Here is a 72,089-nt window from a genome sequence, read left to right as displayed (position 1 = left end):
TTTTTAAAACAAAGGCTTAATAAGGAAGCCCTATAAAACGTTCAACATTGAAAAAATAAGGAAAATACAGTATTTTTAATAAAGTAAGAAAAAGGTCCTTTAGTTCAAAGAACGCTATTTGAGCTATCCTAAATAATGCAGAAGAATAACAATTTATGACACTTGCACAGAATTATGTCTGCTAAGACATGTGAATGAACCCTGATTTCTAAAACTCTGACCATTATTTTCAAAAACAGCGGTCACCTAGGTTAAAAAGACATCATTCTCTATAATTTTAACCCTTACAAGTATGTGAACAGAATCCAGTTAGACCCAGTGATAATGGTTATGTCATTACCCAGAATGCACAGAATTCTTTTTCATCCAAAAACAAAATCCACGAAGTTGCAGATTATGTAGACAAAGCACACATGCATCTTTTGATGCTGAAATATCTTTCAGAAAGACTATCTGAACATTGTCATTTTAAATACACATGTAAGCACGTCCTTTTTAAATTGCAGAAAATGCAATTAAATTAAATTTCTTAAACTCCTTTAGAAATGCTCTCAGCTTTCTTGGTGACTTGATCTACTTTTATGCATGCATGAAAATATGGAATTTATTTCAAACAAGCTGAAACCACTACAAATAAGACAGAAAAAAAATTAACAGAACTGGATGGGGTGGTTTACTGTTTTACCAACAGGTGGAATAAACATGCTGAGACAAAATCTTTGAGTTCAGATAAGTGCTGAACAAAGCTAATAGTAATCATTCATGCAGGCATGTATTAATATACTCAAGCGTCATTTTCTAAACTGTGACTACATATTACTTCTGCCCCTCTGTTTGTAATTACATTGCTTTCAGTATTATATATTAAATAGTTCCCTAGCTGCTCTTTAGAAAATAATAAAATGCTTAATTTTAAAAATAACCCCACATGGTTAAGATAATTCACGACATGGAACTGAGTAACATAATTCATCTTCTTTTTATACAAACCTTTATATTAAATCAAAAATAGAGCTCTGTTGTGTTTATTACTGTAAATATTCTAATGGAAATCAACAGCATATGAGGTATTCCCAGCAGGTTCTCCATAAGCCATCACTGAAATATCTCATTGCAATTATTTTTCAGCAATTTCTTCCCACTGCTATTCTATGTATTCTAATACATCGAGCACGAAATAAGATGTTGGTAACTCTCAATATAGCTCCTATTGGATTATAAATTAAGATGGCTATAAATTGGATTGTAAATTAAGAAGCACAAAAAGTCGAGGTACCCCATGGATATGGAAAGCTTGCTCTGTGTGAAAGACCTCACTTCCCACCAATAAAGCGGTGACACTCGAGACATTTTGGGATAATGCCCCTATTCACCACACTGGTAGAAAGAAGAAATTCCCTGACTTGAAGAAGAAGTGCTTGCAAAATTTATTCGTCTCTTTACTGGCAATTGCTATGTAGGGCATTATATGGATTCCCGGATAGCATTAATGGTTCTGTTTTCTGCATGCCTCAGGCCACAGGGCTGTGATTACTTTTAATCAGTTTCAAGCCTCCCCACCCTGAGCTGCGCTTTGGTTATCTTCAGACTGGATCAGTGCATTGCAGCCTACCTACCGTAACGCTTGGAAGCTTCCCTGAGGTTTTCAGGCTATGCAGAATGCAGCCAAAATGAAAGTTCAGGTCCCTTTCCTTCCCCTTTCCTCTCCCTACAGGAACTTCGCTGGCTGTTCCCCGTTTCCCATTAGTAGCTCAAGTATTACAGCAGTAACAAAAAATCCTGTCCTTCCTTTTCGCAAGTCAAAAATAAAAAGAAGGGGGGAGACCTAAAAGTAAAGCAATCATTCTTTTTTTTTTTCTTGTGGGAATTTGTAATGTTTTTCCTGTTGTCTACATTTCTGTTACCCTATTTCTCCTGAATGCTAACACAGATTCACGAGTTTATTTTATAAGCATTCCTGATAAAAATCAAGTCTCTGATCATCATTCTGCATGATCAGGAATACATAGGCTTCAACCACTAAAGTTCAGTTTAGTGGGTGCTACGAGGAGATAACCCTTTGTAGTCACCCCAAAACAGGGAGAAATATCTGTTACCCACACTCACAATTGTGCCTCTCTCTCTTTTACCTTTTTCATTTCACAATGAAAATGTAATTTACCTCTGCCAAAATAACAAACACATTTTCAGTTTCAAAAGATCTATAGCATAACAGTCGTTGTTGACCGATTTTATGACAACGGGAAAAAAAATTGTTGTCAACAGGAAAATAATTTTCACTGCTATGTGGTAACTTTCATTAGCATAGTGAACATCAAACGACCCACAAACGTAATAAAATCCAGTTGGTGAAGGGAGTGGAGCACAACTAGAAAGATGTAGTGACAGTTCCCTGCGCAGATGCAATTCTCGTTATTCAGAAAAAGAAAGAACAGAAAGTTGGAGGAAATGCGTTCGTGAAAATCCCTGGTGAATAATATACTAATTATCAAAAAAGGCTCAGCCAAACACTCAGACAACTTATATAGCACATCAGACAAAATATGCCAGCTATTCAAAAAAAATGAGGCAGATGAGATTAGGCTCGTGCAGGTTGTCTTGCTGACATGCAGTGTTCTAGACAAGCAAGTGAACATGCTATGAGACAAGCAAGTGAACATATTACACAAGGACCTACGCAAACTACAAAACGATCAAAGACTGCTTCAATATCATAATGTAAAATTGTAATGGGAAGGCAGACAGGTTGATAAAAAGAAGCAGATCTCTTTGAAATGTGAGTCAAGAGAAAAAAAAAAAGTGACAGACTAATAACATTTTCAGATGAGGATTTAAGATTTTGGCACTTTCCACAAGAGCAGTGTAGGCAGGGAACAGCAAAACAGCAGCTTTTAAAACAATAAGATTAGCATAATTTTTGCAGACTTTTTAACTCCACTATTAGAGAATTGCTAATTCCAGAAAAGAAGATGTCCAAGGAGGGAGGGATGTAAGATCTAATTAAATGGAGAACGAACAATGCTGCTAAATAAAGCTTAGGGTGCTTTTCTGCCTCAGTACATAAACTTTGGACTCCTATGAAACAACACTGATTTCCCAGCAGCTCTTTCAAAAGTAAGAAGATGAAAAAGTTCCTACTCTTTTTGCAGCCTTGTACTTTTTGCAGTCATTAACTCAAGTTTACCTGAAAAGAGAGTTTTGTGGTTGCAAAGCCAACAGTTGCAATACCACCAGCTTTAAAAGCTGCCACTGGCAGCACTGACTGTGGGAAACCGACTGCAAGATTAAGACTCCAGCTGCAGGAAACCATGTGTTTTTATTTAATGTTGACTACAAAACTTTTCTTGTTCATTGTTGAAATACAGGTTGCAGGAAAAACAGTTTTGTCCTTCAACTGGAAATGTACCCCAAGTTCTAGTTAACTCCTGCTGGAGATACTGACTGACCAGCCATGCTGTGATGAAAGGATAAAGGTAGAAGCTCTGTACAAACAGACAAGATACAGTCATGAACAACCAATGAAAAAAGACAGTCCAGAGGACTTCACAGTATGAGAAAGGGAGATGAAAAATAAATAAATAAATAAATAAATAAATAAGGACAAATAAGATAAAGAGGCATAGCCAAGCTACACTGGAAAAAGCAACATCAAAATCAATGTTAAGCCTTCTGTGGGTAAAGTGATTTTTATTTTTTTAATGGTGAAAATCATACATGATAGCCTCAAAAGTCCTGAAATTTTCCTATTATCAAACAGGAAATAGTTTGGTTATAGCACCAAACTTCCTGTTAAAATCACCAGTGAAATCAAGGGAAAACTGGGGTAATTTCCCAGATTTAGATTGATTATCCTATTGGCCATCTCTTACATTACATCAATATATAAATATTCATCCTGGGAAGTCAGAAGTAAAAAGCAGCAAGATAAAAATGCTTCTAGAAGCATCAGCCAACTGGACCCTCCAAAGCTAAGACAGTCTAGTAGGTAAGCACAACCCTGTACAACATAGCAAAGAAAGTTGAAAGTTTGGTATTATGATCTACTTGTTTCATTGTTAGTAAAAACAAAACAGAAAACCAAGAGAATAACTATTTGATGATCAAACTAGAGTAGACAGACATAGGTGCATAAGCTTCTGTACATGGATGGTCTTTTGTGTCCTTAAGTACATGATTATAATATTTCAAGTTGGCCAGTAAGGTACTGTTTAAAATCAAATATGCTCTCTCTGATGAACTTTTTGTGTATCTCTTTCTTGTTTTGCTCAAGTCCAAATCAGCTACAATATGTAATTATATGAACATAAAAAGCAAATATTTATACGCACTTGTACTGATGAAGCTGAAGAAGGAGTAGGTAAGATTTAGAAGGTTTTCTCCCAGTGCCAGCTGGTAGGACATGCTGTAAGCTATGCGAGGTGGCCAGTTGCCTGGACCACAGCCACTCCAGCATTCACAGCTGAGATAAGTGGCAGAGAGCACAGTCCCAAACAAATTTAGAGAGGATCAATTTCAGCACTTCATATAGTACCTAATAGGTGAAATTAGAGAAAAAAAGTAACAGGGAATTCATTTAAAAAAAAAAAAAAAAAACTTTTGTTTCAGAGAGAACAATAATTACTTCTGATGTACATTTGCTTTGTATGAAGGATGGTGTCTGGCAGAGAGAGGGAAGAAAAAAAAAAGATGTTCAGGTTTTGAAACATTAAATCTATGGACAAGTTTGGCTTTGGTTCAACAGTCTTTTCATTTACTCATTCTGATTTTAATACAATCCCAAGCAAAGTAGTTCCTAGAGAAGGATGTTGCATTTGTAATAGGTAAAAATTGTTTTTATTTGTTGGGTTTTGCAGGTCAAGGGAAAAGGATTTTTGGATGACTATGAGATCTTCTTCATTTTTTCCTCATTTTGAGTTTTTTAAAATTCTTCATTTTTGTAGATACTTTGGAAATGTTTTTCTGCAGTTTAGCAGAAAAGTTTAGAAATCATTGTGAATGATTCCTTTGCAAAGCTCCACAAGCTACTAGGAACAGAACAAGTTAAGAAATGATATGAGAAGTGCCTAGGGAAGAGAACACTGCTCTGTACATTACAAAGATCAGAGGCAGCCCAGAAGCAGAACTAGAAAAAACTCTGTTCGCAACATGCATCACAGTGCAGAAATTCCCAGAAAACTCAAATACCATCATGGTTAATTTGAAATCATGAAATCTGGGGGGAAAAAAAAATGCAAAAGGCAATGAACAAGAAGTAGATTTTTAAGTCCAGTGAAAAGAATTTGTTCTTGAATCCAATACTTAGAGACCGTCTCTATATCTGGTGATGAAAGCTACTAAACCGACATTTTTCATTTACTTCTTAGAAGAAATTCACTGAAATAAACATCTATCAAACACACAAACAAACAAAAAAAATCATAAATTATGTAAGCAATTTTGAATCAGTGTATTCTTCACTAAGTGTTTATTGTCACTGAGTAGAAAACATTATAGGCAAGAACTAAATGTGTTCAAAAGAAAATGTCACAGGAAACAAACCTTCATGTTTGTACATGCACAATGATTACTAGATCCACAATTGTAAGACACAACAAGAATAGACTAGTTTCTCAGAAATAAAAGCCAAATTGAAAAGATAAAATAAAATAAAATCATGCTTTAATTATGAACAGCAAGAAAACATAGAAGAAACAAAAAAATTAACTGGAAATAGAAAGAATTAGAAAGAATTAGAAATCTTCAAGATTATTTAATGGACTAAATGGTTCAGAATACCATTCAGAAAAGTAGAACCACAGCCATCTACACTGTACCTGGTTCAACTTTTTGTGTATTACTGACCAGTAACTTAACATCCACTACACACAGGTTTATTGAATTTATTTTAGCAATACTTCATGATGATGCTCCTCCGAGTAGCATGCAGCCAGCTGGTGCAAAATTTGCTCATTATTGTACCAAGGAAAAAGAGCAGGCCTTAGCTAGTGCAAGCACTGGAAATAAAAGAAAAGATGAGCCTTTGTGCTGATGGTTGGCACATCTTTGCAAATCATACAGTATCATGTATTGTCTCTTAAATGTCATTCATTGGGATAAATGGTTTGTATAGAAATCATTTGCATGACTTTTTAAAAAGTTGTTTTGTTACCACCATTCAAATAAGCATTTAGCCTTTATGATTCCAAAGAAAAGAGTGAAAACAAAAATTGTGTTTTCAGGTACAAAAATACCAGTATGTCATCCAAACTTTGGATATTTGGTGATCATACAGTGATAGATCAGCGATCTCCGTAAGATCAGTGGTCTCCATAGATAATATTCCAACAAATAGAAATTCGTAAATGTAAGTACATACACAGTTGTATTTCTGTATGAAACAAATTTAGACATTGCTCTAATTTGTAGCACTCTGACGTTATGGTTTTTTTTAATTGTTTCTGTTTTTGTTTTGTTTTGTTTGAAGAAGGAAGAATAACCCCAAACCAAACAGGAATTATGCTATGACTAAATTGGAATTACAAGGTCTAGGGGAGGGATGATGAATTCTATGTCTTAACTGCATCATTTACGAAGCTCACATCAACACACATTTTGCTCTTTCCTGGCTGGCTAGGCTTCTGATGCTACTACCATCCGGAGAAGTTCAACTTCTACATCCTCATATGTGATATTCCCCTGTTGCAGTCTCTTCCACTAATCTTCTAAGTGTAGCATGTGATTCCTTCTGTGTGCAAAAGCTACAGGGCAAACTGCGATCAATGTGTAATTTGACTTGATGCCCTTTGAGTTTCCAGCACTCTGAAACAGGCAAAATCACTTAGAGCAGCTGATTCAATTTGTCAGGCAGCGCTGTGTGTAACATGTGTATCAGCCCTAATTCAGCTGTAGCAGAGTAGGGTGTCTTGTCAGTCATTTGGTACATTGAACTATTCACAAGAGCACAACAGAGGCAGATGTGAACCATAAGCACTCCCATTGCATGAAAAGGGCAGAGAAGTTTGGTAGAAAATAAACCCAGCTTGTTTTCCAGCTTGTCCTCAGATATCAGAGGGTCTGTGTGAGCTGAGCATCGATACTGATACCTAACTCAGCACTATTAGTGTGGTTGTGTTCAATAAATGATCAAGATTATGGATTCACAAGCAGTGCACTGCCCAATTCATCTGTTATAATTGAATGGGCTCTCATAGAATCATAGAATCATAGAATCACAAGGTTGGAAACGACCTACAAGATCGTCTAGTCCAACTGTCTCCTCATCACCATTGCCGCCACAAGCACTAAACCACATCACGCAGCACGTCATCCAGATGCCTCTTGAACACTGCCAGGGACAGTGACTCCACCACCTCCCTGGGCAGCCATTCCAGTGCCTGACCACTCTCTGAAGCAATTCACAACCAGCCTTAAGGAATTTGGCCACAACCAAGGAGGAGCTGATTCCACTCCCCAAAATTCCTTCTCTCTTAAGCCACTTTATACAACTTTCTTACCTTCAGATGGAGCTTAAGTGACTCTAGTCAAATATGCTTTTGTCTTGCAATGTTTACTCAAAAAATGTTTTTGACAGAAAAGTGGAAAACTGCTGGCTCAGGGTTGGCTCAGGAAAACAAAATAGTTTATTAGTTCCAATAATATCAAGTCTCATTCTTGCAGGATAACCATGGATTTCAGCCCTGGGACCTCTACTCTGCTCCACACTCCATGTTGTTTTTTCTAATACACTGAGCTCCTCTGATGTTTGCTACAGAGTTTACTAACAGCTAAAGTCTCAGGTCACATTGCTTAGGGAACTATCACTGAATGTATTATCCAGCGCATTCCACCCAGGAGGTTTTATCTTCTCTCAAGAGGTAGATGTTTAAACATAAGTCACCTCTAGTAAATACTCTACATAAATCACCTTGAGACTATAGTCAGTCAAGCTTCACAGTATTTAGAAGGAACTGGGGAGGTCATATGCAGCCTTGTTAGGATTAGAGCCGAAGGGTCTGCCAGGGTGCTCACTGTTTATGGGTTAAGATGATTGACTCCTAGTCATGGTATTTAGCAGGACAGTGTCACCAGTCTTGAACAAGGCTTTATGCATAACAGCCAGGTGAAATGAGGAGGCTGAGGAAAGGGGAGCACTCCGTGACAAATCCAAGTAAGAAAAGTTATTTAGAGTTACAACACACATCTACAGAAATCCAGCTTTGTGTTTAAATGTTAATATTTGCCATCAAATACTAATAACTTTTATAGAAGTAAATTTAGTGATTGTAGATGTTGAAAGGAAATTTTACAGAAGGGGGCCTTTTCCAGCTAACTCACCAAAGTTCTCTTAGGGAACTTTGCCCAAGTATGACTTGGGAAATTCTCCATTTGTCTGTGTTGGAACATATTTTCTGGATTTGCAAGCTATCATTTCTCAGATTCTCTTTCTGAGAAGGGAAAGGAAGAGAGATATGCAGGTTCCTATCTTCAGTATTGATTTCAATAGTTCAAGCTTTTTACTCAAATAACCAAAGGTAGAAGTTCGTGTAGCATAAAGCACAGCTACTCTGCTGTTGGACTCACAGAGTTTTTTCAATTCCTTAAGTATAGAAAATTATAACAGAACAAACAACGTGTGTTTATTATCCAGCATTTAATATCAGGACAAAATCATTTACAGTAATTGTACCTACATATGAGCAAGCAGTTTGGATGCTTACAGTTTAAAATTCTATTAAATAGGAGTACACATTGATAAACTACCTTTGATTCTGTTGTTTACCTGAAGACTATAAAAATACTCATACAGATGGGCAGACAGTGGGCCTATGAAGATGTGTTGGACATCTGTAATTCCCTTTCAGAAGTAAAAGATTTATTAAGTATACAAATGTGGCGTTTGAGTTACATCCCAGGATAATGTATTATCTTCTGTTTGAAATGTGCAGGAACTCCTTTGGCCTCTGCTGAAATTACAAAAAGATGTAATCTGAGAAAAAAGTGAGATAGCCTACATTTATTTAAGCCACATACCACACTGAAGAGTCTTTTTTCGAAGATGCAAGGGTACTTACCGTTCTTTATACACTATTTCTTGAAATGTCAGGATCCTAGAGAATTACCATTAAGCCTCTGGACAGCATGTGCTTTCCCAGACTGTGCCTTCTACTGTTTATCTGAGTTCAGAACTGGGCCCAAATAGCTCAGAAAAAAAATAAATAAATAAAAGGATTCAATTATATTAAGTCAAGCAGCACTGCACACAGTGTTCCATATAGACATCACAAACAAACAAATTGTACCCCCACTATTTTACTTTTAATAGACGTCTTCAACAATGATACTTCAAAAATCTTTACACTGTTGTGTAAATTGCATGCCCTTAGTGTGCTCACATCCTCGCTGCAGGGCTGAGAGCCTGCTTGGAGCACCTACCGTCTCTAACAGTGTCTTTTCTTTCACTACCCTGATTAACTAAGTAATGTTCACTTCCCAGGAATCCCCCATGGAACAGCAGCATTCTACATGCCTGGCCATTGCACCAATAATGACTGGATTTGGAGAGAATTTGAAAACCTTCTTCAATACACTTATTTCTGTTTTTCAATCCATATTCAAAGCAATACTTCAGCATTGTTATGTGATTTTTGACAGGGTTACAGTATGCTCATCATGCTAAACTGAAATGTTTCTGGCAGATGTCTACTCTGCGACAATCAAACTATGTGTACAGTAATACGTGACAACCACAGCGCTACTTTTAGTTCTAAAAATTGCACACATGCTTTATTAATGCTAACCAGGTACACAATTATCCAGTACATTATTTATTCTTTCATTAGAATTTTTTGTTGCAAAAAGTTGCTTCAGTACTACATATGGGACTAATTTTTAAAATTTAGCCTGAAGTCAAAAACTGGTATTAGTAAAAAAGAAAATAAATAAAAACGTATCCTAATAGAAATACAGTTTCTTTTTTAAACCTACAGAAGTTTTTCTCTTAGCCTTTTATCAAGTTACCTTCTCAGGTCTTTCTAGTTTGCTACCTGAAGGCTGTCCTGGAATAATGCATTTAAAAAACTATTTGATGGGGAAAAAAGCTTGATTAGCAGGGAATGCCATCAAGCAAGCGTTGCAGAATAGGAGTCAAAGATAGGATTTATTTTGAAAGCAACTTAAACTATTCTCATTTATGAGGATTGGGCTTAAGTAACAGAAAATAGTTTGTTCCATGAGTAGTAGAATTAAAGAAAACTTGCTTCTTTCCAGTTGTACGATTCGCATCTGTCAGCCTAATTCCCTTATGTTTAATACAATGTGAGTTTCAGCAGCAGTTTTTTTGCACAATTACACATTTTTACAATCCTTGTGTGTTCTCTCTAACAGCTCTAAAAGAGCTGAGCAAATTTTGCAAGTTCCTCATCAGTGGGGTAATAATATGTCTCACTGTTCTATATGCAGTTTTCTTCATTATGTTTTTTTAACTGCTCCCATTTTTCATTTGGTTTACCTGGGACCAACATGCTTATATTATGTTACTAAGAAGTAAGGAAGGAGACAAAAAAAATGCAAGAGTATATATCACAATGGAATATTAGGACACTTTCACGCTAAGAATAGCAAGAAAATGATTTTTCTATTTGGGAAAATTTCCATAACCATCAAAACATAGTGTAACGATCTAATAGTGTAACAAACTAATAATTTCCATAGGGATCAATATTCCACTTATTATTTGAGTAACTCAAGAGCAACATATAAGTGAAGAAGCAGCATAAGGAAAGCAAACTAACAAGCAAACAAATAAGGTAGAGTTTGTGAGTTACATTTCTCCTGAAGTAGGGGAATAGAAAAATCTTGCTGAATCAACTTAGCACAGTGTTGCATTAACCTCTAACTAAGGAGCAGGGAAGTGAAACATGCTCAAAGTCTCTACACACTCCTGACCTTCCACCTGCTCTGTAATTTTCTGCATTGCAACGTGTCATGTTAACACACACACAAAAAAAAAAAAAAAAAAAAAAAAAGGCCAGCACCCAATTCTTTTCATCAGCCCAGGGGAATCAGACCTTCTAGCTCTGTATTTTTGCTATTTTAACATTTCACAGCAGATTTGTAATGGTTATGATCAGCCCACTTACAGCTCACAACACATCAATCCCAGTGGACAGTGGATTGCATTTTGTCTTGCAAATTTTCCACGAACTTCTATATCATAGATGAACTTTCATTCTTTATTTCAGTGAGAGTGGACTATTTATCTTAACAATGCTGCTCATCTTGCTTTCACAGCCCTTTTATTAACTTTTTTATATTAAGTAAATTCACTTTTTATCTATGATGTTTGTTTTACAGGTAATTCATCTCATCTAAAGTATTTTATTTGGGACTTCAGTTTAGCTTTGCCCTTGAAATTAATATTTAATGTTTTACTTTTTTTTTCTTTTTTGCAATAGAAATTAATCTTTATTTGAATTATTAGCCCGGAACTATAACCTTCATTCACTGTATTTGAATGTTGGTATTGAAAACATCTGTGACTGCTATGTTATCCCAGACTGCTACTGCAGAGGACATACACTTTTGTGTTAAGGGAATCCACTCCAGCAAAAAAAAACCAACCAAACAAAGCCGGTTCTGTAGATTAGAGACACGCTGGTACTTTTCATACCCACACCAGTAAAGTGAAACGAAGAAGGAAAAAGCAAATAAACAACCCACGGGGACATTGCTGAAACTGTTCTGGAAGGATAGCCAAGGAGCAACCTGTCTTGGTGACCCAAAGTACCTGTCTCTGCTATGTCATACTTGCATAGCATGGGGCAATAAACACCACTTCCTCACTAGATTTTATCTCTGAATAAAGGTGTGGTAAGTAGACTGGAATTCTGGTAGTTGTATTATAGATCTAGAATATAAAGAGATGCCAATGATAATCTTATGAAAGAACATTTCTTTCTATTCTTTCTACTGTTTGATGAAAGTTATCCTCTACCCATTCAAATACTTAATGTATTAGCACTGCTAGACAACAAATATGTGAGTACTACATAGAATCATAGAATCGTTAAGTTTGGAAAAGACCTCCAAGATCACCTAGTCAAACCATCCACCTACCACCAATATTGCCCTTGTCCCTTAGTGCCATATCTAAACATTTCTTCAACACCTCCAGGAACAGTGCACCACCTCCTTTTCCAGTGCCCAACCACTCTTTCCTACATCCTTGCATTTTCTTACACACTTTCCTTCTATCCGACCTGAACCTCCATTGGTGCAATTTGAGGCCATTTCCTCTTGTCCTATGTTGTCAGCAACTGCAAGACCCCCCCACGGGATGTGACGTGATAGGCCCTCTCCCTGCTCTATGATTGATGTGTGGCACGTGCCCTTAGGGGCGTAGACGAAGCACATAGGTTATATAAGCTAGAGTTCACGTGTAATAAAGGCCATTTTGCTGTTCATCATATTGGTGTGTGCGTGCAGTCATTTGGTCCTGGCCTGGTTTTAGGTCAGTACCGTAGGAGGCAATGCAACAGTCCTATCAATGTTACCTGGGAGAAGAGGCTAAAACCCACCTCACTACAACCTCCTTTCAGGCAGTTATAGAGAGCTATAAGGTTTGCCCATCATCTAACCTCTCCAGTATGAATGGAAATTAAATTCCAGCCAGTTCAACACTTACTGATTACAAATGTAGGTCACACCAAAAGTAATGCTTCCTATTTGTTTCTGTGGAAACTGCAACAGATACAAAGAACAAAATAACAATATTTGATAGAGGGAATCCCTCAGCAACAAACATTTTTTTTCCAACATAGTCGCTACTATTAGACAATTTGCTTATGGAGATGCTCTTTGTTTTGCACTGTGACAGCTGTGCACGGCTGTCTGGAATGAGGCTTTTCTTACATGTCACTGTCTCCATTGCCAAACTGCACCACCCACCTCTTCACTGTGCTCACATCCAGTGTTTTCTCTCCATAGAGTTCAGCAAGCATCAATAAATGTCAGTGAGTGCCACTTTTTCTGCACTGAGGAATTCAACAACACACCTTTGCTTGGTATGCACTTCCATGTCAGGTGCCATTTTGTCAGAGTGCCCCTCTTCTGCCATCTGTCACACAGCATTAAAAGGTAACAGAACATTAGCGGGAAGGTTCAGCTTATACCATTGGTTGCTGTACTGCCAACATCTTCTTCCAATGTCTTGGGCCAACAGAATAATGTAAGAGGCATGTGTGTGTGTGTGCATGTGCACCAATATACATACATACACACATACATATATATATATATATAAATTACATTTTTTCTTTAAGTCATATGTAAGTGTGTACATAAGCATCTATGCATACACACAGACAGGCTTTCCAGGGTATCTTCCAGAAAAGCACTCAGGTTCGAGCTAAGATTATCAGGAGGTATATAATCAAATGTTGCCTAAATAGTTTGTTCTACCCATTATATATTCACAGATATAAGCAGATAAGAAATTGGACAATATTCCTTTGCCTTTTGATTTTAGTGCATTCTGTACCTGACAGAATTAAAAAAAAAACAAACTTTAGAACAAAGTAATTTTTGCCTGTGAAGATGCTGGTACAGTATAATGATGTCCGAACTCAGTCTTCTGTTTGATACTGACTAGATTAAGCTCTGTAGTTCTCTCCTTATAAAGCAATTCCATGACACTAAATCATTTCTGTGGGTCTATTTCAGACTACTGATATTTTTCAAACATAAAAAGAAACTGGGTTCCTGAACAGAAACGCTTCCCTGCTCTATCTCACTGCACTACCCATTTAAAAGTGTAAAGGTCATCAAGAAAGGCCAAACCATTTCAACTGAAAACCAGTGTTCATTCAAAGAGTTTCAAAATCTTCTTTCTTTGAATAGAAAATATTTCCTTTGTCTTTCTTAATGTGGAAAAAAAACCTCTCAGAATACGTCCCTCCTATGAGATCCAAATTGCTGTAAATGGGCATCTTATAACACAGTACATATTTAATTCACTATTCCATCACGTATTGATTCATCCACAAATTTTGCTGGAAAATTTTCCGGATCATTGATGAAAATGTTGCATAGCGCCAGGCACAGTACCAATCTTTGCAGAACCTCTCTAAAATCACCGGTTTAACAATTATTTCATCTGACAACTACTTCTTGAGACCTAGCAGTTAACTCATTTTCAGTCTATAGCATATGTATGTATTACAGCATAATCTTGCAAATCAGGATGTCATATGAATCCTAAGTCAGATGTCATAAGAACTCAAGTATATCACAGTAATATGATTATTTTATCTGCCAAACTGTTAATCACATTTGTTAATAACAGTCAAGACTTATTTCCCATAAAACTATGTTGACATGTATTAGTACCTTTCCTATAATTTTTCATTATTTCCAGAAAAAAAAGTTTCCAGTGATTTTTGCAAGGAATTAAATCAGATTTCTCTAAATTCTTGTAATTCCCATTTTTGAATATGAAAGATATTGTGGTAATTGCCACTAATTTAATAAAGAAAACAACATTCTTCATTATAGAGAGTTTGGGGTTGTTTTTTTTTTTTTTTTTTTTTTTTTTTTTTTTTTTTTTTGTATAGGTTAGTATGCATTATTCACCAAAGAAGCAACGAGAATCAATAGAACTGCACAGGGCATTTCACTAAAAACACGGAGGATGTTGGTTAGGAAAAAGACACTGAAAGCTGAGATGGTGAAAAACACAGAATCAAGAAATGAGGATAAGCTTTAATGTCATGCTACAGTCAGTTTCTCTTTTCATTTGTTAAGGCAACAATCCAAATAATCACCCTGGAAACTGTAAAAAGTTTTCCACAAATCCACATCTTTTCCATATTGCACATTTTTGATTCTTTTGACTGTTTCCTTTAGAGAAAATGGAACTGAAGTACCTTCAATTTTCTTGCCCAGAAATCTATGAATGTTATGGACACAAATGTATTTCTTACCTCAATTCTGTGTGCAACATCTAAGCTTTTTATTTCCAGAGAAGTCCTGTTCAAGTTATTTTCTCAGTCTTGTGATACTTTGAAATGAGAAGTAAAAATCATGCAGTACAGAATGCTTGAAATGGAGGTTGTACTGAAATGTTGTACTTAAGAAAGGTTGAAGAAATTAGAGTGGATTTCTTTGGACTAGGTAAATTAGGCAGAAGTACACAAATTAGTGAAAGGTTAATACAGGAAAGGTTATGACAAGAGAATGGTGATTGTTCTACATATCCATTGGGAATAGAACATGGATATGTCAGCATTAGAGAAATAAGATTAAATGGGATCTTAGACAGAAGCTTTATTTCTCTAACAACAACTATAGCGCTAGTGCCTACTGTCTCTACAATGCCCAAAACTCCCTTCACTGGAGGTAATCAAGAACATGTTCATAGACACTCTTTCGGCTTACACTGCAGAACTACAAGTTCTCTAGAAGTTCCTTCCAGCCACATACGTTTGCATTTCCTCAATATTTATGTGTGTGTATGGAATTAATGTCTTGCAATATTAGCCTTCTTTACAAAAGTGATTCTGCAAAGTAATCTGCAGCAAAAGTTAGAATATGGTATTAGAAACACAATATAATTTTGTCCATTCACAATAATGTGTGAGATACAACTTCCGTATTACACAATCTGTTTTCAGTAACACATACATATACTATAAAAATGCTACAGTTCTAGTTTCAGATGCTATAAAAATTAATGTGAGCTTTAAAAGGATGTGAAACATGTAAAAATATCAATTTAACACCCAAAACGCATTTTCACCACAGGTCTTTGTAACAAGACTTGCATACGCAATACATGGAATGATTTAAAAATCGTTTTGATACATTATGAATCCCCTGTAAAAAAATAAATAAGTGAAGACATTCTCAATTTTGGTAAATATTTATAGAGCCAAACAATATGAAGTCTATGTAACAATCAAATTTCTAGTGAAAATGTGTGCAAGTAGGTTTATTTTGAAAGGAAAATTCCTACTCCCAGTGTCATACCCAATTAAATTCTCCAGGTAATGACCCCATTTGCATAGAAAGCTGAACCCACAAGTGGGAATTTTAATGGGCACACCACCTGAGTACATTAATTGAGAGTGACACTACTTGAACTAGTTTTGTGCTTACCCCACTGAAAATTCTACTCATATTATTTTTAATGTCAAGCTACAAGTCAAATTTCAAGATGATGGATTTGTTCTTTTTTAAGCATTGAATTTGAATAAAAGAAAGCTTTAATTCTGTTATGCATTGCATAGCTTTAACTAATCTGTAGTTCTGATTCTCACCATTGCTTCATTTTTTTTTCAGTGATTGGAATTTAATTTTATTCATTAATTTATGAATAATTAGATAGAAAATAATGCCTTCAGCAGCTAAATTGCATTTGGATTGCTGTTTAATGTACTTTCATCAGAATATGTGTTACAGTTAAGCTGGTGCTAATAGTTTACTAAAATGTAACTGTGTAAATAAGTTTAATTATTCTGTCAGAAGAAACAAGTCAGAATCTAACATTGCAGTCATGGATACCTTAATTTTTTTTATACTTAACCTTATGAAAGCATGGTAGCTGCAAAGCAGATTACTGACATACAGACAGCAGTTGTCAACAGTAGCGAAATACTTGTGCAGTGTTTCGCTCTATCCTTCACACACTACTCATAATGACCTTGGAGTTATCACGGATTCTAAACCATCGCTGTTACTCTACATTAAATATGTAATCAAGGTGTCTCCTCATCAGAGAAGAAACAGACAAGTGGAGCTAGATTTCCTAGGGAGGAAAGCAAACCCATGGTGCTTAGTACATTTCTTTTTCCAAGCATATTCTTACTAGTCTTCAGTAACTGAAAGTAGCAGAGAATCTAAAAGCTTGTATGACACTGCAAAATCTATTAATTTTAAAATAATATATTGGTCTTACTCTTGTGAGAACTATTTTGAAGACTGCTGGTTTGCAAGACTGCAGAGTACATCTCAACTAAAAGAACTTTCAGTTCCTTATTTCATTGAGCAAGGCAGAATTTAAGTTTGTTTGAGGTTTTTATATTCAAATGTAAAACAAATGAACTACAGTAAATTAGATATATTCTACATTTCCAAACACACCAGTTTCACAAGTCTTTGATTAGGAGTTGCATATAGCAGTGAACACAGAGAAAAGAAAGAAGTAACTTACAATGTAATATTTTCCTGCCATCACATAGAAGTCCTTTGTCTGCTCTTTGAATAACAAAGATACTTAAAAAAATAAGTAAATACACAACGGCAAAAATCACAGTGTGATTAATTTAAAGAAACAGTTACTGTGAAAAAAAAGATGGTTATGTGAGAGGCATACAAACTGGAGTATAGCATATTCACTGTGTGGTCACTCTTGCAACAACTTGGAGATGAGAGAAATTGCAGAAGCCTATGCCACTGATTGAAGAGGAATTGTATAGTGCTTAGGCACCAATTACATAACACTGAGATGATATAAAGAGCTCCAATTACAATGGAGTATTTTGTCAGTTAAAACAGCATATGCATATCAATGAAAATTAGTTAAGGTACTATTAAAGGTATAAAAAGGTACTATACAATCTTTCACCTAATATCACATTTTTATGAGTACTGAATGGTAATGTGTAACAATTGCTATAATACACATACACAAAAGAGGCAACCTGGATTGTATCTAGTGTTTTATTAAATTATTTTCAAGAGAGATGAGCTGATATGCTAAAACCTATATAGAGCTTAAGACTACCTAATCAAACTCAACACCTGCTGTTTTGCAGAATGGAAATTAATAGAAAATTCTCATATTCCATCTACAGTAGAAACAGGCCATCACATCAGAAGTTTGTGAAGGAGAGGAAGGCCATTCTTTTATGTCACTAGCATCAAATCATCGGTAAATAGCTTAAGTGTGTGCTTACGAGAAGGTTGAATTTTGTAGAAGCAATCAACTCCACATTTGAGTTTACTGAGTACAGCAAAGAAGTTAATCATGGAACTGGGTGCAGGGTATTATTTTTATTTATCTTTTTTCAATATACTGATACTAAAGATTGAGGTAAAGTTGAAATTTAAATTTGTAAGTGAAAACAACTGACAGAAAGTTTAGAACATTAAAAACAATATTGTAAGATTAATGCCTAAAGTTTTTGTTGTCACTATCAACATTAAGTCCTTCAACATGTGGTGTAAACGCATACACACAGAACAAGAGAGAGAAGATAACAGATATTTCTCAAATCTTTGATTTAATTCTGGGTCTAAGATTAAGACTTCAGATACCTATGTTTCTTGCACAAGGTTACTAGGCTGCTGATAAAAGCTTTTCTGCAGAAATACAGCAATATAAATGGTAATGTTCTCAAAGAATATACATCATTTATTCCAACCATTAAGATAAAAAAAAAAAAAACACAACCATAGATAAAATCTTTTCATCCAGAGACTACACGAAAGGATTCACCATACTCAGCATGAAGTTCTTAGCATGAGTATAGTAGCTGAAATAGAATCATTCAATCCAAAAGGTCCCTTATGCTGCTGATCACAATCCTTTTTCATAAGGCCTTTTTATTTTTTGTGGGAGGAGCTGGGGGGAATATTATGTTATACAGATACTGCTTAGAACACTGCAGCAAGTCTCAAGTGCAGCAACTTGTCCAATTATTTACTATGAGAAGTTTCCAGCATCATCTCACTACCAAGAACTTATGGTACACAGAATGTCTGTCTCATGCTACTTGTGAAAACATCTCCAAGAGGTGTATTTTTATTTTAGACATTCTGAAAACCCACATGCACACTGACACAGTAGAACATTCAATAACTTTAAAACAGATACAGGAAAATGTGCAAATTAGTACTGTTTCTGCAGTTTTAAAGTAGCATAAACCTGTTCTCATCTGCTTAAGCCACATGAAGAAATATCTGCTTACATCACACATGAAATGGTCTACTCTATCTAAGTTTAAACAAACTGATTTTAAAATTTAAATTTTTAAAATTTAAATTTTCAGTTTAAAGTAGTGGTATTGCATATAAACCTTCAGTTTCATAGCCCATAGAGGCTATTTCATCATCATTATCTATTTACAGTATGTTATGAACCAAACAAATACTCAGCTTGTTTTTAGAAAACCAAATACTGTTGCAGCAGCTGTATTTAAATAACTCTCATTTTGATCAAATTTATTAATGACTGGAATTCCATTTATTAATTACACTAAGACATGAATTTGGCCCCTTAATGATAAAATGTTCCACTGCTGTTCTGTATGATGGAGTGTCATGCCAGGAGCATCTGAGCTGTTACAGATCCACCTGTAATTCTGCTCACCTACACTGGCTCAAACACTTTGTGCAAAGCAGCCAAAGGCCAAAGCCTTCAATAAGCGCTGTAACAGAAAAAGCACAAATAAGACTCGCAATAAAAACTCAACAGAATAAGATATCCCAAAGTTTCAAAATAAAGATCTTTATTTCAAAATAGTGTTTGAGAATAGCACATCCAGTTAATATAAAATACGAAAAGCAAGTTACCATTTTTTCAAATGGGGCAGTTTTCAGAGCTATATACTGAAACACTGTACAGGTTCACAAGAACTGTTATAAAACACACAGTTAAGTTCTGATGGCTTAATTTTACTTAAACTATATTTTCACATTTGTCTCCTTCTAATTCTGCTTATTTTTATTACACAAGGTGCTTACAAGATTGCCTACGAGTGAAAATTATAAAACAGAATTTAATAATATAAATACAGAAAGTCCTTAAACTATGCACTAATATTCTCTGCTACGAAGATACATTTTACAAAAGTGCTAATATCTCTATGACAAATAGTAGCAGATTACATTTAAATGACAAACAAATCTCACGTTTTATTTTTTAAATTGTCTGTAATACTTTGATAGTTCTAATCACTACAAGGGTAAACAAACACAGCATTTTCAGTTCTTAGCATTTCACAAAGGAAGTGGGAAAAAAGTAATGTATCTGTATATGTGTGTATGTGTACAGATGTGCAGGAGTGTTTGTACACATGCATGTACGTATAAATAGAGCTCTCGTATTTAGAATTTGTATTTTAACAGGAAATAAATTCTTAATGGTAAATACATTTCTTAGGATCTCATAATTTCAGTGAAGGAAAAAAATATCTGAGTTCCTGTAAGTAGAAACAAGGCTTATGTAAACTGTGTGAATTTTTACATAGAAAAAAGACTCCCTGGATTGACATTTACATTTTCATACTGTCTTAACCTGTGGTAAAAGTAATTTTTACTAACATCCAGTATTCACTGAAAGACTCAAATGCAAATGTGCAGTTTTCCAAACACAAAGCAGGAACTGCTCAGGCAGAGACATCCCAGCAGGACAGGAGACAGGAAGTCCTTTTTCCCACCTCCAGAAGCACAAACAGACAAGAAACAGCCATAACTCACCCCTCTGTGATGAGGACACAAGGAAGGACAGCTAGTGTTGCTACCTAGCCCCAGAGAACATGTTCCCATCACCACTGTGTCAACCACAGGCCTCCGATGGGTGAAGCACTGTCTACACTTTTTCCAAGGTGCATCAAGTCCCAGTGCTCACCGTGATGCCCCCAGTTTCCCCAGAGGCATTATGCCTTACAAAGGCAAAATGCCTCCAGGCACTGCCACTCAACCAATGCACCTCTTCCCCCTTCCCAATGTGGTTCAGACTTTTAGGAGTCATAATTGAGCCCCATGGGCCTGATTCTGAGCTCGGGGAATTTATCAATTTAACTATATGATTGCTTATTAGCCTGCCTATTACCATAATACCTTTGTGCTCCCTAACTGGAGCTACACCAATGGAAAATTCTGACATTAATGGAAATGTACTTAGTTAATGCAACACTGATCTGAATCTGGCCCAATATATAGGAGGAAATAAAACAAAACCAAAAAATATGAGTCAAGAAACAGATAAGACACCTTCTGAGTAAAACTGCATTGCACCAGAATATGCCACAATACTGCAGATGTTAAGGCACCTCCCAGCTTCCTGTTATAGTTGAGGATTTGGCTATTTTACCTTCAGTGATAACTTGCAGTAGTAAGCACTACTAGTCAGTGTTCACAGGGAGAAGCTTGGGTTAATATTAGACAATTTGTTGACTTAGCTTCACATTCCTGCAATATTTAGTTTGTCACATTTACATAAACTGAATTCACTACAGTGGAAAGAGACATTAACGGTCAATTCACTTAACAGAAGTAAGGTATTGGCTATTGATGACCTTTTAACAAGTTTACTACATACAATAATCTACAAATGGGAAATCTGGAGTGTAGATAGGAAAGTTACACTATGTGAGATCAAGATGTACAGGTGGTTTGTGCAGAAAAGTTAATAGTTTACAGATGTAGAGGGGAGAAAGTAGCAAATGGGAAAGAAAATGGGTACCTTTATTCCCTAAATCTGGGAATCTCGTAAACCTCTTTATGTGTTGGACCAAATTCATTTCACAGTTTCAATGACAAAAACAGATATTAACTAGAAGCCCTTAACGGTGTAATAGATAAAAAACTGCCAACCAAATCCCAACTTATCAAACATTTCAGATCATGTTATTCTTTTTTGAAAAGGATACATGTTTCCAAAGTACAAATTTTCTACACAGCTTATTTTTAAGTAACACTTAAAACATGTATAAGAATACTGTATTTGCTTTTTGCATATGACAACAGAATTCCTTGATTGATTCAGTATTAATTTAGTCTTTACACAGTATTTCAATGGTGCTATCCTCTATGGATATTTCCTACACAGTGAATAAATATTAAATAATGCAACACTATCTGTGAAACAACAAAAACTGACAGGATCATTTATGTTTTGACTCTTGAGTAAACTTTTGATAATTTCCTTTTTATAGCCAAATTTTAAAGATTTATTACTCTATTAGTTTGTTAGTGTAAGGATATATTTAATGTCTACAGAAATTGCCAAAGTCTCTTTCTAAAAAGAAGCATTTCAAGTAATATTAGTACTTAAGTAAAACAGTAAAACATAATTTCTCTTTTTTGTCTTGACTGACAGCAACAAATCCTGGTATTCCAATAGATGGCAAAACCTACATTTACTTTAGTTTGCCAAATCTACAGGTATTAGCAACAATGGAAAATATGAAGAATCTCACTCAAACCAATGAAATATTCAAAACAAAAGAAACACTGTCAATGTGATGTCGGTAGCAAAATCAACAGTAGATTACTGGTGCTAAGAATTTAACTTAGATTAAAATTATAGGTTGTTTTCAACCCCTAAGGAAACTGAAAAAAGAACTTAAGAATTCCTGTAAAGGAATGTTATGTATGGAGCCACTCGAGCATTTAAATATTAAAAGTAGGTAAAGACAAGTACTTAAGGCTTTGCCCTGTAGTCTCTTCTCTGACCAAAACCAGTCACGAAATTCAAATGGCAACTTTGCCCTCATGTATCACCTGCAGCAGCAGGCCTATAGTTCAGTTTCAGTAAAATCTTCCCTTTGCAAAGCCAAAAGAAAGCTGGAATGTAGCTTGAGATTCACATACAAAACTATACAATTTGTGTTAGAATATAGACTTGAGGATTGCTTAAAAAATATATTTATGTATCGGGAATGAGCAGTGCAATACCAGTTGGTTGTGTGAAAATCCTACCTTGTCTCTCTTCAAATGTATTTAAAGAAAAGCTGTCTCCAGTTTTTAAGAGAAAAAACTAGGAAAAGAAAGTATTTCAGGATGGGAAGCAGATCCCACAGCATTCCATGCAGATCTCCAAGCAATCTGAAGATTCACAACATGCGTCCATGATGCCACAGTCCATATCACACGGGCAGTTACAGTCATCCCCCATCTCATCCCCACAGCAACAGCAGCAGGACTCCGATGTGCAGATGCCACAGGATGCTTGTCCCAGAACAATGTTACAGAGGGTGAGAAATTCACAGAACAAGCAAGCCAGGATACAGTGAACACAGCAATCTTCACGTGTCCAGTAGAACATCACATATTAAAGAGAAAAGGAAAAACAAAAAAAAAACATTAATATGTTATTTTAAATGCACAATGTCAGATAAGTAGTTGAAAGATAATGATTCAGAGTAGACATAATCGAGTATCATAAAGAACATGTTCCCTATCTTCAAGGTCACTTAAGCAGCCTTACATCTCCAATTCACTACCAGGTTTTGGTGGACGTTTCCTTTTCCTACACAAGTCTCTTGTCAATCCTTTTAATGTTTTACTTTGTTTCAAGAGAGTTCATAACAATAACTGAATATCAAAATGCATCTCCCACAAGCATTAGTAAGTTACCTGAGATAATTGCAGAAATATTCCACAAACAGTCAGCAAAAAATCTGGCACCCAATAAACAAATTTGTAGAACAGCTTCAAACAATTCATACATCAATTAGACATGACCAACACAAACCCAGCTGCAGAACCTTGTTATTTTGCCTTGTCAAATGGCATGTTGTTCACATGAGCCTACCTCTGGAGCCTGTCAAAGTCTCTACTGATGGCACCCCTACCCTCTGCTGTGTTGACAGCACCACACAGCTTGGTGTGATTCACAAACTTGCAGAGGGCACACTCAATCCTCACTGTTCATGTCACCAATAAAGATGTTAAGCAGTGCTGGTCCCAACACTGTTCCTTGAGGCACATCACTCATCACTGGTGTCCACCTGAATATTGAACTGTTGCCTACAACACTTCAAGTGAGACCATTCAACCAACAGTAAGCATAAAATATCTTCCCATAAGAAACGTACCATCAACGAAGATTGTAAGAGGCAGTGAACAATTATCTTTACACTAGCATGCACAAGTACAGAAATGCAGTTCAAAGTTCAACATCATTTAGAAGATCTTTCCCAAGAATGAAATGAACTACCTTAGCTCTTAGCCTACACTACCACCGCAATGCTGCAGATGAATTTCTCTTTATTACTACAGTCTTATATAAACTAAGCTGGGGAATGCCTGTACTGCAGTGTTGTCACAGTCACGATATACATAATGAACACAAACAATCAAAAGAAATGAAAAGCAAGAAGAACCCTGCCACACAACTCATGTTACTGTGCAGGAAGTAAAACTGGGAGGAAAACACAGGAAAGACTGATCTATTTTTAAAGAAAGTTGTTGCCTGTACTGACAAGCTGCTTTTTCTAAGTATATGCTGTCACTAAATAATTGACCTTCACAGAAAACCCAGAAGATACGTGAAAAAAAGCTGGGGAGTATCAGTTCACTAAAGAGGACCAAAGCCATACCAATAGCAATTAATTAGCTGGTTGTCATGGAGATGGTGTTAAATTTGTTCAGGTACAAACTCCTTTCAGATTTTCTTTTAATGTGAAGGAGAAAGATAAATAAGCCAAGAGTTGTATCTAAGAAGCCTTCATATTTGAGGAACTGAGATATCTTCTGTTTTGCGTGTTTAAAACACAGCTGCAAGAAGCTAATATAACAAATTTTCAACTGCAAATATATTTTTAAATAAAATTCCTCAATAAAACTTTCTGAGTATCAGTACTGAAAATAGGATGCTCAAACAGATAATGTCATCATGTCTGCTTCACATAGGGCTATATAGAATTGTAGGGAGAGAAATGAAGTTTTACATAAATTCTAACACAGGTATTTGTTACTGGACAAGAGAAACAATCCATAAGTTAAAACAGAAGCACATGGTGGACCTAAAATATATTTTCCCTGAAATACAAAAAATCTTCACACTAAGTCAGTACTGACAAGGAGAGGCCATGCTGATTTAAATGATGATAATTCCAAGATAGCAACAGACACAAATGTCTTTAGTGCCACAATGCAATCTCTGTAAGTCATTTCTTCTTTACTGACTGAAACACTGTAAGAGTATTTTCTTACTTTTTTATTTCCCTGTGCCAGGACTGTAAAACTCATCTTTACCTAACTATTTTACTTGAAGTGCATAAGCATTTATTAACATGAAGATACCTTTTGTTGATCTCCTCAGTCTTCATTTGTATAGTGAAAATAAAATTTGATCCACATTTCAATTACAAAATTGAAATAATCATGCTTTTATATTCTTCACATATTGGCTTTTAATAGCTAACTATGTTAGCTATTACTAAGCACATGACAAAGCATGTTCTTACCTCACCCTAACTAACCAGCTAAATTCAGAATCGAAACTCTATACATCTGCAATACCTTTCTTTCTGGGTAGATGATCGGAAGATTTTCTTCCATGCATTAAAACTACATCTTAGCTTCTCATCTACTGATATAATACTAGCAAGATGAAAAGATATCAGGCTGGTTTTTGCAGCAGCAGTAATATGAGACCTTAAGGTTTCCTAACACATTACATAAAACTCACACATCCTTCTACAGTACCCTCTTCTGCAGTACTCCAAACTGTCAGCTCCTAAGAACTCACATGGTTTAAAATGCTTTCTTTGGTTGCTGTAGTGGTGTGCCACAGCAAAAGAGACATGGCCATGAAGAAGATACTATAACACACTCACTCCCAAAGAGATAATGACAGTGATATGGAGACAACTAAAATACACTTCAATGCTTGCACAAGCTGGTAATTCTTCCCTGGTTCCATGACCAACTATTCTAACACATTAAGACTGTACTTAACTTCCATTCTTTGACCTTACTACATAAAATCCTAACAGTTTCTGCAGATGAGTGAGAAGTGGAACACTTCATTCAAACTGGAATTAAACTTCATTTATTATAGCTGGGAAATAAAATGTAAAAAAGTAAATTTGATGCTCTTAAAGACTAGTAACACATTTTCCAGAAACTCTGAACATATTTTAGTCTTTTCTGTTCAAGAAATGATAAAGCAGTATCAGTCATGATGCAATATCTACGTTACTTTGAAAGGCTAACTTTTTTATTTTTTATTTTTAGCAACCAGACTTGTTTCCATTCTTCTTTTTCCATTAGGTATAGTCATGCAAATAAGAATCAGGGGTGCCCTTTTATCAAGGACCAAACTCCATGTGCCCTGCTGTAGATGATATAGCACAGCTGCTGAACAGCTAACTTACAAGTTTTTTGAAATTTAAGTTTTCACCTAAATACTTTCAAAGAGAGAGAACTTAGCCTATTTCTCGTTATATAAATCCATTAATTAAGACTTTCCTCATGACTTACAAACTAAACTGTAACAATCTCAAATTTCCTTTGCTTTTCAATTCTTCTATCACACTTTTCTCTAATTAACACTGAAGTACTGCACTACAGATGAATGCTACACAAAAATATGGATGTGGGGTGTTAAACACTACACAGATGTATATTTTGCACATTAAAACAGAAAAAGGATACGTCTGCCCTTGCTCTTTTATCAAATGCATTTATGATTTCATCACAACACTATCACATTTGTTGACTAACACTCAAGCTCCAAAGGCTCTGCTGAATGGCATAAATTATGTTAGGCTTGGTCTCTCAGCTGAGAGAGTATCTCTCACTAGACCAATCCACAGTAAAGAGAAAAAAGCAGATCCACTTTCAGATATGCAAGTTCATTCAGAGTTATCCTTTCATTTTGAATTGGATGAAAGTAAGACCCAAATTAAAAGAGTCATTCCATGAGGCATTTTTATACACAGATGTAAGTAAAGCTGTTTCCTTAGTTCTTTGGCACATCTCCAAAAGTGACAGATTTGTTAGGGAACTTTAAACAATGCCAAGGCAAACAGAATCTCAACAAACTCAGTCAAGCTTAGATCAGAGTTGCAATTCCAGCTACTTTGTGCTGGAGCGCAAGAGCGTTTATGTTACAAATAATACTTTAATCAGGATGCACATATCTCAGATATGCTACACTAGCATATTAAAATGTGACCTTAAGCCAGCAGTGTGCCCTTGTGGCCAAGAAGACCATTGGTATCTTGGGGTGCGTTACAAAAAATGTAGACAGCAGATCAAGGGAGGTGATCCTCCCCCTTTACTCTGCCCTGGTGAGATCACATCTGGAACACTGTTCCAAGTCTGGGCTCACCAGGTCAAAAAAGACAGGAACTTTTACAGGGAGTCAACTGAAGGACCATAAAGATGCTGAGGGGCCTGGAGCACCTCCTTATGAGAAGAAAGGCTGAGAGATCTGGGGCTGTTCATCCTCCAAAAGAGAAGGCTGAGGGGAGATCTGACCAATGTTTATAAATATCTGAAGGGTGGCAGTCAGGCTTTTTTCAGTTGTACCCAGTGACAAACTGGAACAGAAGAAGTTCTATGTGAACGTGAGGAAAAACTTATTATCTGTGAGGATGACAGAGCACTGGAACACGCTGCCCAGAGTGGCTGTGGAATTTACTTCTCTGTAAATATTCAAAACCCACCTGGACACTTTCCTGTGCAACACACTGTAGGGAACCTGCTTTAGCAAAGTGTGGGTCTGGATGATCTCCTATGATCATAGAATAGTTTGGATTGAAGGGACCCTAAGATCATCTAGCTCCAACCCCATTATAGGCAGGGACACCTCTCTCTAGACCAGGCTGCTCAAAACCCCGTCCAGCCTGGCTTTGAACGCCTTCAGGGCACTAATGGCAACCTGTTCCAGTTTCTCACCACCCTCACAGTAAAGAATTTCTTCCTAATATCTAGCCTAAATCTTTCAGCTTAAAGCCATTTCCCCTCATTTTGTTACTACCTGCCCTTACAAGAAGGCTCTCCCCAGCTTTCCTGTACGCCTCCTTCAGGTACTGGAAGGCTGCTATAAGGTTATAAGGTCCCCCCAGAACCTTCTTTCCTCCAGGCTTAACAGCCCCAACTCCGTCAGCCTGACCCCACATGGGAGGTGCTCCAGCCCTCTGATCATCTTTGTGATCTCCTACTGGACACACTCAAATAGCTCTATGTCCTTCTTAAGTCAGGGGCCCTAGAACTGAATGCAGTGCTCCAGGTGGGGTTTCATGAGAGCAGAGTAGAAGGGCAGAATCACCTCCCTCAACCTGCTGGTCACAATTCTCTTGATGCAAACAATGCAATTATTCTATGATTCTGTGAGTCTGTGAAAAATATTTATCCACTGATACTCAAAGCTCGTAGACCCCAACATTGTATCTTACTCCATTGACAAAGTCACGCTCTGTCAGGGAAAAGAAAATATTAACAGTAAAACAACTTTAATTTTTGCAAGTACGTGTCTTCAAACATTTGTGCAAGTATGTACATTATTTTTTTCTAAGATATTTGTGTACACGTTGCTCTAATTTACTTTAAATACTGAAACATACATTTTTTTTTTATTTCAACTTCCTTTTTATCCTTTCATCTTCATTTGTATTAAATGGTGGAGTTCCAGTTAAGAAATAGATTTTAAGAGATTTAAGAGATGTGCATAAACTGTATAAGATCTGCAGAAGTTAAACTGAAAAAAGTACAGAGAGACACAGAGGCAGGCTGATCTGTGCTGCTTTTGTAACGTTTGACACTAACCTCTCACAAACTGACCCAATACACTTTCATTCCAAGCAGGCAGGTCACACGCGATAAAAGGTCTCCCCCTCTGCAATGGTAAATAAGCTCACTTACAGAACGGTGACCTTGGTCAGCTTTTTACTAACTATATCCACCGAGTTCAGACAACTCAAAACAAATCTCCAGGCACTCCGCTGTCTCACAGCAAGAATCAAAAAAGCGCAAAACCACAATCAAAGAGGACCTCAGTGGGGGATCGCGCCAAGCCCCTGCAGCGCCCTGAACAGAAGCCCCAGCAGGCACGGAGGGCTTCCTGCTGCCAGCACAGGCTGGGATAACCCTCACACAGGGATAGCCCACTGTGAGGGATAACAGCCCTGACCAGAGCGGCACAGCACTCACCTACCAACAGGAGTGAGCCATGGAGAAGCACCCCCAGCCCAGGTTTGCAGGGGGTATGTGATAGCCACACTGGGATGTCAGCTTAGAGTGGCTGCGTGTGTGCACGAGCAACACTGTGGCCATAATGTATGCAGATTCTGTGCAGCTTCTGCTACCCATCCCCTTTTAGAAAATTCACTACACCCGGTAAAACTGTGACATGAAAATAAGAAATCTAGAGAGAACAAACCAACGTGTCATGTGGAATATAGCTATCCCTAGATAACAGAGCCACATTTATATGGGGGACAAGAAAGTTACACATTATGATAGGTGATATTTCAGCATTTTAAAATATAAAATGATCATCTCTCTTGATCAAGAAAATTAAAATACTGCTTGAATGGTTAAATTACATTTACAACACACATGGAAACTTTCATCAAAGCCTATATTTTAAACTCTTAATATAGCCATAACCTCAGAAGAAAAATGATCCAGCTGGTAAACATACTACGAAACATGCAAATTTCCAATACCTAAGGCTTCCTTTGAATCTGCAACTTTCATTCCCATTGCTCATCATGGCAAATACTGAGACTAGTCAGATGCCAGCTGGACTGTGACCTTATAAAACAGATGCTGTGGAAAGACCTTTCTTCATTACAGGCCCCGTGTTCCACTTGCTCATTTAACACAATGTGTAAATCACCTGCCAAGATTTCTATGCAAACAAAATATAACCACACTTAAAATACATCACTTTTCAAAATGCCCTGTTAAAAATTATGTTTTGATCATATGATGTTATTTGCACACTGACTGACAACTGCCTTCTGCTACAACGCTGTCTAACAAAAATACTGTTAGAAATAATGAAGTACTCAGGCAGAGCTCCAGATTAAATCAAGTTCCAAAAGATAATATTAGAACTTTTGGCACAAGTAAAGAGGTTAGAAAGATATTTAATTAAGTAGCTGCCTAAATGTTGGTGGTATGGATTTCAGAATTGTATATAAGAAAAAGAGAAATGAAAAGAGAGAAAGGGAAAGAGACGAAGGAAAATAAAGAGGAAAGGAGGGACTTTAATTGCTAGTAGATATTTCTGCAATATTAGGATATCTGTGATACCAATCTAGAGACAGAACAGTATTTCTAAAAAAACCCAAAAAACTACTGCATTGAGAGACAAAAAATCCTCTTCAAAATCATACGCCCAAAAGGAAAGGGAAGTTGACTGAAAATTATGCCAGTTTATATAAAGTTATACAAACCAAAACAAGATCCACTACTTCAAATAGAGGTCTGTTATCCTGCTAAGACAACTACTCACTACGTTCTTTGTATATGCACATATTGGTTCTTAAGACTGCCGCTATAAAACTGTTTGTTGGATTTGTTTTGTTTTCAGTTAAGACATCAGTATCACATTCTAATTAATGTATAATTATGTCTAATTAATGTAGACAGCGACACAAGTCAAATAGGGCTCATCATATCCAAATATAAAGCAGATGATGAAGTTGATACTAAATTGAAGAAAAAACTGTTACATTCAAATGCATCCTGAAGTGTTGAATTTTCAACTTCTAATTTTAAGAAAAAAAACACACATGTTGGGTGAGATTGCTGCATCTCTAATGCAGGATACACAGGATATACAATCCAGAAGACTTTTCTTTATTGACTCCAGCAACCAGGCTTATCTCACTTCCTATAACCTATCTTTATTTAAAAAAAAAAAAAACAGAATTTGGAAAGAAGATGCCTTTTCCTGCATTCCTGGTTTAGATGGCCTGGGAAGAAAGAAAGCAAAATCTACTGCATATAAAGCAATCAAGTTCACAATCTGCTCATCCTAGTTTAACAAGCTGCCTTTCCAGATGAGCATAGTAACTGTGTATGACCTCGACCCTGACTATGTGTGTCACCCTAAACTCAAATTCTGACAAGCTGTTACAATTGTGGTAACTGCCCTAAGAAATGCAGTGACTTGTGGACTTGTGTGCTTACAGCAACCTGATCACAAGCAAGAGATCAATTTCAAAACCAGTATTCCCTCTGTCCATCATTTACTTTTTTTTATCAATAATTGCTTTCTCAAAAAATAAAGATGAAAGTGTTCAGAAATGTTTTGGGTTTTTTTAAGAAACTCCTTCTGTTTCATAATTCCTTTGTTGTGGGGTTTTGGGTTTTTTTTTTTGGTAGTGTAAGTCATCCTAACCCTATATAAATACAACCCTATATAACTACAACCCTATTTCTTCAGGGATGATATGGACTAATAATAGATGCAGAGGAAGAGCTCAGCTATTGAGTACTCTTACATCCTCCTAAGGCCTCACTGTGTGTGAAAGTATTTCTAAACAGCATATCCTGGTATGATGACTTGACTCCATAGATGATGTCCTCATTTAAAAAAACAGAATTAAGCTTCTGTACCATTGCAAGTTGTCTTTCACATTTTAAGCACTTCCAATACAACTCACTAGATGTAATGTTCAGTACAAGTGAAACTTGCAGATGGAACAATTAATAAGTTGTTAACTATGATAGGGGGATTTTGTGGGGAGTAGCACTCCATATTGAATTTTGATCTGGCCACTTTTATTTACTTAACAAAACCAGTTATCTTCCTGATTGGCAACAGTGCAGAGGACTCAAGATATCCTCTGGGCTGGGTAGGTGAAGTAAAAACACATGGAATGTGTTTCAAAGAAAAAATGGGTAGAGTGAAGTGAAGCAAAGCAGAGCACAGAGGAGCAAAGTGATGTGAAGCAAAGAGAACAATAAATATAAATTAAATCTATATATTCCAAAGTCAAACAAGGAATCGCATTTTTTAATTAAAGTGAATTAGAACATACATGTTTACTTGTATTTCTTTCTACCAAAATTGTCTAGATACACTGGTAAGTTGATACGGCTAAGTTAATTTCTGATGACATTATAACATAATTTATTTCTGTATAAGATTGCATACCAGATCACACAAAGGCTATAATGCTATACTGTACAGATGTGCCTAAGCACATACACCTTCAAGTAAATGCAAATCCAGCAGCTCTTCAACACTTCACTTGGCTTGTGAAGTTAGTATGGCACAAGTTAAAGAAAAGTCAAGCTGATAAGAAAAATACAGAAGCTTTCAAATTGTTTCCTAACCTTTGAATCTTTCTGTAAATCTTTTCAGTAGTTTCTACAGATCCATGTCACTGGATCAGAAAGCAGAGCTGCTCACAAAAATAACGCTACCCACAAAGATTCAGAATGAATAAGTTGCAGAAGTTATGTTTCAATTAACTGACCATCTTGAAAGAGTGTCTTTGCAATCCCCACCTTTAGAACTTGTTAATGCACTCTTCCAGTAATGTATATTTATGTGCACTCATCTAGCATATGTATTACTGTTTTAAATGCAATAAAGTTCTTTTGAACAAATAACCTAATTATATCTACTTTTTGTACATACAGATTATAGTATAGATTTCCAGAAGTATTCATAAGGAGTTAACACTTCTTAAATTCATAAGCATTTTTTTAAATATTATGGATAAATTATTTTTCTTAACATTATGATTTGTTCCTTGCATTATTTTTCAAATGTCAAGTGACCACTGCCAGAGTCACTGATCGAGACTATTACTCAGAGCTTACATACAGTTCCTCCACACAGACTCACAGGCTAAATTACTGAAAAACTGAAGAAACTGTGAGAAGGCTTGCATATGCGCACTGTGTAGACACAAATTTAAAACACATCTGCACAGAACTGAAAAGCAAAATACAATTTTTTTTTTCCCCAACAACTATTCCCCTTTTTGGCATATCTGTGTACTCTGGATACACCTTAACCACTGCACAATACAACTAATGTTTCACTTGCGTTGATGAACAGAAAACTTAGAGCAACAGACATTTGCAAGGTGCATCAAGCTACTCAGAACGCATGTCCACCTTACAACAAAGAAAATTAAAACATTGCAAGATTACAAGTATACTTCTGAATATAATCAATCCTAACTATTACATAAGCCAAGAAACTGAATGTTATAGTAAGGATTACTCTGCATTTCCATATATTCTGTGCAATGCATGAAGGAACAATATACACAAAAAATATCATGCTGGAGGGTGAACCAGTTTTCACAGAATGGAAAGAGACAACAAGAATATATTAAGTTATGATTTGGGAAAGAAATTTTAAAGGACTTGAAACCCAACTGAAAAATAACATTAAGTTCTTGAAGATATACATGAAAATAGGCTACAGCAAGAAGGACCAGCCCATGGCACAGTACAAGTGAAGCTCTACTTGATATTATTACATAGATTCACTCAGTAGGTTTGATTGAAGTAGTGGAAGCCAAGAGAAGTCACTCCACTGAAATCAGTGGGATTCACTCAGGCCAGTACATACAGTCCTTCTGATCCCTTTTGCTTTCATCCCGGCTATGAATCCTCCCCATTTCACTGAACAGTACAGTCTCCCATTTCTCTGAAAATCTGTGTCTTTACTCACCTCTCACTTTTTTTTTTTTTTTTTTAACTAGTAACATCTATGCATCCTGCCTGCACTCTGAAAGCCTGTCTCAAACAAATAAAATTTATATAGCTTCTGCACCCTTGTTGTAATGGGCAGAAGCAAAGCCCTCTGAGTATATCAGTGCTAATGGGACAGCAATGGATTGAGGAAAGGCTCAGGAACACTGGAACCATTAGAGTAATTGCAAGCAATGAAAACACATCCAGAGCTAAAATGTAAAGCAGAATTATTTACTTTTGCTTATTTAAGCAGTGTACTGGGAGTATGAAGCGTCTTCATGCAAATCATTTACAACATAAAGGACATTCATTGTCAAATACAGGTCTTTATTTTATATAATGTTCAAACCTCACAGGTAGTCAGAATATCTACTAACACAACATTCTCAAAAGCAAATTCTACTCTTCTGGAGCCTGCCATTAATGCAAGTAAGTATTTACTGTGTTTTCAACTACTGCTTTAACTTTTCCCTGATATAATTGTGATGATGTTGACAGGAGTTTCTGTCAGTTCACGATACTAACTACAAAGAAGAAAACATCACCAGACTATGTTGGCGTAATATTTGAAAGCAACAAATCTCCCATTGCTTCAATTTCCTTCAAATACTTAATAGTTTCCTTTGGGGAAGTAACTTGCTTTTTATCATAATGATTTCTATTTGCTTCTGGAGCATGAGTCATGCTCTTCAATTATTTTCAGTTGATTGTGTAATTATTAGTGAGAATAGGGTTTGGCTAGTCTTCATTCCATTTGTTTTTTTAATAAGAATTTCTGCTTACCTTCAGGTGAAGGCTTTTGAGAAAACGCAGAGCTTATTTTACTCTTCTTGCTGCCATTGCTGTTGACAGACAAGGTGGACTGAATTTTCCTGTGCATTTTTTCTGAAACAGGAGATGAAAGTTTTCTGTTGTCTGCAGATGCATGCTTGACTCCGTTGTGCATTCCACTTCCATTACTCAAGCCTGCGTGGCCATTTTGCACTTTGCCACTTTCTTCCTCACCCCTTTCCAGTGCTGAAGTATTTGGCTGAGGCAAACGTTGAGGTTGTGCTTAAAATGAAAGAGAAAGAAAGTGTTAATTAAAACTGTAAATTGAACACTGAATACTTTAGGCTAGACTGGGCAAAAATTAACATCCCCAGAAAAAACAAGAAAGATTAACAATAATTATGATTAAACACTTATGAAGTGCCTCACTCATGTCTAGATGAGATCTAGCTCAGCACTGCACTTGTATTTGGTTCTTTGTGAATCAGGCAGAGAGAACAAGGCAAGCGACGGGAAGAAGGAAAAAGCCCAGAGTGGGATTAAAAAAGAATGAAAACTGAGTTAAAGGGAGCCCAAAGAAGAATTAGGGAAACAGAAATTAAAAGAAAAAAAAAAAGTATGGAAGAGAAGGTAGAGTCTGCAGTAACAGAAGTGAAACTTCTGGCTGGGCAACCTGCCAGTCTCTAGAAAATAACCAGAGCAACAAGGGAAGGCCACCCCCAAAGACAGCCACAAGAGACCAGCATATTAGATATGAATAAGAATATTCAAGTAATTAATACTAGTTAGAAACTAAGCTCGTGGATTGCTGGAAAGAACAAAAACACTCAAAATTGTCAGGAAGTGGGGGGAACACAGCACAAAGCCATGGCAGGCTAGAGTCCCCCGCTGTATTTCACAATCATGAAGTTACAAACGGCCATAATGGACATGTTAGGGTTTTAATGACAGCAAAATGAAATGGTCAGACAAAAAAATACAAAATCTGTCAAGGTAGGAATCCGCAACGTCCTGGTTAGGACTCCAAGAGAATGTGTTATAAAATCATTCTAATGAGAGGTCATGAAACTTGATCATTCCTTTCCTTGTTAAGCTACAGTATCATAAAGGAGTCTATTTTTAATAATACGGGAAATACTTCATGTATTTAAAGTCTATATATCTAAAGAAAAGAGAAGATAAGTTTTTAATGTGAATCTTTGTAATAAAAACACTAGTTTCCAATTAAGGATTTTTATTTAAAAAAGCCAATTTGCTTCTGAAACTAATTAAACTATACAGATAGTAACACAACAAGATTTCATAATCAAAAAGCATCAGCCCAATCACCTCTCCTAATCAAAATACTACTTTATCATGCTTGGACATAAAGTGGTTTTCAAGCAGGCCTATCTTCAACCATTTTCAGATTTTATGCAGAAGAAAAAGCCCATATTCTTCTGAATGCAGCAAGATTAAACAAAATCAATAGTAAAGGAAAACAGTGCTCAGAACTGCAGTTCGTTTTCTTTTCAAATGATTTACATAAATTTTCTGATTTCACATTGTAGCTTTGTTTGTAGATTACATATAAGATATAAATGTGTAGATAATTATAGTTAACTTCCTTTAAAAGAAACAGCTTCATTGATCAGATTGATATGACTAAACTTAGACAAATACTACAAGGACACGCACAGCAACAAAGTCCTTAAAAGAACTCTGAGTTCTGAATAGGCCTAACGAAGTTTCGAGGACTTTTATCAAGGATATCGATACCATCATCAGATTGCTCCCTCAAATGATTACCAACTCACCAGATTAAACTTTAGACAAGTCTTAATCTAAGTCTTGGTCACACTCATAGGCAGGGATATTTTTAGAATAGTTCAAATTTTGAAGAAAAAAAAAAAAAGGTTGATTTTTTACTTTCCATTGGTTATTTTTGTTGGATATTTCTAGCTACAACATGCCCAATTTTAAGAAGACAATCCACACTGACAACTTCAGACTAGGACAAGGCAACTCTAACAGTACTCTTACTTTACAGAAGTGAGAATTGTATGTTACAGGAAAGAAAGGAAGTGCTGGGGCAGACATGTATATTAGTAGACTCCCCAAAGCTGCAGCAGGGACAAAGGTGACTCCCTTCCATTGCCAGCAGTAACTGCTCCAGAGCGGCAGCACAAAGCTATCAAGGAGCGCTTGAACTAACTTGTCCCAAAATATTTTCAATAGCAATATTGAAGCAGCTGTTCCTTTCACTGAAAATATCTTTGCATCAGTGCATAGAATCATAGAATCATGGTTGGAAAAACCTCTAGGATCATTTAGTCCAATCACCAACCCATCACCACCATGCCCACTAACCATGTCCCTAAGTACTACATCCACACATTTCTTGAATACCCAAAGGAACTTTTCAACTCTGTTGAATGTTCTGTTAACACTTCCAAACTATCGTAAGATTTCCAAGACAACTGTGAAACCGGAGTAGATTCATTACAAATATAATACAAGGAACCCTTTGTGTAGGATTTTCCATGTATGCGCAAAAAAAAGCTTTTCCTTCCATTAAAAAAAATCTTAACACAGACCTAACTTGAGTCAATAATGAAATCAGTAGCAGCATCAGGAATCAAAATTAATACTCTCTAAAGTTTAGTTCATGCTCCTAACTCCTCATAGCTTTATTCTCATTTTCCCATTCAGATGTAAATGTTATTAAGGAAAAGCGTTTTTCATGTTCCATCCAAAGACACTTTCTTCATTCTGCACTTCCTATGATTCTCAGCTGTGGAGCGGTACTGATAGCCTGAACATGATACAGAGGGGTTATCCTTCCTCAGTACATTCAAGCAACAGACAGTACTAAAAATTCTGTATGCCTGGACATGCAAACATGCAAGTTTCTAAAACTGACAGTTATGACCTTTTCCAAGCCAGCTAAATTGGTGGCTGCAGTTTGCAACTGTCTGTGTACCTCTGGTACTCTATTATAAAGCACTAACTTAGGAAACTACCCCAAATTCAATCTACAAAATGATGAGATTTTCTATCAAATTTTGGGTGAATAGGAATCTAAGAAGTTAGTTGGCTTTGCTTTCATTATTTCTTTTACTAAGGAGGGCAGGTTGTCGTTTTTTGTTGTTAGGGTTTTTTTTGGGGGGGTGGGAGATGTTGTGCTTTTTTATTTTTTATTTTTTGATAATCCTGTTCCCAAAGTACCCTTACTTCTGTCTTTTTTCATTACCACACAACTTTTTAGCTGACTGACTTTACAGTATTCACATGTGATATGCAGGTCAAGTCAGAACGGAACAAAATCCCAAATGAATTAGTTATCTCAATTTAAATTTATTTTAACTTTATTGATAATTTTGCATTAGGGAGACTTGAATCTTATGGTTAAAACACTTGAAAGCAATTAGGAACCATATGACCGCATTCTAGTATAAAGAACAAAAGCAACTGACAGTTCCACGATTAAGCCACAACCACTCCGTTTAAAACCGAAATATTTTTACCTTATTTTTTAAAGGTTGTGTCTATCTTAAAAAAAAGAAGTGTAATATGGGGAACGACACAATGCTTCTTAAAACACAGTGATACCCAGGGACTCTCACTCTCTCTTTAATGATCCACTGCTCTCATTCAGCTGTCTTTCTTTTTTCAAATCTTTACATATGTGACAGCTCTCAAAAGTAGACCATAGACCATCTGGCATTTTCAGAGGTGTAACTTGTGCAAATTCAGCTCTACTGGGAACACAATGCTATCTTCTGCCTGCGTTATAAAAGATACAATAGAATGTAGAACTTATGAGTTGTTTTGAATTATTCATTTTTTGCCTGTATATTCAAGAAATTTTACAAACTCTGCATTTTGTACTACATAATCACATGCGTTAAAGGTACAAAGAAACTTTTTGACACCTCTTTTCTACAGAAAGATGGCATTTTGTTTGATATGTGAACATTCAGCGCCTGTTATATCATTCTAAACAGGCCGTGTGCTGCTACAAAAGATCCCATTTTACACTATGTATGAGCAAAAATTTTATTCTTGATAGTCAGTAACAGCAATACACATCGAAATTTCAAATATGAGTTGGATGAATGTTCAGCATCTTCAAATCAGGATGGCATTGGTCACTTAGTGTATGTTGAAGACTTTTTTTTATTCCTTCCACAACATAGAAATACTGTCAGTTTAAGCATCCACAATGAATAGTTTCAAATGTACTAAAAAATACTGTGCTTTTTAGGTTAATATGTTTTTAATCTTTAGCAAAACCGGTACATTTAAATCAATATTTCATACAGTACTAACACTAGTGGATTTTCAATAAGAATGATAAATACTGGATTAATGATTCAATACACTGAATCTTTTTTGATAGAAAACTAGCAGATAATGTAGCTAGTAATAACTATACATGAATCTGCTGCCTGTGGAAAAGCAATAAAAAGGCAATATATTGCTATAGCATATAATCTATTAGCGCGTTTCACTGCTTCCCTGTCACTGCAAACTGGGCCTTAACACAGTCACTTCTGCTCTTATTTAATTGTGTGGTTACTATCTGGTGAATATTCACATACTAAACATTTGCTGTGATTCTGATGGTTTTGGATGAAGTAAATATGCACATTCTGACTGTATAATCCTAAAATGGATACGTATGCCCACTGACAGTACGTTGCTTATACCTCTACAAAATAACAGCTACTCATATAAGAAAAATCCCGACGTATGCATTTAACAGAAAAATGTATGTAAACACAGGGAAATGCTCATCAAAAAGAGGACAGTTTAAGCTATCATTAGGGATTTTAGATGAAACAAAAAACCACACATGCACAGAATACAGGCTCCTCAGAGTCAAAGCGAATCAAAAGAAAGCATCAGGAGGGAGAGGAAAATTGAGACAGCTAATTAGTAGCCTAATCACATCAAAAGCAATTCCAAGGCAGCTGATACAGATGCCCGTGGAGTTTATAGGCTGGCCAATGCCACCGATGGAAAAAGTACTCTCCAGTTACAGCCTGGTCATCTGACACACACCCAGAGAGTTAAGAGCACTTATTTTCTTCATTTATGACAAATCAGTTCACGACATCAGATCAGGTCAGAAAGGCAATATTTTTCCAGGTGGACTAGGGTGGAACAAAAACGTACAACTGCTGGGTGTAAAAAAATATAACCTTTGGCATTTTCAAATATTGGGACAATACAAAATAGGATTTCAGTTCAGAATATCCTTCGAATTTCTCTGCCTCCCCCAGAAAGTTGCAGTTGCATCTGCAATAAGCAGATGAACTCTTTTAGGAAACAGAGAGGTCCTGCTTTGGTCTGTTAATGCTGAAAGCCAAGATCTACATGCTAATTTGAGCTTGGGAAATTGTTTGATCTCAGTGGTAGCTGCTCCTGCTCGCTCTGCATGGATCACACTGAAGAGACCACATGCGAGGAAGGTAAGAATCAGGCCTCTGTTCCTTATCAGTACTGCTTCATAACACAAACCCAAGCTTGAGGGGAAAAATAAAGCACATGACAGATAGACATGCATTGTACAGTAAAACCAGGAGCCGCCTGTATTCTAGAGTAAAATTAAGGTAATTCCACATTGCTTCTGGAAAAGACATAAATTCCTGAAATATAAAAGGCAACATTTCAAACTGACTAGAAAAATCTCACCTTTTCAAAATTATTACAAATTATATGTATGCATTTATATGCTCAATAAGCATAAAATTTCAGTGAAACTGGGAGAACTCAAATATCTCAGTCTCTCTCCCTCCCCACATTTTAACTAAAATCCTGACTAGTCTCTATGTGGATCTTCAAACTACATCAATAGTTTCCTCTGCCTAGCTATCCAGAATATTAACATTCAGATTACAAGATGTGCCTCTGAGTCAATGTGTGAAGTGGCTTTTGTCAGCAATTATTTTTGAATATTTTCTAGGACATAAATGGCATATACTGCAGCTTCCATATCATAGAAAGCATACATTAACTAAATAACAAGGTACCATCAAGGTACAATCTATCTTTTAAAATCAATTTTTCACACTGAATTTTTTATACCATGCTGACTTTACAAGGAAAACAAAGTTCAACTAACGGCATCAACCACTTTTTTAGAACTGTTTCTTGTAAGACACGAGGACATCTTCAAAATGAATACAATATATTATTATGAAACAGGATGCCCTTTGTAATGAAAATACTGCAGTAAAATTGCTGGTATGAGTTTTGCAAGGCCCACACTGAGAACACCTTGTTAAAATATGCCTGAGAACATCCAGGGAGTGTGAGGTATAACAGAATTGGGGCTGGAGGGGGACAAAGGGAAAAGGCTGTCAGTTCTCAATCTGAGAAGGGCCAACGAGAATGCCATGTGTGCATGTGTGTTTATGGGTTGAGAAGGTGACACATGTGCACAAGAAGGTGCCAAAGTACTCTTCAATCTGTGCAAAGACACCTGCAGTGTCTTCCTCTGGAAGCACCGCAGGATCTCGCACATTGTTTGAAGAGTTGCAGAAATTGTTTAAAGACGTCTTTGACATACTCCAAAAGAAGCAGTTACCACAGGGAAGCATGAAAAGGGCCAGTAGCCAGAGGTTTACAAAGTTGACAGGCAACTGAACACGTGGAGTGAATTCCTGTATTTACAAATCCTCTTCCCTGAAGTGTTTTCTCAAAATGAAGAAATGCCTGCTGATTTTTTTAATGACAGCAACATCAAATTTTCATCATTGCTAGATTGAGTAAAGCCTTCACATTTTTTTAATCACCTGTCATCTAACAGCTATCTCAAAACTCTGAACATCCTTTTGTCTTCTAATTACCATTAGGTTATCAGCAAACTCTGCTTCCTTATCATACACAAACCTTGCCACCATCCGCAGTGTTTCTCAGTGAGTCTGAAAATATCCCCATTTATGATAAACCGTGCAGACGATAAAAAAATTCTTTCTAGAATGTAACACAGAAATAAAAACGATTCACATAATGCAGTGATTGTTATACTAAATCTGCATAAAGTGGGACGCAGCTCTTCTGAAGAATCATGAGAACAAACAGCTGTAGCTTGCCATAAAAAATCCACAAGAACCCAAACACAAAACAGGCCATTGTAGGTAACAAGCACTCAGATTTCTGGGAGATAGATTCCTATACAAAGCTGTGTTCAAAAGTGGGAAATTTTACTCCAAGCTTTCCCCTTGTAACAATTATCTACCCATTTTCTACCTCATATGTTCTGCTAGGGAACTGGGAAAGAACTCCAGTGTATTTGCTCTTATGTTTCACAGCATTCCAACTACTTACAGCAGTGGCAGTCATGGCACAGACATGTGCAATGCCAGATTAATTTACAGTCATCATTCCAGCATTCTGTGTGCACACTAATGGTGGTTTACATATCCACTGATGACTTCTGAAGGTGATTTTTTTTCTATTTAGATGAAATGCTTAGGTATTTCTTCCTATGTTTTCCACATAGCTTACTTATTTAGAGGCATAATGATTCTCTTTATTTTTTTGTTGTTCTTGTTAAATGTTGCTTTTTAAAGAATGGTGTCTTACAGAAACCGGATATAAAAACAAAATGATACATAGAATAAGAATCAGAGTATTTGTTTTTGTTAATTTCTAAAGTGGCAAAAGTGATTTATTCCCTGACCATAAATAATTGGTAATTCAATAAATGTGAAGACAGTCCCCAATGCTATGAAGGATACAAAGGGGTGCAAAACCAATACAATCCCATCTCACTGAGGAACAGCACTGTTTGCTTCTGGAGCTCTAATTTTGAAAGGAAGGTTAATTAACCACCAGGCGCAAAAAGGTAATCCAAGCTGTTGGCATGACAATTACAGCACTTATGCAATTAGTACATATTACAACATATGGTTATACCAATGCATAAAGGCGCACTGGAGTCCCATGAAACTAACACATTAAATCAAATATTTGGAAGAGTTTTGATGCCTCTCACCACTGTGTTACTTGTTCCCAAATCAAACAAACTTCCAAGAGAAGCTACAAACAACAGGATATCTCTTGCTGGGTATTGCTTCATAAGCGGCACAACAGGATGTACCAGACAGGAGAGATAACCTGAATGTCATTAATAGCCACAGGCTATACCAGTGCACAAACAGGTCCTCTTGGCTCCAGCATCTTCTACTCCCTTCCTCCAGAGGTCAACAACCACAGACAAACTAGTTATCATTGAACTGTAGGAAAGAAGATGGAATGGTGAGGCAAAGAGCAGAGCTGGCTTCACAGCCAAGCCCTTTCAGCACTCACCTTTGAGAGACAAACACACAAAGGTCAAGTTTATTCATCACTGATCCTATATACAAAATTTCCCAAGACTCCAAAAAGCGCTCCAGCTCAGATATCTCCAGCCCCTGCTCTTACCGCTTTGTCTTGCATCATCTCTGTAATTCTAAACGCCTCACAGAATTGCTATCAACAAAATTAACAAGATGCACAAAGATACAGGATTAAAAACAGGACAACAAGAAGAATGGAGAATGCGAAAAGGTAGTGAGTGAAGATCATAACAAAAACAGTAACATATAAATTGATATCTGAGATTCTGACCCCTCTGCTGCACTCATTTTCTCTGTGCTATTATTTCTAGCAATCTAGAGCTGATGCAAAGTTTGGCATCAGGTATCAAATACCAGAAATCCAAAGGAAGAAAGAAGTAAAGCACAGCTGCGAGGAGAATGGAAGAGGAGAAGCACATGGGTAGTAGCCAAAAGGAACATGTAAAAACTTGGGATTTTACACTATTAAGCCAATAGCAGGGGAAAAAAAACATCAAAAGGAGCAGATAGTAAACACCCAGCAGAAGACAGCACTGGAGGGGAAGAATATAGGAAAGGGAAAAATATATGATGAGATGAGCCCTCTTGATCTGTGAGGGCAGAAAAGAAGAAAAATTGTAAGTACAATCCACTAGAGATGAAGCATTTGCTACAAACTTTACACATAAGGAAATAATTAAATGATAAGCCATTCATTGATAAGCAATGAAGTAAAATGAAAATCATACTTCCACGGTGATTCAGATAGAGTTGAAACAACAGTTCCCCTTCTGCTAAAGGTCAGAGAAGCTCCAGGAGCCTAGGCACATGAATGATGGAAAATAGAAATCCTGTGTCAGCAGCAACTGGATGTGAGGTCCGCAACAATACTTAATTTTGTCTTTGCAACAGAATGGTTGATTAACAAAGTGACTGTCAGTGGGAAAAAGAGAAGGGGAAACATAGCAGAATGTATGAGGTGTCCATTTCCCAATCCTAAAAAAAAACAAGGGAGGAGAAAGAGAAGCAAGATGTATCTGCATAGTATCTGCATTTCTGCCTGCTGCTCATGCACACAGCCTTTACAGAAGAGCAAATGTCAGAGTGCTGACTGTGTCTGGTGAAGACTGAACTTCCTGTAAAACGATGCACTAAGTTTCCTGAAAGGAAGCAAAACATAAGCTGCTCAAACAATTCCCAAGAAAGCTCTGATATCAGAGTCACACAATTGCAAATCTGTACTGCTAGAAAAATGTAGCGTCGCATTAACAATCACCAGTGACGAGCACAAAGATTCAGAGAAACAATCATATTAATTTAAAGGAGAAAGTACCAGATCATATGAAGGAATAGGTAAATTATCTCAGTTGTATAAGACAATCCATACAACTTTTTTTCATTTCACCCGGCAACTGAGCTAAAACTCTGATTCTCCTTTCTGTTCATGAAACAAGATATAAATCTCTGTGAAATTATTATGCTCAAGCCATTTCAATATAGTAGAGGCCAGTAGCACTTGCAAGTCCTTATGCTACAAAATTGATTGAATAGCAGTAGAATACTGGGTTTTATCTCTAACGTACAGAAAGCGAATTTTCTTATTTCAACATGTTCAAAAGCACTCAGCATACATGGGGAATCATTTTCGTTCTCTATTAAATATTAAAAATACTTCTTCCAACTTATAAAACTTTATTTAGTTCACCTATTATTTAGAAATACTCCTATAGCATTTAAATTTGGATGAGGTCCATGCTTTGAATCAGGATCTTTTATGATAAAACCTTCTGCTTTGTCTTTTATTTAGAAGACACATTTCCTTTTATTGGAAAAAGAAAATTAATTATCACACCAATCACAATTACTTCTTTTAAATGGAGTGCAGGTAGAACAGTTGAAATTTGTGCTACATCATCTTTATTCTTTATACTGAAAAGTACTGGTTTTTATGTCTAAGAACTCTCGGTTATATGTTATACGTTATATGTTTTGCATATAAGCAGAAGGACTCATAAGATCGAAACAGCATTTTAAATGAAAATGTAACAGTTTAAGTTATACCTGTGTTTTTTTTTTCCTTTCACAGTTCAAGAGCTTCAGTAAGTCACAGCACAAGCAGGAACCCTTTCTTTCCCAGAAGGATCAAAAGGCCAACAGCAACCCTCACTCCACAGCAAAGACAGCAACGACATTACATGCAGACAACCTTCCTCTGCTTTTTACAAAAACCTTCAGCCCCACAGAAGCATTCATGCCTTCAGCAGCATCAGCAGCTCAAGTAGTTTAGCCATCAACAAGCCAAACTGATGCCTCCATCCCTTTGTGCTTTGCAGCTCTTTGGCACTGAGGGAACAGCTCAGCCTCTCTCCTTGCATTTCTTGGCCCCAAGAAGAAAAACTTTAGGAAACAACAAACCAACTGCCAAAAGGACACAACTGCAGCGTTTTTGAAACATCCTTATCAACTCCACTGAAGTTTCATGCCATCTGCCATTTTATTTACACTGCTGCCACAGCCTTGCCTCTAGGAATTAACACCAGCACCCTTTTTGTTATTGTCCCTCCACCACAACTAGTTACATTTTACTGTGTCACATTGTTTTCTTTGGCTGCTGGGATTAACAGAATACAATAGGAACACCCCCAGGCTACCTTATATTTAATTAGTGTCCTGCTTATTTAGACAGAATTCCTGCTTTATTTCCAGCACAGTACTGCCAACTCAGATTATGTAAATACTATCAATCATTTTATCTTTAAATATATCCCTTCTATTGGCATTCTCAATTTTGAGCCTTTAACTTTCAGCTTTTGTTAGAAACTACAAAGATTAAGACCAAGTCAGTGTTTTTGTTTTATGAAAATTTAAATCCCACATAATAACATGACTCCATAAGCTGAGATTTTCATAGTGCGCTCTTATATTTAACATCTGGTCTTTTTCCTGAGTCCACCATACCATACCTTTTCATAACTTTAATTTACTGTTCACTCTCCAGTAATAAAAACAATGATTCTAGTAAGAAGGTTCTCATTGCTACTTACGAAGTTGTTTAAAATGTTGATGTTAACACACCAAGTCAAAGCGAACAGGACTTTATACTGAAGCGCTTTAGAGTTTTCCAGCCACCCTCTAAACATGATCCTCCTGTCACTGCTTACAGTTGTGTTATTGCAATAGAGAAAGAAGTGGGGAAACACTAAAAAAGGATTGGTAATAATTAAAAAAAAAAAAAAAAGTGGGGTAAGGATGTGGTAAAGAAAACGATGCAGAGAAGAGAAAAATGCCCCAGAGACAGTAATCAGAACAAGAATGGATCATCCTTTTCTTTCTATTCATAATTTATAAAATTAATATGGAAAAGAGGGCTTTATTAAGAATGAGAACAAACCTTCAACATCCCTCCAACCCTGACTCTACCATGATACCCACAATGTCAAGATCCATATTCTTTATTTTCCTTCAAAACTACCATATCTAAAGGAAAGATTTTATGATTAAAACTTTCAATTGCCATTCCTTTATAGTATCTGTGAAGATTATTTTTAACACTAAGTTTAAGTTTTGAGAGCAAAGTAGACCCCTGCATGTGCAAGAGCTAAGAAAACAAGCCATATTTCCCTTTCCACAAGGACCTGTTCCACAATACCTGAAAAAATATTGATAATGTGGGCCATAGTTCTCACTCTATTCCACCTATTCCAGCAGAATCTCCAGTGTGGATGCAGCTATGTCAACAATAGAAAGTTTTTGCCAGGTTATTTGCTGTTCAACAGGTGAGCATAACAGTAAATAAGGTCTCCCCATTAGAATGTTTTGGTCACAGAGCAGATACCATGCAATACACAAATAGTCAAAACAAACAAATGAAACAGAAGAATTTATTTGAAATAAGAACTGAGTTTATCACTTGAATTACAGAGAAAAGATTCCTTAGGTAGAACATTAACATACATACGGAATTAGAAAATCAAGCAGACACAATGCTAAATTAAACAAAGGAAATAAGAACAGCAAAGAACAAAATAGTTAACCACTAACAAAATTCCTCCCTTGAAATTTCCCCTTCTGTGCTGCTTCTCCCCCTCCGCATCTTTTTGAAATTAAACACTGTCTTCTTTGTTTTAAATACAAACTCACACTGGATTGAAGTTTCCAAGTCTCAAGCCTGAACAGAACAGTTTACAGAATAGCTGTGATGAGGATGGTTACGAAACATGGGGAAGAATGTTATGACTACTTCAGACACACAAAGGTACACAACAAAACACTTCCTAGAGTGGTTTGTATATAGTTCCACTGAAAGGTCTATTTCCATGTAAAAATATTTATCAATACTGATTTTACACTACAAATATTAACTACTGTCACTACAAAGGGAGAATATACTAATATTAGCATTTATTTAGGAGGGAAAAATGTTTATTTTTAAGTTCACAAAGTGAATACTGAATTGTTAAATGAGTTGGCTTAGTTTAATAGAATTACTTATATCAAATCTTCATATGCATTATCCCAACTTAGCTCTTTATTTTGCCTTATCATCTGAATTATTTTTTTTTTCAGTCACTCCTACAAAAAAATCAATTTGATGACCCTGACAAATCTTTCCAGTCAGGATGATCCCAAATCACCTCATCAAAACACAATATTTTCCTTGTGTTGGAAATTCAAGCAAAATGAGTGTTATTCACTAATCTATACAGAAGACCTAAAAAGTGTTCTCCAGTTTAACTGCTCATACGGCCAATTGTGGTCCTCATACAAATCTTTCATTGCTTTTCTGTTAAAATACGAATTTTATTTTAACTTGCAACTTACAGAATAGCAGTCAAAAGATGCAAGTCTCCTAATAAAGAGGAGTGCCTTCTAACCAGATTAGAGGTCTCAGTTTTCAAGAAAGATGCACTTTGGAGCCACCCAGACATGAAGGCAAGCTTACTCCTGCTCTGCTAAGGAACAGGCAAACAGCATGTACCATCTCCCTGGGGCAAAAACTTGCCCTGAAGGTCAGATCTGACTCACAGGACACATATTTTATGGGCTTGCCTAACAGTTTGCTCTACTTGACTTGTCTCAAAAGCAAACTTCATAACACTTTATGCAAACATTATACAACCTTAAGTCTGAGCCATAAATCAATAAAACTCACTTAAACTTGAGGAATCTCTGTATCAGGAAATAGTTTCTTACTTGAAATTCTCCTGTAATTAATATTAACATTGCTCAATCTTACAATTTTCTCTAAGCAAATGTCACAGTACTTACAGCCTTTAAGTAAAAACATGACAAACAAGATTTTGCACAGACTCAGAGAGAGGCAAGTTTTCAAGTGGAATTTGTCTCTTATTTCCATGTGCCCCAATATAGAACTTGGCATTTGAAAACTCTTGTGTTACAATGCTGCTAGAATGCTCTTAGTACTCATGATCACAAATTTCAACAGAAGTCACCACAGAAAACTGTATTTCCTACATGCCAGAACACTACAGCTCATTTATGAATAGCCAAGACTCAGGTGGCAAGTATTTCATCACTTCCTCAAATCAAACCTCAATATTTCTGGAAGCATACCTCACTAGTATAGAGTTAAAACCAGTATTAGAAATAGCATGAGTGACCAAACAGCTGTTTGACATTTGAATGTTTTTCACAAGGATCTTCTGGGTCTGGGTCATGATTTTTTAAAATATTTTTATTTTTAGGAGAAAACAGAAAACCAGCACAACAACATGCAAATAGGCCACAGGCCCCTGTTTTTGCTCGTCCTTTACAAAAATACTTTCAGGGAAATGGTACTGGTGGGCACTGTAGATATTACCAGAATGCAGAGTAAGTAAGTAGTATTCAGACCTTACTTTCCTCTGGATCGCTATTTAAAGAAGAAAAATATTTAACCATAATTACTTAGGTAAGTCTTCTGATGTGACCTTAAGTCCTTCTTCATCTTTTCCTTTTATATCAGTAAATACAGCATTCAGAAGATTAGAAACTAGTTTGGCTCTCTAAATTTTGAAGAATTAATTTCAGAATTTTGATGTACACACAATGTGCACTACTATTTTCCAGATGTATAAAATTACTCTGAGTGATCCACACATGATAACAAAAAAAAAACATTGGAAAAAATAAAAACCAAAAAAAAAAACCAGATGTTTTGCCATGGTTTACATTCAAGACATTTCTACAAGAAAACAGGTTCCCAAAAGTACAACTGGTATGACGATACTCCCATGCACTTTGTAATTTGGTGTTTTTTTGCTAAAACTGGCTAACTGAATACCATTATTACTGAAAATAGCAGACTGAAACTACACTGACTCATTGGCTTTGTATTATCCCATTTCATGCAGAACCCACTCAACAGTTCTATTTTTCCTTTTAAGGAACCACTACAAACATATTGTGCTTTTTTCCCTGTATGAGGAACTAATCAGGAAAAGAATAAGCATTACTCTGCACTAAGGCACAACAGAACATGGGTTCTGAGACTGTACCAATAGAACAAAGTGAAAATATTCTGAAATTATGATACAACTTACTTCAGACCAAAACACAGTAAGCACAGTCATCTTTACGTTACTTAAAGAACTTCACCTTTGTCTGGCACTGATGATTACTGCCATCCAGACCTCTCCAGCCACAGACCATATATTCAGATGATGTTCCCAGAGTCAGAAGTAAGGTTAAAAAAAAAAAGAACGGCTTCAGGTAACTCTGGCTATCTGTGATATGCACAATATTGTATTTATCACATGGTCATCTGGTGCAGCGTAAAGTTCTCACTGAAGTTTAATTACTGTTCTACAAACCAATTGGCAAAAGCAAAACTTTTATTTCTTAGTATGGATTCACCATAGGGTGTGCAAATTTCTTACCAGTCACAGTCCATCATTAACTGCACCGCTTCAAAACTGCAGCAGTGACACTCAGATCACCAATGGCTTCAAAAAACACTGAAGACCCATTCTCACACTGCATTCTTTTCAGTCCGGAGGAGGCTCAGAGGAGACTTTATTGTTCTCTAAAACTACTTGAAGGGAGGTTGTAGTGAGCTGGGGCTTGGCCTCTTCTCTCGCAACTAGTGGTAGAACTAGAGGGAATGGCTTCAAGCTGCACCACAGGAGACTTAGGCTGGATGTTAGGAAACACTGCTTTTCTGAAAGAGTGATCAAGTACTGCAATGGGCTGCCCAGGAAGGTGGTGGAGTCACCAACCCTGGAGATGTTCAACGAACGTTTGGATGCTGTGTTGAGGGATATGGTTTAGTGAGAATTTCTATGGTTTAGAAATGGTGATAGGTGGATGGTTAGACTGGATGATCTTGACGGTCTTTTCCAAACTTGGTGATTCTGTGATTCTGTGAAGACTGTAATTGCATCTTTCTGATTAGAATGGTATTTAATGAAAATTAAATGAAAACGCTACGGTTGTGTAAGACTGGGAAGAGGGACATAATCATTATCATTACACATTAAAACCGCAACAGAAAAACCTTAACAGTGTCAGCAGAATCATCAAATCTGAGGTATGCGTGCACCACCTACAAACTGCTAAAAATTACTGGCATCCTAATAGTAGCTACTTATGCCTTCCTATTTGCACTTCTCAGCCCATTTCAAGAGCTAATCCTTATTTTTCTCTTCAGCCAAACAGGTTCATCTTCAAAGCAAATTAAATCCAAAGGTCCTGCACAGGTGTTATAGCTTCTGTGTGTTCTAGAGGCATTTAATGATGCATATTACTTTGAAAGAAATTTTTCAAAAATGCATATATTGCTTATCATCTTACTACAGTTTGTTGGAACAAAAAATAATAATATAAATAAATAATAAATAATAATACAACATCAGGCTCATTGATAAGCGTGAGAATAATTGAGGAATTTTGGAACAGAAGCAGTAAGAGATCTGCCAGGTCAGGGGGAGAGTGACACAGGATAGCTGTCTGTTGGAGAAAGGATTAGAAAATCTTTCTGGGAGGGGAGTTTGTATACATGCTTCACGCTACATTAACTTCTACAAGCCAGATTTCTCAAAGACTTGTCTTTTTTAAAGAAGACAATATCAAATACTGCATTCCTGTACTTCAGTGTTTAAGTATTGAATTGACTGAAGCCCTATTCATCCACAGCCCCCCTCACCCCCAAATTTCTTCACAGCCAGACGAAGCAAGTACCTGCATATATAGGGAACATTATGCAATCACTTCTTGAAGTAAAAGAATATACCCTTCAGACTCAGCAAGATATTTTGAATAATTTCCATTAACCTATTCTACACAACTTCTATACTCACACATTTGGTTACATTGAAAGAAGTCTGTAAGTGTCATACTTTCTAACTTTGAAAAGAGCTATTTAAGTTATTTCAAGAACCAGTACTATTTTTTAGACAGTATGAACACAGTCATCTGAAATAATCACAATCACAGTAAGATGACTATGCTCTATACAAGAAAAGGTACTTTTGTATGATTATCACATGGAACAAACAGCTCTAACAACAAATTATCTACTTGATTGCAAAAACAATGGAAGTCACCCACTTAGCCAGCAGGAAAAGGGAATCTCCAAATATTATGATTAAATAAATCGCTGTTATAAATAAAAACATCAATGTAAAATATATCAAAAATATAAAAAGATCTAATTTTAGATTTCAATAAAACAAAATGCAGGAAAGTACTAATAAAAGAGTGAGCACAGGAACATGCTAAATTGTTTAATTCCCACAGAGCTGAATGAAGCATCTCCGTCCCTAAAGAACCACTCTTATCAGGAGGCTGCTTCCTGGAGGAGAAAGAGGCAATTGAAGCTAGGAAATGATGGATAGCAATGACCTTTCTATCTGTAAAACATGGGCATATTTTAGGTATTTAATCTTGAGAATTGGATTATTATTAATCAATTATTCATGACAATTTGAATCTATGGTAGATGTTTTTTGTTTTCTTAAATATCACATAGCTAAGGTCCTCAGAAATGAGATTAAATCCTCACAAGCAAATAGTGTTGGCACTGGCATTTTCTTCTCTCCTAAGCATTCCTTCCCCTACGTAACTGGCAGCACACACTGCCAATTACCTACCCTCTACCCTCTATAGAACTTCTGACTAAACATTCTGAAATTCACCTTTACCACTTTTTTTTTTTTCTTAAAGGACAAAATTATGTTTTCTAGAGAACAAAGCAGGTCATTGTGGTAATGCAGAGCAGCAAAAACTCCTACGTCTCATTCCTGTTGCCGATGGCTATGCTGCTATGTGGTTTAACATTTGCTCTTTCTCACTTGCCAAAGGTGAGTGATAACAGAAGCAGAACGTCTCCAGTAAAGACTACCAGATCATAAAATGAAAATAAGAAGAAGGTGTTTGCAGATATTTAAAATATATTGCTGAAAACAAAGAAAAAGCAGATGGAGCTATGTAAGTCTAAGCTCTTTTTAAAAGCAAGACCTCCACAGTCTTGAACAAAATGCAAACTATATATGCATTCATGAAGGGTAGGGAACAGCACTGCTCCAAATAAATGAAAAAAAAAACATATGAAAAATCAAGTTATTCCAGTCTGGAGAACTACACTGGAAACGAGACTCTTTCTCACAAAAGTTTTGAAACTGAAGGATCTGATAAGCAACGGTCACTTCTCAAGGTCAACGCATGTAAGGAATATCTGGCAGTTCCAACGGTTCTCAAATATTCTTTAATTTAAACTAAGTAAATGCACCTTATTTCCAGCCCAAATGAACTTCCATACATTCAATCTAGTTCTCCCTTTGCTGTTCTTGTCTGCTACAGTCAGAGCATTTACCAGATTTACCAATCTTACTGAATTTCTGTTCATTGTGGCATCATGCTTCTTAGGCACTAAGCAAGTCTGAGACATAAACCTGTTGGAATGCATCCAGGGAAGAACCACAAAAATGATTCACAAAATGTAACACCTCTCCAATGAAGACAGGCTGAGAGACCTGGAGACTTTCAAGGTGAGGCTGGATAAGGCCCTGAGCAACTGGTCCTAGCTGTGGTGTCCTTGTTCACTGCAGGGAATTTGGATTAGATGGCCTTCAGAGGTCCCTTTCAACTCTAAGGATCTATGATTCTATGATTCTAAGTCATTCCTTGCTAATACTGAACAGATTGAACTCCAGGAGTTTTTCCACAATAAGGCATGTTTTCAACCATTCCTGAGATATTTGTGGTTCTTCCCTGATCCTTCTCCAACTGAACACAGTATTCCAGTAACAGTTATGAAAACCATTAACAATTAATACTGAGAGATAATATAAACACTTCCATCTTATTTAGCTCTCCCTGTTTACATGTCAGTATACAGTAGCCTTTTGAAGCACAGGGTTGTACTGGAAGATACTTCTCATCCATCACGACTCAAGCTCTTTCAAAGCCCATTAATTCCTTGCTTAAATAAATACATAATACTTTCCCAAGATCAGCCATTTGACCAGAATATTATGATAGTTTTCATTCTGAGGATAAGGGATGCTCCAAAGCAGGTTACGGAAGGGGTAATTTGGGGGAAGTCTCATAATCTAGAAACTTTTTTAAAAGTAGCTTGAGAAAGGGACTGTGAAGTAAAGGTGAACTGAAAGTATCTTCATGTGGAAAATGAGTGAAGTATTTCAGGTTATTGATGTTGCCTGGTAAACTGAGTTTACAAGTGCAAATAAGAAATCATACATAATGAAGTCATTACAGAGTCTCTAACACTGGACTTCGTTGTTGGTGTGCCAGTAAAACTGACTGATTAATCTACTTCCATATAACAGCAGGATAAAACAGCTGCAAACAAGGAGAACTTTGGAAAATAAATGCTGGAACCATTTATGAAGTGAAAACTAACTAACACTAATGGATTAAGTATCAGCTGTGGAGCAGGAAAACAATGTGTATGGGAAAAAAAAGAAAGAAAATCCCTAGGATAGTAGCAAATAGTTGCTTAATCCTTGAGAAAACTGAAGTGTGTCCTGTCTAAAGCAGCTTAAAGGAACAGTTTTAAAACAGTTTTCAATGCCAAAACACTGTTTATTCCTAACCTCAAGTTTCTTTCAATATGTAATATTCCACAAAATTTAGTCCAGTGAGACAACAGATTTGGTCAAATGAAAGTGACTCTGAGCTACACTGCCAGTTATTTAAAATTAAGTGTTTAAGTGATAAATCAACTTCTCTCTCTCCTAATTCTGTTGTCCTAATTTTAGTTACCATACAGTTTATTCTGTAAACCTCCTGCATGCTACAAGAGATATCTGTCATTCAGTCTTAGATTGTTCCTCAATTTTGACTTCTCTACTCATAGACACACACAAAAAAGTAAATATTAAAAAAAAAAGCTGCATTAATTTCTTCATTTTCTATTCTTCCTTCCTTCTAGAAGATCTTGTTTGCTGATAGGAACAACAAAGGGTTAAAAAAAATTAATCAAACTTGAAACAGAAAGCAGTGTGTCACAACAGCTACTCAAACTCATAATAAAGCCACTAGTATATTAAACAATGATCAAGACAAAGAGTTACAGAAACTTCCAGCTTTCACCTAAATTTGCTTTTAACAAAGAGGAACCAGGAAGAACTCCAAGAAGGGCACATTTATGCACAGAACAAAAAAAAACCTCTGAATTTTACCATGTATCTAGCTTTTCTATTTTTTTTTTTTTAAATTCCCATCCCAGAGTCATACAGCTGCACCCAACCATCAAGCCACTTCACACTTTTTTCACTACCAGAGACTTGCAAAATCTGCTGCAAATTTTACCATACACTGAAAAATGTATGCAGTTCCTTGGTGCAGCCAATACGCACCCTTGCATCAAAGAGATCAGAGGAAACACAGCACTGCCATACTATTGTCCTTGATTCTTCCTTCCTTCCATAGTTCAGGCACGCTGTTAAACCACTACCAGATAAATTTGCTTTCCCAAAGGTCTGGGACTAAGAAATGGGGAATGAGAATAAGAACACTCCAAAACGAGCGAACTCCATACCTGCCTTCCCACATCCTCAACAAAAGCACCAGCCAATTGCTTGTACTGGGCCTAAATTAATAATCCTTAGGGATTAAGGAAACTCCAAAATCATGCAAAACAATTTTATATTGCCCATGAAGAAATATTTTATAAATTATGAGAAGCCGATCACATAAAGAGAAAAATAAACTCTGTAACTCCAGAGAAAATGAACAATTGCAACAATGGGCTCAAAAACTATGAATTTATCTGACTGTGAATAGTGGAGTGTATGCGCAGTATAAAGAAAGAGCGAAGCATGTGGTCAAACAACAATCTCAGACTGGGATCTGGAGCACCACTCTGCTTTCAGCCCATTTGCTTCCTGAATACACCCTACAATTAAGAAGAATTTTTCATGCTGCCTCTCCCTTCAACATCCAGATTCAAGAATTCACAGAATTTTAAAGTCGCATGAGCTCTTGTAACTAAAATATTTTCTCCCCAGGAGAGTACAATTGTAGATGATCTTTTGGACAACACATGATCCTGGAAAGACAAAAATGGGAATTATCTTACACTTTTTATGATTAAAGTACCTAAGACATAAACTAGGAATGTGGGAATGTGAAAAAAAAAACTGAAAAAAAAAAAACCCTAAAACACCTAAAAACTCCAATTTATAACACTTTAGGTTTAAAACCTAGTTGTGCCACATTCTTCAACTTTTGAGAGGACTAGCTACCTGAAGATTCAAAGATTTTTTATAAAATTACATCTGATCCAGTGTAACTGGAAGAAACTGCTTTCAGTATGGCATACCTCCATAACCTGAGAAATCTGAGGTGATGAGACTGAGCACAGCTGCATACTGCAGTTCACATGCCTACTAAATGATACAAATTTTACCAGAAGAATATATAATTAAGAGTTAAAATATTGATCCTGTAGAGGTATATAATATATTACACCATATTCATCACAATGTTATTTCAAATTGTCTCTTAGAGATGCTGACAGAAGTCATTCCAGGAAATAAATTCTCAGACAGGCATGACAGTTGCAAAACAATTGCATTTGACACACATTTAAGGGAGTCAACAGGCAGTATCCCCTTTACACAACTAAAGCAAGCCTAAATGGCAGCAATTTGTTCTGGAAGTACTTACTTCTGATGAGGTCACCATCAGTGCGATTTCCCCAGACAGACTGCTCTTGTATCTCTGGCTGTATACGTTGGTTACTGGAAGACTGGTTTATGTCTTTATCTCCTGCTGCAATATTCTGTTGGTCAGTTTTTTCTAAGGCAAAAGAAATGTGAGCTTGTTAGTTTCTTTGGTATTTTTCTTCTGGGTGAGCAAATCTTATATTTGAAAGTTAAAAACTAGAGAATATACAGTGCAACTTTCATTAACATCTCATGTATTTTCCTTAGATATAACTCCTAATAAAGATAATTTTTGTTTTCCTAACCAGATGAAAATATTCCCTCCTTAAAAAAAAGTTTTTCAGTCATCATTTGTTTAGTCACACAAAATAATAGTCAGCATCTTTTGTAACAACAACAATTGAGTTTGATTATGTTCAATTACATTCCATGATATTTTCAGATAAAAATTTCAATCTGTCACACACACAAATAAACATTACTTCTTGCCCATGTGCATGTGCCTCTGCCTCTGGCATATAAAAGCTACAGAAATTCCACAAAAGTCTGTTTTCCATTATTTACAATGCAACTTACGATTGAAGATCAATATTTTTGAAATGAAAATGATGACTACAATTAAATTTATTTTAACAGTGTGCCACTAAAAAATTAGATTTTGAATTAGTGATTATATTCAACAGCCTGTAAGGAAAAGAAGAATTATTTTCTCTCTCCAAGTACATACAAGATGCAGGGAAGTTTCCAGAGAAGAAATTCTTATGCTTACTTCAAAAGATAGCAGATATTTATGTTTTGACGGCCTTTATATTCTCAAGCCAAGGTGAGTGGCAGCTTTCATATTCATGAAATAGTTAATATTCATGTAGAATATTAGCTTATATCATTTCAACGTGAACTACTTTTCAGTACATGGATGAGATATAATGCCTGCTGTAAAACTAAAGTAAAAGAGCAACTGTTGAAAATTGTTAGATCTCTTTTTTTCAACCTTTTTTTTTTACTTTTTATAAACTATATATATGTGTATATATGTATATATATCTATATAAAACATTTATCACAATGTAATGATTTCATATCCACTAGTAAAGCAACTGTTCTGGTTCTGAGATGCAGAAAAATCACTGATTTCTACAGCTGCTATGGTTAGTTTCTTTATGTAGCCAACAGTAGTCTGACTTTAAATCCTAACTTTCTGCCTTTGTTATTCACCCTATTAAACTGAGCCACTGAACATCATTCAAAATAATATATGCCATATTATATGTATAGTAGCATGAGCATTCAAGCACTGCTGCTCCTCTTCTATTATTTTCTGCCTCTGAAAATTCTGACCCTGCTACCTGTATGTTTCCTCTCTCTCAGTGCTCCCTCGTAACACCATTTCCTCAATACCTTGTCAATATCTCCTCAAGTCCATCCTAAGATGAATAGTTTCATCAGGATTGGTGCAAAGTTAACTCACTGATTGCAAAGATATTCATCAACTTCAACGAGTTTTGCATACTGCCCTTTATAACCTAACTTCTTCTAGACACTCATCCTCTCCAAACCAAAACCAAAATCAAACATAGATTTTCTTGAAGCTCTTTCACAGGCCTCAGTCACAAATTATTTATCCCAGATATCTATCAGACACAAATATGACTGTATTAAAGTGTAACAATTTTGTCTGTGCAGTTGGGCATTAGGTCTCTCAAAAGTGTTTGAAAAGTGCTCTGCAATAGGCTGAATGAAAATAAGTAGTGTCCTGGAGAGAGCTAGCATAAAGAACTGCAAGCACAGTACAATCTCCTTTTCATACAGAGTAAGCTTAAATGAGCTATTTTAAGAGATTTTGCTCTTGATCTACTCTACTGCAGTAAAAACACTTAAGATTAGAACAATATCTACCCTGCAGCTGTAGTACAAAACAGGAGAGCTGCTGTATACAATTTTCTTGTATAGGATACATGTTTGTAGTGCCTTACTATTTGATGTAGTAAACAACAAACAACTGTAAGGAAAGATTAGTATCAGCATTTGTGGGGCTGCTAATGTTCTAGATTACATTTTTATCTACAAAAATTGAAGGAGTGCAGAATGCAACCAAAACATCATTATTCATAGGAATTTAGTTTTCATTCCTCTGCTTGTTTTCTGCTCAGTATATATATAAACATTTTTCTTTACGGGTTTTACTTGTGTTTTCCATGTTTATTTCCATTGTTCTAGCTGGATATGACAAACAGCTAGTCAAAACCTTGTAAACAATATTATTAGTTAACAAGAAAGAAAACATACTATTAAGAAACAAAAACAACAACTGCAACTGAATACCAATTAACATAGAATCATAGAATTATAGAATCACCAAGGTTGGAAAAGACCTAAAAGATCACCCAGTCCAACCGTTCACCTATTCCCAATAGCTCCTACTAAACCATGTCCAACATGAACTGAGTGACTATTCTTTGATTTATTGAATTTGTACTAAATCTTCCCCATGAATGTCCCTAACAATAACTTCAAAATTGCACCAGTGACATTAAGCATTTATTTGATATTTTACTTCCCACTTCTTCATCACCCAGCAGAGAAGCCAGACTCCTGTCAGATGCTTCCATAGGGATGTGGTAGGTCAGAGCTAAGCACCACACAGCTGCTCCTACCCTTCCCAGTGGGGCATGGGGGAGATAGCAGAAAGAGTAAAAGGGAGGAAACCTGTGGGTCAAAATATACTAGTAATAAACGATGATAAGGAGAAACAAAGCAGAAGCAAGTGATACAAAGGCAATTGCTCACCACCTCCCACGGGTTTTCAAGCAACAGATACATCCCCCCAAAAAAACCTTCTCTCAGTTCTTGCTGAGGAGCATGAGGGTACATGGTATGGTCAGTTCAGTCTAGCTATTCCAGCTGGCAGCCTCTTGCCCACCCCCAGCCTCTCACGAAGTGAGAGGCAAGCACGGCTCAGCAACAGCAAAACCACTGGTGTGTTATCAATGCTGTTTTAGTCAGAAATCCAAAACACAGCACTGACTGCTGTGAAGAAACCTATTTCCACCCTTGCCAGACTTGGTGTGGTGAGGATTTAGAAGAATGGTGCCTTAAGTTGTGTGTATTTTTTTGTAAGTTCACACTACTAAAAAACTGATGTGCAGAACACTGAAAATAAACAAATACTGGTGTCCCAATTGTTCTTTCTCTCTGCAGTGCACCAGGCCTGAATTTTAGTAGAAAGGCATTTCTTTATTATTTCCTTACAAGAAACAACTGATGATGGGATCTCTCTTTTTATTCTTATCCCTTTTGAAGTGCAGCTACAACATATCAACAACTGATCACACATGAAAACAGCCTCAAGAACAATCTTGAGTCTGTATTTTGTTGATGTCATTATTTTTTGGTTTAAGTGTGTAAGAATAGCTATGGATACTTTATAAAAGGTAATGAATTCATGAGACCAGTAAAAATCCACATAAAAGCCTTAGTTTTCTCCGATGTGCCATGCTTGTGGCAGAACAGGGTTAATAAAACCTGCAGCAACCACCAGTACTAATGGCTGGATATTGCCACAGTCAAGCACGTCATTTTTCCGCTGTATTTTCAAATAAATTTGTAACACTTCTCTGCTTTAATTAAGCATAGCCTTAAGAAATTTTATGTAGTATTTATTTGGTATGTTAGCTTCTGCTTAATCTAGTACACTCTTCCACTCTCCGGTGACTAACCTTCAAAACTGACAGCCAAGAAGAAAACCAGATGCTCTTCCTAACAGTTCAAATAATGGAAGGAAAAGAATCATTATGTTCTGCATCTGGCTGTGCTTGGAAATCCAATCTCTCCTCAGAACCACTCCAAGTTACTCTAGGTTATGTCACAAAAGCAACACAGGCTTCTTATCCAGATACTTGATTCTACTGACATATTCAGCCTCCTGATCAGTAACCTGGATGACTATATGCCTCCTCTAGGCGAGCAGCAGTCCCTGAACTGAGCTCCTAGCCAAGAGCCCTGTGGGTTTGATAGCCACAAAGATCACTCTGTGATTTATCCTGAACATAAGCATAGGCACAAACTCTACTTGTGCAGGGAATAATGCAAATGTAAGGTTTAAATAAGGAAAAGAAGGAACATGCAGGCCAAAGGGACAATTAACAATCTAAATCATATCTATGTTATGGACAAGATAAAAATTAAAAACTTGATTCACATCTAAAAATGTGTTTCGTGAAATAAATGAATAAACTCTTAGGAATTATTAAAGCATATATAAATTTGTTTTATGCTACAGTAATTCACTGTACCACAATCTTTTTATATTTGTTTCTAGAACTACACAGCAATACATACATATTTCATGGAATAAATCTTTGTATTTGCAGTCGCAAATGACTGCAATATTGATTTTTAAGTTCAGTTTTGGTTTCATTAGCATGCAAACTGACAGAAAACACAAAATAAAAACAGGTAAAGGATATGCATTTGAAGGACACATCTCAGTCTTTGACAAACACCAACCTCTCCTTTAAGTGTTTGTCGATTCATATCTTTACCTTCCAGCTGTCTCCAACCACCTACCGTCTCTCTGGAGCTCACACAGAAATGTGTCCCAATGAGTTCAAACACAGCTACAGCAAGACTGAGATATCAAACATAGAAACATACCTTAATGCATAGAAACTATGTACTATCCAACCCCTCCACAAGCAAAAAAATGAAACTGACTTCCCATATTGAGTGTGTCAGATAACCTCATACTGTCACAGGCAGCCGATTTCTATTCATTATATGACACATAATACCATAAACTGATATAGCCCTCTCTTTCAAAAAGCTGAATGATGAAAATTGCTAGAACTGCAACATGACAAACTTGACTTCAGAAACTGGTTCAAAGTTCACGTACTGATACAGGGGTGTGGTAGACAAAAAAAGTTAAAAATCCTGCAGCTGTCACAACTAAAGGCTTTGTTGTTATGGGATTCATTTTCTGTTCACCAACACTATGGGAGGCAGCACCAAATAAAGTAAAAGCAGCTGCTGGGAAAGCCTTCTGGAAACCTGAGTGCATCATTCTCATCAAGGATGCAGGAACAAGCAGAATGGACTTGCATAGCTGACCACCATGAAGAATGCAGAAATAAGAGTAACTCAACACTATTACTATATAAGGACAGAAGAATGATGGAAGCATGAGGTAAAGCTTATTTAAACACCTAGATATGACACTGCTGGGATGCATAAAGGCTGCCCCAAAAATAATGCCTCCTATTTTATTATATCAGCCCGCAATGTCTGAGGCAAATGTTGGTGGTATGGCAGTAAGAATTGAACCATCCCATCAACATTCCTTAGCAGCGTCTGACATGGAAGGGTGCATGAAGAAAAGGTGTGTCAATGAATTCCTGCATGTGGAAAAAATTGCGTCCATTGAGATTCGTTGATGCTTGATGAATATTTATGGAAACCAAACAGTGGATGTGAGCACAGTGAGGCAGTGAGTGGTGGTTCAGCAGTGGTGACACTGACAGTGGGTCACCTCCGCTGATGCAGACTTTTAGGAGCACAGCATGCAGGCTCTTATTCATCACAAGTGAAAATAAAGAGTTAATGGTGGTGACTATGTTGAAAAACATCATTTTTTAGCTGAGACTTTTCTGTATCAACTAGTGTCACTGTATTCTTTGTCTCCGTTGTAAATCCACAGAAATAAATAGGAGGCATTACTTTTGGAGCGACCTACACACTCTACGCTAGTACTCTAGTCTCGAGATCATTTCTTGGCTAGGGTGCATCAGGCACAATCCTACAGTACATCTTCCAGATTGTTTAGTTTAAAAAGAATCCAGCCCAGGTCACTCCCCAAGAAAGCAAATCAAAGCAGGGGTGAACAGGATGTTCAGTTCAAAACAGCACTACTGATCCAAATGAAAACACTAGCACAGACATGGTCATCGCTGGATACTACTTAACAGGAAGAAAAATCAAGTGTTTTAAAGTGAAGCCTAACTTCTGAAGGTCTGAAATAGAATTTGAGAAACATGACTGCAATATAAAGCTTGCCTATGAGATGGAACAAAAATATTTCAAATTTGATGCAAGACTTTAACAGTCAGCTCTGTGAAATACAAGTCTATCACACCCATGCAGACATGAATCACTTTACTGGAACTGCATGCACATGAAACTGAAAGCAGAAGTGTATTATTATGACTAGCTAGAGTCAGACAACTCTGGAAGTTTTAGGTACTGTAGTCAGTAATGTTTAATAAATGCTTTACTGCTGACAGAAAACTATACAACTAATTAACACAGATTCTCTAAACTCTCTTCACATTAAGTAGAAATTCAAATAGAGCAAACCCTTCCTAGGTTTGAGCAATTTGTGTGTATAACTTAGCTATTAAAACGAAAATCCATTACTCTCAACATTGGGGCATTGCTAGTAAAGTGCAACAGTCACAGTGACACTTATAGGTGTTGCTTCAAGACGTTCCCAGAGTGAGTTTTCTGTCACCTCATCTTACCTAGCGCTGTAGTGCTCCTGGTCATGAAAACAGTTGAAGACACAGAATACCAAGGGATTTGAATCACATCGCTGAAGAAGAGAACACTGTTTTTGTGATTTTTTGGATGGAGGTTCTGAATGAACTAATACTGCTGTATATGGTTTCTTCAGGCACCAAACCGTAACTGCATCTCCACTCAGCAACAGTGACGTGATTTGCACAGGAGAGAACAGCCACTTACAGAATCTCTTAGTACTTCTACTAGAGTCAGCCATACACACCCATCACCTAATAAAGAAACCTAATGGATTTCCATTGTATAAATGGCTATTAGAAATTTCTAATAGTTTGTGTGGTTATCATTTTTTTTCTTCATTTCTTTAGATTGTTTGTAAATTCAGAAAGTTAAATATTAATTGACATGTTATTCTACTCAGTCAGTTGATAATGGGCAAAAGTAGAAGCATTCCAAATACTTCATAAATGATACTGTTGCATCTTTTAAAATGTGGCTTGATTCCCAAAATATAGTTCCATGTTTGTTGAAAGTTCTCTCTTGTACTCTCTGGTTTATTCAAATGCAGAGGATTTAATGGAAGAAGTCTACCCATAGTCCAAGCAATAACCATGGTGTGACCTCTAATATACAGAATGTTCTCCTTAAAGCAGAAAGGCTGCTGGTCACAAATCATCAAATTCCTTGCTTAGAGATGCTGAACTATTCTGGCATTTGCCAGTGCTGAAAATACTTGATCACAGTCAAAGTAAACTGATATAGACACTATGCATTCTGACTATGTTGTACTGCACACAGGTAGATATAGTCATATTTTGATTCTAAAGCCTATGGAGCCCAGAAAAGCAGACATGACGTGAGCAAAATCTTGAACAACAGCTCACAACTACACTTACGCTTCTGCAAGGACGTGGCAAAACACAAACCCAGTGTTCACAGAAATTAAGTTAAATCTGTCATCCTCTTTCAGCTGCACACTTTTCACACAGATAATAGTTTAAAGACTGAAACCGAATATTGATATTGCCAAAAAAGAGCACTATTTCATCAACTATCTCTCACAGTATGGAGGGGCAAAGTCCAAAGATTCTCAGAAATATTTATATATGTGTTAAATCATAAAATGAACTGAAAAAGAACAGTGGCAGTGGAGAAGATAAGAGAATCTATCGCTTAAGGCAATGCATGAATGTTCTCTCAAGTTGAGAAAGTCAGAGAATGCCACCTCTGTAGGCCAAGCTGAATCTCAATCCAAAGTGAAGTTCTTTTGTTTGTTTCCTCCACATTGTAGCATAGTTATTTGCTGAGTATTTACAGTTCAGTTAGTTTCTTTTCCTTTTATGAAAAAGAACAGTCAGGTTTCAGCATCTGAACACTTATGAGAGCAAACAAAACAAGCACCTCGAAATTTGGATTTTTTTACGACACCTCACCAAACTTCAGAAGAAAACAGAAGTTTGTTCTCAGGATGCAAGATATCTACAGCAGGTAGACAAATACAGAACACATGTTAAAGTATGCTGCTATCAAAGAGAAATTCTTGCTCATTAGGGTGTGCTTAAAACTTTGCTATATGTAAATTATTTTTTTCTGATTAAAGAATTTTTATTCCTAGGTGGACACAAACCAAAAGATGTCATTGTAAACATAAGGAATCATCAGCTATCTATTAGGACATGATTCCAAGTAAATTAATAATTATTTCAACTTACTACAACTCTAGCCCATTTTCAGAAATAATGAAAATTTCAGCCACAGCTTTTACAATTGTCCCCAAATTCTACAGTAGTCAGTATACTTTGCGTGTCCTGTGGGATGGTACAGAAAGTGCTGCAGGGTGTTGAAAGTTCCAGATATATTATCTGAGATCTTCAGTCCTGGAATATCTCAACTACCTAACCCTGTAACCACACACTGCAAAGCTGACAACAGAAATGCTGGAATATAGACTGGAAATGTTATGAACTCACCTCTTCCTCTTTCCACCCCCATTTCCCCAGCAGAATTAGACTTGAAAAAAGCAACAAATATCCACAGTTATCCTTAAATCTAAGTTCACTAGAATTTTTTTTTTTTTTAAAAAGGCACATCTCAATGCTGAACTGAGTAAAAAAAAATGAAAAAGGCTTTATCTTTCTGTGAACTATGCATGTCCCTTAAAACTGAGCATGTGCCTTGAAAGGTGTGGCCAGTGAGCAAACCTGAGTCAACACATTACACTACTATGTACCTTAGTGATCCCTGAAAGTCACTCTACAACCTTTCACTTTGACAGCTCTGAGCTGAAGCTGTGCCTTTCAGGCTCTGCACAGAACTTGTCTGTGTGCAGGCCGCAGCTCTTCTCCTTACTTTCCGTAAGAAGAAAGAGCAGGTATTGAAAATCTTATGGAAACTGAACCATATACAACTTTATTTCATAGTTAAAACACAATTCAAAGTGGAACTCTAAGAAGACTGTTCTCTAGGCTACTTTGCTCACTGGCTTGAAACTCCCCTAACTCTGATGTATGGCCTACACAATTCATTTAACCAGGGTGGCCACTGGATCACATGACAGAGAAAAGTGTGGAAAATAAACATGTATCACAAATACTGTTCTTTTCTGGACAAAACGTGATTCTGAGAGTTCTGTTCCGCCTGATCTTCTGTATCTAATCTTCTTTTATTATTTTTTTTTACTGTTTAGAAGTTATGAGTCATTCTCCAGGACAAAAAAAAAAAACAACAAACCCAAAACAATAAGATAAGTATAAGCCAATTTAATATGTCTCCCTGCCAGACTTTTTTTTTTTTTTTAAAAAAAAAAAAAAACTTTGCTGCAGATACTTTCTGGTTTCTCAAATGAGTCTTCAACTTTGATTTCACACAGCTATTGATTTTCCACGTTACAAAAGCAGAGGCTGCATCTTTAATCCGCTGTTGCACAACCGAGTTACCAGGCTCTGCTAACTTAACCTCTTATGTATAAAGTCACAGCCTTTGAACAACCTTATTTGTCTGTTCTTCAGAGGCAAAAAACTGCTGTCAGAACTCTGAAAAACAAAGCAGTAGCTGTAAATGCAAGAAAAGAAATAAGTCTCATCTTCACAGGCCAGAACTCAGCAGGCAAACACACTGCCCTGCTTTGAGGACAACCTACAGAACACCTTGTCAAACTCCTCTACATGAAGGTGATCAGAGCATCAATATACTCTGTGCAAGTGCAAACTGCACACAGTTTGAAGAATTTCTCGCTATGATGAACACGCTTCTGAAGAACAGTTGAGCAGTAAACACAAAACATGTGAACAGTCTATAAACAGGCATTAGGCGCAGCACCAACATAAACTAAGAGGAGAAACAGGAGTGTGCCCTCCCACCTGCACAGCAATGCTGGCCCAGGACGGCCCTTCTCAACTCACTGCAGGGCTGAGAAGAGCTTGGCAAAGAGCTCCAAAAAGCGAACGCCAAAGCTGAGCAATGAGGAGGCGGTTTTAAGGAGCAGCATCTGCCTCTCAGTGACTGCAGTTTTTCAAGCAGTGAGAAGCAGCGCTGACATCAGTGCATCCTTTACTTCTTCCCATTTTGCGTTTTTTACATAGAATATTTCTGGCTAAAAAAAATAAAGGCGGGGTAGTGAAAGTGTTACAGAGGTACACCCAAGAGGGGCCAGGAGAGGGGAGCAGCGAGGGGTTAAAACCCACAGAACGAGTCAGTAAACGCATCATTCAAATAAAAGGCGCAACAATTACCGAGAAACTTTAAAGCGACTCACCTCGAGGGAGCGAGATCAAAGCGCCGCCGTCACTCGGAGCCCGCTCTGGCCCTTCAGGCCCTGGAGGAAGAGGTTCCCTCACTTGGGACATCTGCCAGCTCTCACCGAGTAGCGCAGAGCCTGCACTCCCTCCAGCCGAACTAACACGCCACCCTGCAGGAACAAGCACGCGAAAGGACTCGTTAGCGCGTTCTACGCAGAAAACTCACGGCTCGGGGCGCGGGACCGCGGAGGGACAGCGACGAAGCGGCGGCAACTTCGCGGCCAGGAGAGCCGTCCGCCCCCCGCGGCGACACCCGCGGGACCGGGGGGCGGCGGCCGCGGGCGAGGGGGAGGGCGGCTGCGGCGGCCCGGCAGCTGGAGGGCGCGGGGCCCCACGCGGCGCGGAGTGGCGCGCCCTACCTCCGCATTTCCTCCCGCTCCGCCGCGCAGCCCGGCCCCCCTCCGCGTCCCCGCTCCCCCGGCGCCCGCCGCCTCGCGCGTCCCGCGGGCCTTCCCCCGGGCACACGCGTGCACTCACGCACCCGCACTCGCCCCCCGCCGGCCCCCCGCCGCCGCAGTCACTGCTTTGCCATCATTTCCGGACGATGAAACATCCCACTCCGGCTGGCGGCGAGCGCGGCTCGGGGCGGCCGCTGTGCGTGTCCCGCCGCCCGCCAGCGCCGGGCCGCGGGCTGGGCCGCCCCCCGCCCCCAGCCGGGCCTCCCGCCACGGGAAGTCCCCGGGAGGCTGAAACCCGTCAGGCAGAAATAGGGAGAAAGGAAAAAAAAAAAACAAAAAAAAACAACCACCACCACCCTGAAAGGAAGGCTTTCATGCCTGGACAGTGCTTGCAGCTGTAGGGTTTGGCTGAGGCACTTCTCATGGTGCAGCCGCTGCCTCAGAAGTTGTGCGTTGCGGTGGTTACTGTTCCCCTTCACCCCGTGGCGCCTCAGAAAGCGGGCAGCCTGGTAGCCTGGTCAGGGCTGTGGGCTCTGCTGCCTGCCCGGCCTGCCGCCCCTCACACCTGTCCTGGCCTGTGTGCCTCTGCTCACAGCACGGGTATGTGAGGAGGAAGGACTGGACAAGTATTTTTCAGCTGCAGAAACCCAGAGAGCAAACCACTCCTTCCGCTAGTACCTGCCTAGCAGCCTTACCTGTGGTTCTCTAAACACATTTCTTTCCCATTACACCAATTGGTTTGGTTGGCTTATGCTCTGCTGCTGCCCACACTATGGAGTGTTGCCACTATGCACCAATGTACCCGTACATTAAAATACCTTGCACATCCTACTGCAGCTCGGTACACCTCTCTCATTACATGTTCATCTTTAGTCTGTAATTTCTTTAAAAGATAGAAATTCTAGCATGATTTAGTGAAGATGCTTTACTGCTGTCTCCCATCACAGTGGACAAGCAGGTACCTTCTAGGAAGTTGGAACTAGGAATTAAAAATAGCCAAGTTATAAATTTGGCTGCATCCTAACATGGGAAAAGAGAACTGATGGTTATTGCTTCTGATATCATAAGTACTAAGTAATGTGGTCAGATACTAAGAGTTTTCTTAAAGCTGAGCATTTTCCTGCAATGCTCGCATACTGACTGTACAGTGTAAATACCTGAGTAGGAGCCATTTCCTTTGGGACACCACCCACTTTAGGGCCTCTTCTAATTGCAGAAGCCATCACTGTTCAGCTTTATTATTGGTCACTATTGGTGCAAGAGGTAAGTGTGATGCAACTAATAAGAAATGCTGTTTCAGGTTTATATATTTTCTGCCGAGAAATACGATCATTTTTAAGTATTTCAGTAAACTAAGATGTTCTTTGGTACAATGTAATATTTCTTTAAGCTTTTTCATGATATAATGGAAAAAAAAGTGCGCTATGTACAGAAGAAGCCAAGTAAAAATTCCATTTAGTGTACACAAACTTATATTGCATTGCATAATAATAATGTGGGTATCAATATCTGCACTTCTCATCTAAGAAAACATTGCATAACTTTCCACAGCACCAGTATACAACAGCTGCTTCTCTCCTCGCTGCCCTGGAGGCAGAGCACTTCAGGCATAAGGTAGAAGGACTTACCTCAAACTCACAAGTGAGTCAGTAGCAGAAGAGCGGTTATGACTCATCCTCAACGTCCAAGCCTGTGTTTTTCCCTCTGAAACTGGGAAACAGCACAGAACAGTGGGAGGAGCAACAATTTAGCCGGCCACACCCTGCCTTCAAAATGTTTCATTGGATAATACGTGTCTATCTAGCAGATACCATGCAGGTTTTACGGTTGATTTTTTTTTAACCTTATCTATAACACACACATGGTGAATGTCTTGGTGTTCAGTTTATCTTTTTCAGAAAGATGATGACATGAACTCACTGTGTGAAGGTTCTGCTGAAGGTAGCCGCCTATATAGAGATTGAAACAACCAAATGAATGAGCTGAATTGGATCTTCTGATGATGTTGCCATACTGCCACTGATACAGTGTACAATAAGCCCAAGTAAAATCAAATAAAACAAGTTCAGATAATTCAATATACAAAAAGTTCAGTTCACTGAAATAACATTAAAAATACTGTGCAACACATTTAACTACACTGAAAAGCTGTGGTGCTGCTTGTACCACAGTTGTTTTACTGATTGTGAAAAGATAGATCCAGATGTGGTCACTGTTAGTGAGATACCGCAGGTAGGCAAAGTTCATTGGCAGAAGCCAACAATATGGCACACTCCTGGCAGCCTAACACTGCTAATCTAAACTGATTGTTTCATACTGTTTTTTAAAGTTTAACTATTATTAAAACTTCTGAGGGAGTGGGCAGCCTAACAGCAGCAGCCCCTCAAGTATGTTACAAACATGAGACGCAACAGATCTTACTACAGGAGTCAGGGTACAGGTTGTTGCACTATTCCACTGCACTCTTTCATTCATTGAATCATAGAATCATAGAATCACCAAGGTTGGAAAAGACCTAAAAGATCACCCAGTCCAACCGTTCACCTATTACCAATAGCTCCCACTAAATCATGCCCATCAACACAACATCCAGTCTTTCCTTGAACACCCCCAGGGTCGGTGACTCCACCACCTCATTGCTAGATTAGAAAATTCAGGTATGCTTTTCAATATCATAATGGCAGATCTGGGAGGTGAATGTGAAGGTAAGCTCAAAACATTTTTAATGCAGTAAGTATGGTTTGTAGTCAGGTAAAAGTTTTCTAAAAGCCTTCTCTGCATTTCTTTCCTTATTGAACATTTCTGGAAAACAAAATCCTATTAAAAGTGCACAAAATGCAAAACACAGTCATATGTCTTCAGGACAAAACTGACCTCCACACAAGACATAAAATAGATATCACCTCCAACCAAAATAAGGCTCATTACTAAGTGAAAGTATTTTAGAAAGACACAAGTTGTTATTTAAACTAAATCCATTACATCCCAAAATAAACTGCTCCAAATTTTAGGATATTTTTACTTACATTGTTAAAACCTTAAGCTGTATTTTAGCTTGAGTTTTCCAAGTAAGAATTTCAGTCTGAATTTTTTTGAATATCGGTTTCTTAAGGAGGAAGTTCTGGCTAGCAGAGTTACTTTTCTCAGCAATGCTGCAGAAGGTTTGTGTGTAGCTTCAAAGAAATATTACTGCTTACATGGTAAAGAGGAGCGATTGTTGAATAGTTGGATCGGTACAGGTGTAGCTGCCTGGATTTGCTCCCCATACCTTTATTTCCTTAAGATTACTCTTATACAGATGTTGCCTTTCTTCTGTCAACAAGAGCAGGGGAAAGTGCAAAGATTTTATGTCCTTAACGTTCCATGTAACTTTCAGGTTTCTGAAAGATGATCAAAAATTGTAAATCCATGACTGATAGCTAGTACTTTAGTACCTGTGAGCTCAAATCATCTTTCTCCTGTACTTAAAAGCATAATTCTCAATTTTGTAAAAAGTATTTTTAGCATATGTTTATTATTTTAAACCTCACAACTATTTTCACTAGTGGGATACTGGCAGGCTCTCTGCCCTAAATATTTTATAGTGTGGCAACACCAAAATGGAAAGACCGCTATAGTTGAGAGGGATAAAAAAAAGAGTTTGTTTTAAAGATAAGCTATGTTATAAAATAACAGCATTTCAAATTAAGTTTAAAAGTTCATTTTAATTTATATTGAAATCAAGAATATTTGTAATATAAGAAGTTCAGCAGAAAAGAAACACACTAAAGGGCAATTTGAAGGATATTAGCGTGCCTGAACTGGTTGGGTTCTTGGTTTTCATGGCCTAGTTTGTATATTACCCTTCTCCAAAATGTCTTTAGAAGCCACAAATAGCTGGATTCTGCCTGCAGATTGTTTTAGATTAGGTTTTGTACTCCCTAAAACACAACCACTGAAATACAGTGGGATTGACAGCACTTTAAACATCGGCTGGTCATAGCAGGGCAACCAATCCCTTCTATTCCAAGGAAATCCATCTCCATAGAGCACAGAGAGAAAAATAAACACTAGGATGCCAAAATGAAATTGGATGCATACAGATTTAAGTCCTTCCACAATCAGAAATGGAGTCAAGAAATGCAGAGAAGCAATTAATTCCAGTAATGCTGCACTCTGCCATTTGGAGGAAGAAGTCTTTCTACCATAAATGATTCTTGCCCAGGCCTAATGTTTCTCTGCCACGGGATGGACTTCTCAGTGGGGAGAAAAAGAATGTGAGGCTTAATGGTTGCTTTGTTCAGACTCAAGCTGGCAATTAGAATTACAGTTAAAGTAAATATGAATTTAAAAAAAGGGAAAGGAAGGGAAAGGAAGGGAAAGGAAAAGAAGAAAAGGGAAGGGAAGGAAAGGAAAGGAAAGAGAAGGGAAGGCAAGGCAAGGCAAGGCAAGGCAAGGCAAGATACATCCTTCTTCACTGTGCTGATTTCCTATTTATAATGAACTATTTTCTGTGAAATAGTATAGCAAAGATTTCATTAAAATTGATAAATTGTAAAATGAAACAAAATATATTTAGAAGAATTATTCCTGATGTAACTCTAGTGAAACCGAAGGAGTTGTATGAATGATGAATGCAGCTCAGCAAGTTTTATCCTACTTAGGGCGAAGCACATCACATGATATGGTTTATGGTAGTTTAAGCTATTGCTTAGCAAGCTCAAGCAAGTGGCTCACTCAGGCAAGTAATAGATCTCACATGAAAAAGTAGTAGATCATGTATTGAGGCCTGCAAAATGACGTTTCATCACAACAAAACGGCAACTATAATCTATTACATTCCTACAAATAAGTCACGAAGAAATATTCAATATTCAATTAAAACTAAGTCTGCTGGATTGCAACATATAATTTATTTGCATATATTCTTTTCAGTTACTCAGCTTTTCACTTTGCAGTTAATATTGCACCTTAATAAAAAACTTATTTAATTCTTCAGAAGAAACTTGAAATTCAGCAGAAGTGAATGCTTCAAACACTTCAAAGGCTATTCAGACTCTTCAGTGCATTCAAGATTATTTGGAATTTCTTTTGACGTTACAGATCATCTCCGCAAAGATAAGCGATGGACAACACCATCTCTTGAGTTAACAGGATAGTTAAGCAGTTTAAGTGAATATGGATTAAAAATTGTGGCTAACTAAATACAAAATGTAGGAACATGGAATACATAGAGATTTAATAAATTTAGAATAGCTTACTGAATTTACCTAACTCTTCACTCCTCACTCTTTCTGGTTATTCCAGTCAGTCTACAGGATAAGGTGGGACGAAGCCAAGTCTTCCTCAGCTTTTCTTTTAATTCCTGGGGGAAATCCCCATCCTGTGGCATAGACACAGAAGTACATTAGACCTGGTCCCAGAAGCTTCGTTTATAACAAGTGAAAGAAAACCAAGTTAGCAAGGCTTCCGCTAGCTGGGCAGTATTTGCATCTGGCATTGTTCTACCTTAGCATTTTGTACACATTCTTAACAATTGTGAGTATTCATGAAACTTACATTATCATTTCTCAGCACTACCAAACTGTCAATATCAAATGAGGTTTGCAAAAATACCATTTCTAGAATTTAAAAAAAAAAAAAAAAAAAAATTCCCATATAAACTGAATGCCTAATCAATCCTTCCCAATTATATTAAAAAGAAAAATATTTGAACAAGCATATTTTACATATAAGTAAATAATGCAGTGAAACAAAAGACGGTGTGCTACTTTGCTGTATGACATCATGGAATCACATCCA

At 37.1% G+C, this 72,089-nt stretch overlaps 1 protein-coding gene across 1 annotated transcript; it reads right to left on the bottom strand.

Annotated features, from left to right (window-relative positions):
- Positions 1 to 19,467: 19,467 nt before the first annotated feature.
- Positions 19,468 to 66,747, bottom strand: MDFIC (MyoD family inhibitor domain containing). Its single transcript, XM_052668464.1, is given in 6 exon segments — positions 19,468 to 23,004; positions 34,174 to 34,443; positions 55,602 to 55,733; positions 65,868 to 66,020; positions 66,392 to 66,642; positions 66,644 to 66,747. Coding segments are annotated over 6 exon segments (1,143 nt in total). The 5' UTR covers positions 66,733 to 66,747; the 3' UTR covers positions 19,468 to 22,756.
- Between the last annotated feature and the right edge of the window lie 5,342 nt (positions 66,748 to 72,089).

The sequence above is a fragment of the Tympanuchus pallidicinctus genome, unplaced genomic scaffold, assembly GCF_026119805.1.
Source record: "Tympanuchus pallidicinctus isolate F22 unplaced genomic scaffold, pur_lepc_1.0 scaffold8, whole genome shotgun sequence".
In the NCBI taxonomy this organism is placed as follows: Eukaryota; Metazoa; Chordata; class Aves; order Galliformes; family Phasianidae; genus Tympanuchus; species Tympanuchus pallidicinctus.
This window is presented reverse-complemented; position numbering and strand designations above follow the sequence as displayed.